The following is a 72,089-nucleotide window of genomic DNA, read 5'->3' as shown; positions in this document are numbered from 1 at the left end:
GGTATTTTTACTAGAGATCTTCAAGATGCTTAAGTAATTCAAGTCAATTGAAAGGTGTTTTTATGGCAATTCGTCACTTGAGTCTAGTGTTGATCCTCAAACGACAGGTATAATTGGCTGGTTGGTTTTTAGCACAGGTATGGCTTTGTTTATTTAAGCCATTTGAGAGAGTAGATCTATTAAAATTATTCATTTTGTGGTATTTCTAACATTTCATTGTTATATTTCAAAGGCCATTTTTGGACACTAGTATGTGAACCTCTTGACATAATGTTTACTAAGGTCTGATGAGGTTCTGATGTAGTGTGCAGACAAGTCTTTTGACTTTTTCTAGAACAATTTGTTTAGCTTTTTTTTTTGGCTGCGTTGGGTCTTCATTGCGTACGGGCTTTCTCGAGTTGCTGCGAGCAGGGGCGACTCTGTTGTGGTGCGCAGGCTTCTCATTGCAGTGACTTCTCTTGTGGAGCACAGGCTCAGTAGTTGTGGCACAAGGCTTAGTTGCTCCGCGGCATGTGGGATCTTCCGGGACCAGGGCTTGAACCCATGTCCTCTGCATTGGCAGGCAGATTCTTAACCACTGTGCCACTAGGGAAGCCCCTTGTTTAACTTTTATTAAGAGGTTTTTTTAAAGTTTTTTGCATGACAAGGCTCCAAGTGTTTAGGTTTTTACAAAGTGACATAAATCAAAAACTTAAACTGAAAAAAGGCTCAACCTATCCCTTTCTTTTAAATGAAGGAGCTGACAGTTTTGTGATTTGTAAGTATTTAAGCTGTCACTAGCCACCCAGTGTCTTGCTAATGATTTTTCCCCTTTAGATGACAAAGCCAACTGATTAACTGTCCTAATTGCTACTGTGCACGTCCTTCCTTAGCAGGAATCTTGGTAATTTGGAAGATATTTTTTAACTGGAAATTTGCTTGAAGCTTTAAAATGCAGACAGAAAATTTCTTTTAATACTTAAATATACTATGTAAAGGACAAGTAAACTCAGATGTGTTTGATGATTTATTTGAATGGTAAAGGTGTTAAACTTTAGGGAAAATGTCTATAGTATAATATTAAAAACACTTTTGAAGAAAGACTATAGACATAACTAAAAGGTTTATTACTCTAAAGAAAAATTAACTTAGATTCATTTAAAAATTAGCCTCTTTACAGGATTTAAATTCAGTGTACTATATTCCTAACATTTATATAACACACTGCAAAAATCACATTGATTACTTAAAGTGGGTATACATAACAAAACAAAAAATTATTTAAATTTTTATGATTTATCACCTTTTTTATTAATTTTTATTGGAGTACAGTTGCTTTACAATGTTGTGTTTGTTAGCTTCTGCTGTACAGCAAAGTGTTACTTTTTAATAAACTACTAGATTATTCTACATCACTATCATTTCTTGTAAATGAAGATTCCATTAAGTAATTGATTCAGTATAACTTTAGTAAATATAGTAACCTACATCATTAATTCATTTTAAAACAGCTGTGATTCTACAGATAATATAACAAACAAACAGATAAATTTGGTTCTAGTCAGTAAAGTTTTCTAATCATAAATGTATTTTTTCAGTATTCTTAAGACCGCTGCTGTTAGGAAACAGAGAGGCTCCAGGAGGTGAAAAACAAAAGCAGAAAGCCCAATTCAGTGACGACTGGAACAAATCATGAGCACACAGGTACAATGGTGGATGAGGTCAGAGAATGTGGTGATGTCTGCCCAGTAATTTAGTGATTCCTTTGATGCCTATTAATACAATAGCCACAGGTATGTCTACTTACAAGATTAAGATTGCACAGTATCTATAAATAAGCATAGTTCTTGAATTAGGGTGACTACTGTTCCTGTTTGCCCAGGACTAAGAGACATTTGGTGTTAAAACCAGGAGAGTTCCAGGTAAAATACAGTCACCCTAGACCTTGTTTTCACTTTTCCATCTGCACCCCATCATCCCCCAATATTTTAATGGGGGTTTTAAAAGAATACCACGTCACAACTATCTCTTGATTTTCCTTTCCACTGAAAGTCTCTTAAATTACGATGTGTCCACATTATCCAACCTCACGGTTAGTATTATTGCATTTCACCAAAGGGATATATTTTTTGCTGGGGGTAATAACAGATCTGTGTTTGAGATTTTACCCTCCTTTAATGCCAAATACTAAAGAAAATGATATAGATATATATTACATTAAATATTATAATAAACATTTTATTGAGCTTATTTTAAAGTTTTAAAGATAGATGTTAACTAGACTTAATGTGATCAGTTTACAATATATACAAATACTGAACCATTTTATTGTACATCTGAAGGTAGTATGTTATATCACTTACACCTTAATTAAAAAAAAAGAGTCATATGACTTTCATCAAACTTTCAGAGAGGTTGAAGAGGAACAGATGTACTTTTCCCTATTGTACCCACTAAGGAAAACTTCAAGACCGGTAGATATAGATATAAATATATCTAGGAATGACAAGTTGGTGAATTCTGAGTTTTCTTTTTGCCTCATATATCTCAGAATGAAAACTGGAGAAGCTGACAACTCCTAAGCACCAACAGTAGCAGATAAAAGAACCCTAGTACAGCCTCCGCTCTGTAGCCCAAGGACCAGGTAAAAGGCAGCCTTGAAAGACAGAAAACCTTCAGACAATAACCAGTATATTCTAGCCTAACCTGCAGAAAAAAACCACAACCCCATCCCCACCCTCGCTAGCAAAGTTTGAGTGAAAAGACTAGATTTCCACCCGTGGCAGGCCAACAGTGAGGCACTCTAACCTTCCCTCTGCAGGATGATGTCAGAAAAGGCTGGGTGCAGAACTGAGACTTTCATCCCTGACAAAAGGTAACAACTACTCTTATGCCATACGCTGGAGATCCGTTCCTACTCAGCAATATCAAGGCTACCTCACTGGGGTTGTGTTAGAAAAGGTCCAACTCAGTCAAGGCTTTTAACACCACTCAGTGATACACTTCCTCCCCAGAAGTGTTAGTGGGGGCCCCACGTGGAAGGCAGTAAGGAGATATTCTCCTGCTCCCAGCCGGGTGTCAGCTGAAGTTTAATGTGGAGCTTGAACTCTTACCCCATCCAGTAGTGACAAAGAGCACTTCTTCATTCCAGATGTGAAACGAGGCCAAGGGAAGAACCTGTACTTCCAACTCGTCTGACGGTAACAAGATACACACTTCATCCACTGCAGTGGTTGTCAGAGGAGGCTTGATAAACACAAGATTTAAATAATACCCAGAGTTTTAGCTCGAAGGTCCAGGTTTAGTTAAAAAAAAAAATCACTCGTCATACAAAGAATGAGGAAACCCCTTGCTGAGTGAGAATAGACAAACAATTGACTCCGACACCAAGATTACATGGATGTTACTTTCTAACGAGAGTTTTTAAAGCAGGCACCATAAAAATACTTCAATGAGTAACTACAAAGTGCTTAAAACAAATTTGTTTTCCTAGGGCAATAAAAGAAATAAGAACCAAGTGGAAATTTCAGCACACAAAAATATCATCCACAGATGAATGGATAAAGTGTGATTACTGTATCAATCAGAATATTGTTCAGCCTTTAGCCAAAGACATCCTGCCGTTTGTGACAACATGGATGAACCTGGAGGGCATTACACTAAATGAAGTAAGCCAGACACAGAAAGACAAATACTGCATGATCTCATTTACATGTGGAATGTGAAAAAGTTGGACCCACGGAGGCAGAGGGTAGAATGGTGGTTGCCAGGGGCTGGGTGGTGGGAGGAATGGGATGATGTTGAGCAAAGTGGACAAAATCTCACTTTGCAGTAAGTTCTGGAGACCTAGTGTACAGCCTGGGGACTACAGTTATCTACTGTATTACACACTTAAACTCTGCTACCAGAGTATGTTTTAAGTGCCCTCACCATACACAAACAGAAAATGGTAACTCGGTGAGGTGATGTATTTGTTAATTAGCCTGATTGTGGTAATTATTTCACAATGTATATATACGTAAATTAAAATGTGACATTATATACCTTAAATATATACAATTTTTATTAGTTATACCTCAGTAAAGAAAGGGGAGGCAAGGAAGTTTCCTTCCATACGGTAAATGGCATGGCCCATTAGTAGCGCTCTACTTTTTGGCAGTTATCCATAAATTTATGTCCTGGAAGCTTTCTCCTGCCACTATAAATGGTCAAGGCAACCAAATTAAATGCTTGTAGAGAACAACAGTTTATATGTTTTGTAGGCTAAAATTTATCTCAATTATTCTAATTTAATTTATTCTAATAAATGTTGTCTCTATTGATATCCTCAGACCTCACCCAAACTCTGACATGCACATTGAAACAGCTCACTTTATGTATCTGTAAGTTGTCACTACTCCCAATTTAACTCAGTGTTTTTTTCATTTAAACATGTATGCAGCTGAGGGCTCAAACTGACTCTATATAAGTTCTCTTGTATTTAGGTCTTCTTCCTTGGAAACAAGTCTAGAGGTTTTACATCTGTCCCAAGGAACTGTTAAATAATTTTGTATTTTGGCACAGAGAACACAGTTTGTTAAACCAGGAATATAACACAGAAATGACTACAGATTAAATTACCTGCAAATTAAAGACAAACTAATGACTCCATTTTCTCAGACCAGAACTTTCTTGTGCTTGTTTTCTCTGCAGTCCTTCAAATTTTCTTCTGAAAAGAAACAAGAATCTCTTATGGCAGTGATCCTGACATCACAGACTTTCATACTGGCTATAATATGGTATGTCTTTAATAAGTCAGAATTATCATTGAATGAAATTCTCCACTCTAAAGGGTTCTGAAGTCAATTTGGGGGACCCCCTGAAAGTTATAACATGTATACTCACAAATCAGTTTCTTAATTGCAGTCATCCTACAGCATCGACCCTATTTACTATTCTGGCTTCCATGTGCACAGCCCACAAAGTCACTTACAGAATCTGTAGCGTTGCCACTGCCCATGTGAATATCAAAGCTTAACTGTAAAGCTGAAGAACACTCTTTGTCTACGAGGGTATACAATCAATCATTTTGTTGTCTTAAACTTACCACATCAGTCTCAAACTCTTTAATTCAGTCAAAACTGAAATTGTTTCATATTTCACTTGGTTGACTATATCTAAATTAGCTCTTAAATCTGTTTTTATATGTACAATAGTAACAAACAAAAGTAAGAAAATAATCAAAAAGGGGAAGTCAAAATGTTTCTTTTCAGATTTTGAATGTTTCATTCAGAGAAAAAGGGTGTTTGAGAGCTGTAACTTCTGAAATGGGTCATTATGTAGACCACATGTAGATTTCAACTGTCTTTTTCTAAGGAAGTAGAGGAATTTACAATGTATCAGTTATCTAAGGCAGTGGTTGTGTTTCTGCGAAATAATAACAAAAGTCATTAATCTAACCCTATTGTCCATAGTTGACAACTGCTCCAACTGTCCAAGATTCAAATTGTATTCTAGCAGTATGTACAGCCATCCCTAGGTATCTAAGGACCAAAATCCTAGGATGTTCAAGTCCCTTGTATAAAATGGCATAATATTTGCATATAATCTACACACATCCTCCAGTATACTTTACTTTTTATTTTTTTAATTTTTTTCCGGTACGCGGGCCTCTCACTGTTGTGGCCTCTCCCGTTGCAGAGCACAGGCTCCGCACACGCAGGCCCAGCGGCCATGGCTCACGGGCCCAGCTGCTCCACAGCATGTGGGATCCTCCCAGACCGGGGCACGAACCCGTGTCCCCTGCATCGGCAGGCGGACTCTCAACCACTGCGCCACCAGGGAAGCCCCTCCAGTATACTTTAAATCATCTCTAGATTACCAATAATACCTAATAAAATGTAAATGCTACATAAATCATTGTAAATACAATGTAAACAGTTGTTACAACACAAATTCAAGTTTTGCTTTTTGGAACTTTCTGGAATTTTTTCCAAATATTTTTGATCCATGGTTGGTTGAATCTACAGAAGCAGAACCTGTGGATACAGAAAGCCCACTGTATGCACATCCACTAAGAAAACAATAGAGGGAAGGAGACAATCATAACTCTGTCCTTTCTGACTAATTAAAGAAACTTTCATACCAAACCCTGTGTATCCCCATCCTATTGTTTAGTTAACAATTTGCTCATTAGTGGCTTTGGAAACACTTGTGTTTGGACAGAAATTGTCTATTTAAAAGGTAATGAGGAGATGTTTGCGGAACGTGAGTGCAGAGAAGGAAAACTGAAGGGAGGAGGGGGAGATTCATGGAAGGGAGAAGCTGTGGTCAGGTGGGGAAGCCTGTGAAGATGAGGAGGAAACAGCTGGAGAGGGAGAAAGGATGGGAAAAGGGGTCTCATCCCCCTGCAACTCACCCTCCTCACTGCAGGCAAATTCATCTTCTTAGTCCAAGGCTCTGAGGATGTTCCATCTCAGCTCAAAATCTTCCCTGGCTTCAACCTTTTAATCAATAAAGACCTGCCTACTCTTTAAAAAAAAATAATAATAATAATGAGAAAAATACATCCAATATTCTGACAGGTTGTTTTTAAAGACTTTTTAAGTGAAAGTAATGGGAAAACAGTTACTTCCAATGGGGGAAAAAATATTCTGTAGTCTGATTTGCATGTTAACTCCTTTAAGGTACCATTATCTCAAACATCAGTAACTGCTCTATTTCAGTGGTTCCTGGCAGCTTTTTGAGTTTCATTTGTGTGTGTGTGTGTTTGCACTCCAAAGAGTTTCAACTTGGAATTTAACCGTGCTTTTTAATAAATATTTCAGGACACACTCACTTTTCAAAGACTCTTTTATGTCTTAGCTATTAGAAGAAACATACCTTGGGTATGGCATACCTCCATACAGGCGTACCTCGGAGATATTGTCCAGACTACAATAAAGCAAGAATATCACAATAAAGTCAGGTACACAATTTTTTTTTGGTTTCCCAGTATATATAAAAATTATGTTCACACTATACACTATACTGTACACTACACTGTAGTCTATTAAGTGTGCAACAGCACTATACCTAAAAAAATGTACATACCTTAATTTTGAAATACTTTATTGCTAAAAAATGCTAAGCATCATCTGAGTCTTCAGCGAGTCATAATCTTCTGCTGACGGAGGGTCTTGCCTCAATGCTGATGCTGCTGACTGATCAGGGTGGTGGCTGCTGAAGGCTGGGGTGGCCGTGACAATTTCTTATAATAAGACAGTGATGAAGTTCATCACACTGATCGTCTCTGCCTTTCATGAGCCATTTCTCTGTAGCAGGCAATGCTGCTTTACAGCACTTCACCCACAGAACTTCTTTCAAAATTGGAGTCAATCTTCTCAAACCCTGCTTCTGCTTTATTAACAAAGTTTATGTAATATTCTAAATCCTTTGTTGTCATTTTCACAACCTTCACGGCATCCTCACCAGGAGTAGATTCCTTCTCAAGAAAACACTTTCTTTGCTCATCCATAAGCAGCAGCTCCTCATCCATTCAAGTTTTATCATGAGATTGCAGCAATTCAGTTCCATCTTCAGGCTCCACTTCTAATTCTAGTTCTCTTGCAATTTCCACCACATTTGCAGTTACTTTCTCCACTGAATTCTTGAACCTCTCAAGAGGGTTGGAATCAACTTCTTCCAAATTCCTGTTAGTATTTACATTTTGACCTCTTCCCACAAATCACAAATGTTCCTAATGGCACCTAGGATGGTAAATTCTTTCCAGAAGGTTTTCAATTCACTTCGCCCAGATCCATCAGAGGAATCCTTATCTATGACAGCTATAGCTTTATGAAATGTATTTAAATAATGACTTGAAATAACATGAGAAATCTGCACAATCTTTCTGATCTTACCCAAATAAAAATAATTTTCCAAATGTGTATACATTATTCTTTTACATATTACTATGTGTTACTTTATATATGTATATTATATATAAAATTGTATATGCATGAATCAAGTATTATTCGCATTTTTGCTTAAGCTAGCTGCCAATTCTAATTAGAGTAGCAAAAACACAGTTAAAGTCCATTTTGAAACTAAAATGCATTCATATATCTAAATCAAATCAAGACAATTTTCTATGAAAACTTTGAAAGTGGAAAAAATTTGCTCTGAATTCCATATACACATAGAAGGGATGCAGTATGTTTGGAGCCTTCATAATGGCACATTGGAAGGCTTGGAAATGGTGACTGAATATGCAAAGTAAAACGGTATTAAAATGGATAAATATTTATGTTAGAAATTTCTCCATTGCAACCAACAGACCTAAATAATAAAATGGTATACATATATGAGCTAAAAAATGGTGGCAATTTTCAGTACATATACCTAAAACTGGAATATGTCCACAAGTTGGGAAGACTTCAGTCAAGCTTGAATATCTTCAAAGACTCCAATGTGTTCAACTTCTCTGTCTTCCATTATATCTGCTTCATGCTAAGGCTGAAAACCCTCACAGTCACAGAATGGCTGCCAGCAGCTTCCAAAGCTACAGGCATCCTCATTTAATTCCAGCTAATAAAATGATTCTCTCCCAATAACGTTTGTTGAAAACTCACAAATGCTTGTTCCCAAGAAGCCTATCTCAAGAATATATACTCATATCTCACTGACTTTAATGGAACCATGAATCCATCTCCAACAAAAAACCATGAACTGACTACCTTGAAGGGATGTGTTGACTACCTTGGAAGAAAGATCTGAGGATAAGTTCAGCTTCCATAGAGTTACATGGACTTCATGGGGACAGGGTGAATGCCTGAGAAGCAATTCAGAAAGTGTTACTGAAAATAAAGGAGAATGGATGATGGAGAGCCCAAACTAGTAAGTGATTTTTCCTATGTATTTTCAAAAGTATTTAGTATATCCTATAATTCTTGAAGGAGGTGTTATGAGTTGTATTATGAGTCTAAATAAAAGTAACAGAGAAATATTATAAATGTACTCATTTCAAATAGTAAAAATATATACCATATAACACAAAACAAATGTGTTTTGCCCATTAAATAACTAGTTCCTTACCTTAGCATCCTAGTATGCTGGTGGAAAAGTTGCACCAGTAGGAAAAAATGCACTAGAAAATTGTTGGTATAAGTTTGCAGGAATAAATTCACCATATAAGGTTTTAATATAACTGAAGATTTTCCTAAGCTAATCTGAATTGAACAAGGGATCCTCACAAAGCCTGAAATTTTATGTTCAGCAGAACTGTTTACAACCAGAAATTAAGCTCATTTTAGCATAAGCAGCTTTGCATATAAGCTGATTTTAGGGACTGCTGAAATTCAAAATGTAAACGGCTTTAATCTAATGGTTATCCCTGCTTTGTAATAAATGCAGTCCAGCCTGTATCTTCGTTTCCCATTAATCATTGGGTTTTTTTTTTTTTTCAATTCACTTTGTTAAGGCCCAAAGTGGCCGATATATTGGACCACACACATTTCTCAACTGTTTGGCTCACAGGGGTTTAATTCCTTTATGGAAATTTGTGGGGATGCTTCTAATTTTTAAAAAGAAAAAAGAAAAAAGCTGTGTCTCTACACACACATGGCTGGTGGCTACACATTTCCAATCAGAATGCAGGTATACAAATAAATCTATTTTGTTAGGATTCTAAGAGTTATCAAAGCTATTTTGAGAATTTCTAAATTTCTTCAAGCATTTTCATTCATCTTTTAGACACCTAAATCAATATTTTCTCTTTTACTTCTATGTCTGATACTATTAATAATCTTTTGCAATTACTCCAATTCTAATATGTACCAGAAACTGTGCCAGGAGCATTATCTATTTTATCTCTAATAATAACAATTTTTGTTCAGGTTAGGTATTATAGCCCTCATTTTAATTATGGAGAAACTGAGACTCAGAAATTTTTTAAATTACCCAGTCAATAAAGCTAAGAAGATATAAAGCCTGTATCTGATTGCAGAATATGAAATTATTTTCTGGGCAGAAAATGCCACTGTAACCTTTCAACCTGATTACATTTTTCCTTTTCCATCTTCATATATTTAGGTCAAAATGAAGCATTTATATGTTAAGGGAGCAATGCTTCTTGCATATTACTATTGTTTTAGAAATGCAGATCATTACGTATCTTATACAGAAAAGTAGGAAAGAGAGGAAAATGTTCATTCCTAACCTTCGAAAAAGCATCTGCCCTCTGACCTGGAATATGCTTAGGGATGGAAGAAGAACTGACTGACTTAGATAGAAAAGAACCAAGTCAACAACTAATGTTTAACACCATCGCATCTACAGAAAGAGGAAGGAACCCATTAGGGGCTTAGAAGAAAAAGATCAAGATGTTAGAGCTAGCTCTAGCTTTTCTCCTCTCACGCGGGTCCCTGGGCTGGCTATTTTGTGTTTGCCCTGCCAGATCCACCCTCTAGACTTTTCTTCCTGGATCACTGGAAGCTGACCTATGTGAACTGTATCTTCGTGCTCTTACCTTCTGAGGCTTCCATTTGAGTTCAACCACTGGGAAGTTCTGGCAGAAAATGAGAGGAGAAAAAGAAATTAAGGTTCTGTTTTTATTTTACAGACTCCCTTGCTTCAGGGTCACTGTCAGACAGCTGCGTTACTCCAATAGGGAGACCAGTTCTGTCAGAGGGTCCACGCAATGCATCTACCCACCCTGAGTCTAGATAACTGCTTTCCCTGCTTGCCATTTTAGTTAGTGATATTGGAAGCTAGCCACTTTTGCTAGCTTCAGGGTACTGCAATATCCCTTGACGGTTTCTTTATACGCTGCACACACTTTGGTACAACATCCATTTATTAAACTTTCCTTAGTTACCCACTGTGAATGTTCCATCTTTTTCCAGCTGGGACACTGACTAACAGAGTAATTGGCTTTTGGAGTAGCTTTAGGAAACTGGGTTTTCCACCATTTAGGGTTGTAGAATCGTATCAAAACAAGATTCCATGATTGAGCTTATATGTTGGAGAAGAGAAGAAATAATCTCTTTGCTGGGGGTAATGGACCAATACTAATTCTGTAGCATGTGGTGGTCTCATGATAACTCAAATTATCCCCACTGGTAGCGTGGGATGAGGGATGTTGTGCGGATGGAGGTCAAGTGGCTAATGTACTTGGTAACTATGGTAACAATCATGATTATAAAGACTGGAGTCAGTTGGCTTTCTCTCACTAGCCTAGAAAGCATAAATAGTGCAAAGGACAAACTGAAGTCCTTGAATGTCCAACTAAGAACTGAGAAAGCAAATCCAAAAATCTTTAGGGCCATTGTGAAGAGGCTCTCATCTCCTATAGCTGCAGCACATATACACTAAAAGCTGTTCAATTACAGCACCATTTAAATATCAAATCTTGGGAAAATAAATTTTCCAATATATTGGAAACAGCTGAACAGCTAAATTGCCCTGAATCCACCTTTGCCAGCAGACATATCCCCCCCTCCATTGTGCAACAACCCAATACACACACACACACACACACAAGGAACCAGCATCCCTCTGCAGGAAAAAAAAAAAAATGTGATGGTGATCCTTTTATTTTCTGTATCCTGATGCCTTGACATCTGGTGTCTTGCTGACCCTGGAGTGACTGCCCTCTCAGGGCTAGCCAGTTCTTAGAAACAATAAACAACTCAAACAGGAGTGTGCTTTTCAAACACAAACTAACTGACCCAAAGGCCACACCGCTAACCATCTCCTTTACTGGGCTCTCGCACCCTGGGCCGCTATCCACCTTCCCTAATTGAGAGGCCTGGGACCTGGGACCCTTTGCTGCAGTGCAGCAATGCTTGCACCTGGACAAACCTCTCCTCAAACTACAAAATACAAAGAAACTATAAGGGACTAAAAAGAACTGCGTGCATGAGTAATTGGGGCAAATGCTGGAGAGAAGATACAAAAAGACCAAAAACCCCAGCTGTCACTTCTGAGGAGCTGGGAGCAGAAGCAGGGCACTGCGCGCGCCCCCTGCACACGCCGCCACCAAGGGGTGGGCAGACCACCCAAGCCCCCACTCCGGCCGGACCCCTGGACACACCCCTCCCCTCCCCCCATGTAAGGAACCAGCTCGCAGCCCCTCAGGGAGCGAGCGAGCAAGGGAACCTGTTGCTTGTTCTCGCTCCCCCTGCTGCAGCAGGGGCCCCAATAAAGCCTTGCCTGAATTTCTTGTCTGGCCTCTGATCAATTTCCATTGATTAAGGACCCTGGTCTGTAACATACTCCAGGTCCAGGTACCAGAAAACTAGGGTATAGTCCCTATACCCCAGAGCCCGCTGAAATCATTCCAAGTAGCCAATCCTCAGCCTGCTCATCCTTCCTTACCCTTTTTTCTCCCCCACAGAAACCACAGTAACAGCTCTTGCCCACAGTTCCCTCTCTCCCTCTGCCTCCTAACTGACCCTGGGTCTTCCCCATATGGACCCCCGTGGCACAGTATGCCCCCTCCTACTGGAACGATGAGTAATAAACTATCTTTTCAATGGCAGTCATTTCCTGATCTCTTGGTCTTACTATGCCTCAAATTTTCTATGAATACACTGTATGTTTTCTATTAATACATTACAGGTTAAAATGGTTCTCATGCTGTCTCCTCAGAAGAGGTGGCTGAGTCATCTCCGGGCATACCCCCACCTCACCTTTTTGCCTTCAAGTCCATGAAAAGTTAGATATTCATAGACTAGACTGGGAAGTTCACGGCATGCCTCAAGAGGAGGTAGTTTGTACTCTAAATATGTTATAGGATGTCACTAATTTCCATTGGCAGCAGTTTGGGAAACACTTTATGAGTGGACCCTAGATATTAAGCCAGAAAGGATAAAATATGAACACTGACGGGGATGACTCTATTGATAGATTTACAGTATTGAATTGAGTGCCTGGGAATGGAGTCAGTAGCAGATCTTTAAACTTCCAAATTCCCCTGAACCTACCTTGCCATCCTCTTAATATCTTGGCTGACTGACAGGTGAACTCAACAGTAGCCTACAGTCATTAGGGATGAAATACCAGAACCTCATCAGTTTAGAGTGAATGTTAGATTGACTCTGTTATGTGTAAAATGCTCATCTACCTATAAAAATCTTCTCTACAATTGCCCAAAGGAGATTCCATTTGTTAACCTGTTAAGAGACGTATTGGTGAGAGGGGTACCACCATGTAAAGCTCTGTAATGGTTGTTTCCAGTAAAGCCAGAGCTAACTATGAGGGAGTCTGCGATAAAATTGGACTCCATCATCTCAACAGGGATAACAGGGTCCCAGAGGGGCACAGAGCAGGTGGCAATGTTGATCTGTCATAGATCATGTGAGTGCATCGAGAATAATAAGCCACCGAGTTGGGTGATAATCTTATTTTTGAGAGACAGAGGTCTGTGCCAACGGTTAACTGATCATGAAGTTACCAGGAGTGAAACAGATTGGTGGCCTAGAAATGTTTTTTGTATTAAAGTGGAAAATTCTAGGGCTAGTGGAGAAACCTGATTCAAGTGCAGTAGGGAACTTATGGCAGACACATCTTGTGATTATTTTCCCAATGTCTGGCCATTTAGTGGGGATAGATATACTTAGTTACTGGCAGAATACTTACACAGGTTCTATGATCTGTACAGTGAAGGTTATTATGACAGAAAAGGCCAAGTGAAAGCCCTTGGATATTCCCACTCCTGCCAAGAGGGTAAATAAAAAGCCAAGTCAATCTGGGACATTTGCAGAGACTAGTACCAACTACACATATTTCAAATATGTAGGGATAGCAATTCCTACCACATCCTCATTAATTGCCTGTTAACCAGTGAAAAAGAGAATGAGCTCATAGAGAAAAACTACAGATTATCACAAAATTAATCAGTGGTGATGACAATCACAGTTCAGTTGCTGAAGTTAGTGCCTTTACTATGGTCAATCAACACAGTCTCGTGTGTGCATTCCCATTCCTATTAAAAAAATTAACCTGAAGCATTTTTACCTTCAGCAGCAATGACATCTATACCCTTACTCCTCTGACTTAGGGCTATGTCATAATAAAGTTGAAAGATCTCTTGCGTATGCTGGTATCTCATTACTGTTATTCTATATTGATGACAGTATTCTAATTGAATCTGATGGTGAGAAATTAATAAGCCTTCAAAATGCTATAGTAAGATACAGCTAAATCTTGCAGAATTTCAGGGATTCATCACCTCAGGGAAGTTTCCATGGTGTTTCCTCAGCATAGAGAATATCTCAGAATATCCTCTTTAAAGTGAAAGCAAGTTGCTATACCTTACACTGCCCACGATGAGAAAGAAGCTCAATGGTTGTTGGGACTCTCTGGATTTTGAGACAGCAACTATCATATTTATGTGTGCTTCTCTAACCCATTACTGGATAACCCATAAATCTGCCAGTTTCGAATGTACCTACAATAAGAAAAGACTTTGCAGTGGGGAAAAGATGCCCTGCAATTTAGATTCAGTCAGCAGAGCTGATAGTATCAGAAGTGTTTATCGCAGACAGAGATGCTCTAAGGAGCCCTTGGAAAGCCTCAACAGGAGAATCAGCACAGACCCCTACAGTTTGAGAGTAGGTCCTGGCCCTTTCAGTAACTAACTCTCCATTCAAAAAGCACCCTGTGATCTGGTACTGGACGCTTGTAGAAACAAAATATTGGACCATGGGATCACAAGTAATCATGCATCCCTGTCTGTGCATCATTAACAGGATGTGGCTGACCTACTGAATCATAAAATTGGATGAGTACAGTAGTACACCACTGTGTAATGGAAAAGGAATTTATGAGACTGGACCTGAACCGGTCTGGAATGTACATACACACAAGCTGCAGAAGAATTAGGCTCAGCTGCACATGTTTTCACTGCTTTACCACCTCTCTCTCTCAAACGACATCTATGATTTATGTGACCATACATAGCTAACAACCAAACGAGGGCACTTTTAAGAGCAAAAAGTGGCACTATTAATCATTAAGATGGGATGGGACAGCGGGTATAAGTCAAGAGTGTCCTGAGCAAACCACAATCTTTTATCACCCTGTTTGACAAAGAAAGAAATGTATGGATTTGCTTAGAGTAATATGCATCATATTCAAGAAATCATCAGAATTGGACAGTTGCTACATTATGATCCCATTAGGAATGTCCTTAGAAGGCCACAGAGCAGGGATGTCCCTCTAGTCCGCAGACTTCTGCAGTGTGGGGGAACATCACTTCATATACAAGGAGAGAGAACGGGATACAGATCTGTGCTGATCATAGCAATGGCTAATGGGTCAGCTGGCTAATGAGGGACTTGGAAAGAACAAAATTAGAAGACTAGCAACAAGAAATTTGGAGCTGAGGTGTGGACCTCTCGAAACAAGCAAAGAGTGTAAAAATATTTCTGACGCCTGTAAATGCCTACCAGTGGGCTGCACTATGAATGATATGGAGCCTCTGAACTTCCCTGTGCCTGTCAGCCATCCAGGTGCTTTCTCAAGGGGCCTATTTACAAAGCGGATATTGTCAGTGGGATGAGGGCTATGCATGGATTGAACAAGAGCTATTTCCTCTCCCAGGTTTATTTGGCTACTGCTATTATGCTCAACCTGCCCAAAGTAAATGCCAATGTTTCACTCCCAGTGAAGTTTCATTCCCTGGGGTACTAACTGGCCACCTGGTGACACAATGATTAGCTTCGATCCCTTATATCATGTGTACTAGATAGATTCTGTTACAGTAAAAATCAATCTCCACCTACCAGGGGCTTAAAATACTAGTAATAGCAGCAAAAACTTTCTTGTTTGTGTTACTTGTGTTGGCTATGGGTCTGCTCCATTTGGCTTCTATCTCATTGTTCTACTCTGGGACCCATGGTGAAGGAACAACTCCAATTTGGAATATCCTGCTCCTGTGACAGAGGGCAAAATCAGAAGAGGCTGAAACAAATCAATGACATAATTCACTAAAAGTCTCTATTCTGCATGTGCAAATGCCATAAGTTACATCCACTCATTTTCTTTTGACTGAAACAATTCACAAGACTAACCTCAGCAATGGGGGCAGGAAAATATACTCCATATACCATTTACAAGGCAAATGGAAAAATCACAAAAGCAGAGAGCACTGGAATATAATCCTCTTACGAGGAAAAGAGCCGATATTTGTGACAATAATGCAAATTTCCACAAAACAAGAGGCAGCTATTTCACCTCACCCTGTACATACACACAGAAGCAGACATATATTCAGAAACATATTCATCTCTATCCACAATTCATCTTCTAGGACTACCATATATGGAATTACAGAATGCCTCATCAATTGCCATGGTATTCCATACAAAATACCCTTTGATCAAGAGACATATGTTATAGCAATGCAAAGATGGCACAGAGAATTCATAGGTCTTAGCACATCTTTCATCACCATAACATGGTTGAAAGCATATTCAACAGTCCACAAGATTGGGATATCAATCAAAAAGATGTACTACTATAAGCCTCACATCAGTGGGCAATATATGGTGCACAGATATCTGCCATGGATGGGATGCATGTGTTTAAGAGCCAACAAGTAGAACTGGGAGTGATTTCTCTCACTATTAAAATCATTACCCATTAGAAGGATTTTAGCTCCCCGTCTCCATTAGTATGGGCTCTCTGGGTATTCAGATTTCTGTACTCACAAAAGGAATACTTCCACCAGGACACATCATCATGATTTCACTAAATTGGAAGGTGAGACTGCACTCTGATAGTTTGTGTTCACTCATATTTCTTTTGATCTCACAGGCAGAGAGGGGATAATTGTGTTACCTGAAGTAGCTGATCCTGATTTCCAAGGGAAAAAATGCCCTGCTACAACACAGTGGAGAAGAGACGGACAATCTCAGGAACACAAGTGATTCATGATTCATGGAGGCTCCCCTCAGGACTGCCCTGATCAACAGTTCAGGTCAGTGGGAAAGTGCAGGAGGATAACCAAGACTCAGACCCTGTAGGCGTAAGAACTGGGTAACTCCACCAGATAAATAATGTCTTTCAGTGGGGTGTAGTCAAAGGTTAGGGCCACATAAATTATGGTAGAAGAAGGCACCTGTGATTTCCAACTTAGACCTCATGACTAGTAATGAAATGAGGATGACAGTATCTATGTTCATGGTCATTTTTTCTTTTCTCTCCTATTTCTGGTAGTAGCTAGTATTTCACATTCCATGTCACTTTTAGAACTTTGTGTGTCCTTTGTATTAAGGACATACGTTTTTCTCTGGAGAAATGTTTAAAGTGGATGCCAAAAGAAAAAGGGATGAATTGCGCTGGATGTCTTTCATTTGCCCCTTCCAATATATTCTCCATTCCTTTCAACCCCAGTCTGTGACAAGACAGAACTATATGAACTGCACAACTGACAGGTAAATAGATTTATAAAGGTAAGCACAGGGGGTGAAGGTCCTGTTATTGCATGTGAACACTCACCAGTGAGCATCCAGCACAAAAGAAGCATTTAATAATTCAACAGACAAAATGACTCGGCCAACTGATGTCAGCCAGCCTCTGTCATCAGTCATGGCCGGTGTTGGCAAACCACTCTTAAATGGGGTGGCCACAGTGTAGTGACATAGCTGGAGGCTAGGCATGGGCTCAACAGTACCAGCTTGCTCACCAAGGCTACTACAAGTGCCACTGCCAAACGTCCAAACTTCTAGCAACTGGAATCCATTCTGGGACCTCAATAAGACACCGACCCTGGAGACCAGTTGGAGTAGTGATTGTAGTTTGTCTTACTAACCTTCCTCTTCTTAGTTTCCCCAAAGGAAGAGACCAACCATTATCCCAAAGAGCTGTTCCCAGATAAGATGAACTCACTATATGAGTGAAAAAAGGGTTGGAAAGTAGTGGAATCTCACCTTTAGAACTAAACCAATTATTTCCTCAGCTGCTGGAGTACTGGCTGATGGCAAACAGTTAATTCCCTCTCCAGGAATGATTTCGGCCAAGTGGTGCCAACTCATCATTTATGACTGCTGAGTATCGCACTACAAAACCTGGACCCTTGACTCAATTCCGAGTGGCCATCCCACTTCCAGATCTTCCCAGAGGAGTAGCTGTGGAGTCTTTCACAACTACACTGCAATTCAACTGCTCCCTCTGCCCAGTCCTGCTTCTTGCACTTACTTAGGGTATGTATTTGAAAGGACTCCTCAGTAAACTCCTGCTCACAAGTCTGCTTCTCAGAGTTTGTTTCCTGGAGAAATCCTAATCATTCTAAAGCAGATATTTAAATTAATAAATCATTATTCTCTATTAAGATGATCTTTTTCTTATTCTAAGTAAATTACATCGATAGCTGTAATTACTATTGAAGCATCTTTGGGACTTCCCTGGTGGTCCACTGGTTAAGACTCTGTGCTCCTAATGCAGGGTGCCCAGGTTCGATCCCTGGTCGGGGAACGAGATCCCGCATGCCGCAACTAAAGATCCCGCATGCAGCAAAGAAGACCTGGCACAGCCAAATAAATAAATAAATATTTTTTTAAATAAAGATAATAAAATGGAACCATATATTCCTTTAAAAAATATTGAAGCATCTTTGCATTTCTGGGATAAATCATTCTTTGGTTGATTCTTGAGAATATTGTGTTATATTCAATTTGCTATAATTTTATTCAGAGTTTTGGCTTCCACACGTATGCAATACCTATAAACTTATTTTTCTTACTCTTTTTCTCTCTGAAAGGTTTTGCTATATTTTCTTTATCCTGATGTCAAGGAAACGTTAAAGTTATATCACTTGATATGGGCCCTTCTTCACTCATACCATTTTAACCTAAAGATTAATATTCTTGCATTCTGGGGAAGTTTCTCTATAATTTCTTTGGTAATTTCCTCTTATAATCTCTTCTTTTTCTTTCAGAAACTCACAGTAGTTGGATATTGGGCATCTTAAATTGTTCCTTATTTTTCTTTTGTTCTTCTCCTATTTTACATCTGTCTTTTTCCACATTTTTGTAATGGAAGGTTGGTGACGGTAAAGCAAGAGGTTTGATTAATAGAGAAGAATTTAACAAATTTTAGTATGTAGTTGGGCTTTGGAAATAAATATTCCCAAACATTAAGATTCCAGTTTTTAAGAGATGTTTAGATAATTTTTGATGCACTGGTTGACATTTTAGTAACATAGATAAGGATGGAAAAATAAGGATGCCAAACTAATAAAATCAACTGTTCAGTTTTCCATTTTTTAATTTCCCTATATCTCACTATTTATTTTTATTGTGAAATATAGCATACATACAACACAGTGTAAGAAATGCATGTGTACCCTAAAGAACAATAATAAAGAGAATATATGTGTAAGTAAGACCTGGGCCAGAAATGGGACAGCATCATGCCTCAGAAATCCTCATTCCCAACATAACTTTCCTTTTTTCCCCCCACAAAAAGCAACCCTATAATAGTCATGAGTTCAGTCTACCAAATATTTTAGATTCTTTTCTAAGCAGATGGTGGAACTGCATACTCCATTCCCTCGATGTTAAGGATTTACTTTAGCCAATGAAATGTGTGTGGAAGTGAATGGATGTTATTTTCGGCAGGAGCTTTACGGGCAAACGCACAATTCAGTACGTCCCCTTTCGTTCTTCCACATCAACCACTGATGTTCAAGATACTGGGAGATTTATCATCTTGTCCAGATTGAGGGCAACATGAAATAGAACTTCCCTATCAATTTGCAATAAATTGTAACATAAATGAAAATCAAACCTCTGGTTCTTTGATGTCCTTGAAATTTTGACATTTTAGTGTCATTGAGTCAAAGATGACTGGGAACCACCGCAGTCACATGAAGTTGGGGTTTGGGGTACTCATTGTAACAGAGGAGACCACAGCACAATGGAGAACTGTAGGAATGTCAGTACAGGGGTTTAGAAGAGACTTGTTCATAGGATTTGGACTGATGTTATGTAATTTGGGGGAGGTTTCAAGTAAGCAAGCAGGTTTTGCTCTTGGCTGGGTATCCTCAGTAAGCAGGGGGCAATTCTATGATTCTCTCAGTATTTTTTTATTTAGAAGGCAAGAAGAATGGAGGAGAACTATAGTTGATAAAGAAGCAGCAGTTACAGAGCTAGCAGAGTGCAGGGGATGTTTGGGTATGATCATGGTTTACACAGAGTTCTTTTTTTTTCCCCCTGTGCTCAGAGTTGGTAACAGAGTGGTCTTGTTTTTGCCTTGCCTTATCATGGTTAGAATAACCTTGTCTAACATGGGTGTTCTGCGAAATTGTTTATGTCTGGCAAGAGAACACTACATCCTAGGTGTTAGAGCCAGGCCAGCTTCCTGCTAAGAGCAGTCATGGGATATTTTTAACCTTTTCTTTTTCCAGTTCCCCTCTTTTACCTAGAGCCAAAGTCAGAAGGGAGGACATTAGTCCAAGATACCCACATCTTTACCACTGCCGAAATTTTACTGTTGAGGAGGTTGCCCAGATAACACGTCTGTTTTTGCCTGGAGTTAGTCCCTTCTGCTCCCATGCTGCAGGATAAGTTGTCTAATTAAGACCTGGCAATGGCTGTGCAACTGAATTTAAAGCTCAAGATAGGATGCATGGGCTAACTGCAACACAGGTAGGTACCAGAAATAAAATGGTTATGTTAGTTCTCATAAAAAGCCCCAAAGTGAGGGAATTAGATTGTCAAAAAAGGCAATGAGAACAAGTCTGAAAATCCAGCTGAGACTCTTGTAGAGGTGGATTGTTTCTTGAGCCCAGTCATGGACTGTTCTATTTGAAATACATTATTTAAACAGGTTTAGCAAGAAGGGTTTGCTACAGCACAACCTCCCTCTCCCTGTCTAAGCTAAGAGGCAATCGTGTGATTATAAGGAACCTTGTGATTATACAGGGTCTACTCAGATAATCCAGGAAAACCTCCCACTTCACAATCCTTGATCATATCTGCAAAGTCCCTTCTACAACATAAGGTAAAATACTCATAGGTTCCAGGGATTAGGACTTGAACATCTTTGGGGGCCATTATTCAACCTACCATAGTCTGCCTTCTGACCCTCAAGCATTCATATCCATTTCACATACAGAACACATTAGTCTCATCCAAAAGTCCCAAATAATCTGAACATGTTACAGTATCAGGTCAAGTCCAAAATCTCCTGTAAGTGTCCAAGTCCCAAATCTCATTATCTAAACCATCTAAATTAAGCAGGTGAACTCTAGGTACATTCCTTCTTGGGGAAAAATTTCTCTCCATCTATGGGCCTGTGAAGCTGGTAAATAAGTTATTTACTTCCCAAATAAAAGTGTGGGATAGGCATAGAATAATATTAACAGTTATGGATATTCTCATTCAAAAAGAAAATGAAAGGAACAACAGAATTACCAGTTCCAAGCAATTCCAGAATCTAACAGGGAAAACTCTATCAGGTTTCAAGGCTTGGGAATAATCCTCTATGGCCCATGATTCTGCCCTCAGAGTCATCCTTCCTATTTCACAAGAGGTAATAAATGTTTATAGCTGAGCAACTTTATCTTAAAAACTACATAATAAACAAACATATATGCATTATAAAAATGCAAACAATTTAGAGCTATATGATTAAAGATCAAATATCCTTATTATTTGTGCCACCCCAATCCCAGCTGTTTCCACACTGGAGTTATGAGATGTTTCTTATTTTTCCAGATATTTTTATATCACTTTACATATATATATATATATATATATATATATATATATAAAGATAAACAGAGACGTGTCTGATATTTTAAATATTATAGGAAAATGGTATTTGACCAGTTTATTTGCTAATGTCTTCTCTATGATCTATAGGAATACAAATTTCCATAGAATGTGCCAAGAAGACTAGTTAAGAACTGTTAATTTTTTAGGGAATTCTAAAGAAAATATCAAGATTTCTATATTTAGCAAATGTTTCAAAATAGTTCAAAGTATCCTAATTTCTTTTTTTCTTGCAATAATCATACTTGAGCCCTATTTTTGCCAACATCTCACTTGCTTATTCATCTCTACCTCAAGGACAACTTCTAGTATCATTCAGAGGTAGAATAATATCATGGATATGTCAACTCCCAACCACAAGTAAGACTGCAGTATTCATGATACATCCCATCTATTTCTGTAACAGCAGAGGCCCAATAATTTAAAATAGAATTGGTAGCTAACACAGGAGTGTGAAATCACTGTTGGCACCAACAGAAGAGTTTTCACATCAGTTTTTAATCACACTCAGTTTCTCCTCTCACTGCTCTGGTGTAAAATATTCTTCTCATTTTTCCCTTTAAGAGGTGTTACTAAGAGTCTATATTCATGCTATGTTCTTTGTTGAATTTTTGAAAGATGTTTAACCTTAACAGTTTTTGAAGAAAGGCTTCTCTGTGGAAACTAAATGTTATTTTACATCAGTCACATCAGGATTCTTACAGCTTTTTCTATTTTATGCAACCTACAGAGGTCTTAAGCATCACCAAGGGGAAGAGCTACGTATTCTAACAATGTTGGTTGTTCAAACTGCCATTTCCACTATATTTACATTTTTCAACCATGTTGAATGTAATTTAATACAAGTTGTCATAAACAGAATGTGCTGTGTTTAAAGAAAAGTTCAATTAGACAAACTAAAACATCCTTGCTATTCTGCATGCATTTATTCTGTTGTGTGAGAAATACTGACCTCGGGGAATAGGGAGAATTTATTGGAAGGATCTATGTATCAAATTTAGTGAGTAGAAGTACAGCGGACATATTAGTAAATTCAAAGGAAACCATATAGTTCTGCCACAAACTTACAGAAAGAAAGAAATAACTCAAGAAGGGGGAAACAAGAAGAAAGATGGATGGTTCTCTTGATCTCTAAAGTAAGAGGAATCAGCAACACTAAAAATTTACCCAAATGGAATTAGATTCCCTAATGTCTGCACAAACACACATAAATGAATTAAATAATAATACTTAGACTGAGGCAGAATCAAACATAGTCCATGAAACTGCACACCCTGGAAAATGGACAATTCAAGTGATGCATAAATGGTTTACTTAAGCCAGTACATTTGGGAGAGCTTTGGGGTTCCCCAGACCTATAGTTTGTAATAAAAATTAGGGGAAAATACACAGTGGAAGCAGAAAACAACACAATGACAAAAGAAAAATCAGTAGGCGAATTAAAAGAAAAACTTGAAAAAATCCACAGAATTCATTAAAAAGAGACAGAACACTAAAGATATGGGAGATTGGTTCAAGATGGCAGAGTAGAAGGATGTGCACTCACTCCCTCTTGCGAGAGAACTGGAATCACAACTAACTGCTGAACAATCATCGACAGGGAGACACTGGAACTCACCAAAAAAGATACCCCACATCCAAAGACAAAGGAGAAGCCGCAGTGAGACGGTAGGAGGGGTGCAATCACAAAAATATCACATCCCATAACTGCTGGGTGGGTGACTCACAAACTGGAGAACACTTATACCACAGAAGTCCACCCACTGGAGTGAAGGTTCTGAGCCCCACGTCAGGCTTCCCAACCTGGGGGATAGGCAACGGGAGGAGGAATTCCTAGAGAATCAGACTTTGAAGGCTAGCGGGATTTGATTGCAGGACTTCAACAGGACTGGGGGAAAGAGAGACTCCACTCCTGGAGGGCACACACAAAGTAGTGTGCACATCCGGACTCAGGGGAAGGAGCAGTGACCCCATAAGAGACTGAACCATACCTACCTGCTAGTGTTGAAGGGTCTCCTGCAGAGGCTGGGGGTGGCTGTGTCTCACTGTGAGGACAAGGACACTGGCAGCAGACGTTCTGGGAAGTACTCCTTGGCGTGAGCCCTCCCAAAGTCCGCCATTAGCCCCACCAAAGAGCTGGGTAAGCTCCAGCATTGGGTCGCTACAGGCCAAAGAACCAACAGGGTGGGAACCCAGCCCTACCCATCAGCAGGCAAGCGGATTAAAGTTTTACTGAGCTCTGCCCACCAGAGCAACAGCCAGCTCTACCCACGACCAGTCCCTCCCATCAGGAAACTTGCACAAGCCTCTTGGATAGCCTCACCCACCAAAGAACAGACAGCAGAAGCAAGAAAAACTACAATCCTGCAGTCTGTGGAACGAAAACCACATTCACAGATAGATAGACAAGATGAAAAGGCAGAGGGCTATGTACCAGATGAAGGAACAAAATAAAACCCCAGAAAAACAACTAAATAAAGTGGAGATAGGAAACTTTCCAGAAAAAGAATTCAGAATAATGATAATGAAGATGATCCAGGACCACTGAAAAAGAATGGAGGCAAAGAACGAGAAGATGCAAGAAATGTTTAACAAAGACCTAGAAGAATTAAAGAACAAACAGAGATGAACAATACAATAACTGAAATGAAAACTACACTAGAAGGAATGAACAGTAGAATAACTGAGGCAGAAGAACGGATAAGTGACCTGGAAGACAGAATGGTGGAATTCACTGCTGTGGAACAGAATAAAAAAAAAGAATGAAAAGAAATGAAAGCAGCCTAAGGGACATCTGGGACATTAAACTCAACAACATTCGCATTATATGGGTCCCAGAAGGAGAAGAGAGAGAGAAAGGACCCAAGAAAATATGTGAAGAGATTATAGTTGAAAACTACCCTAACATGGGAAAGGAAATAGCCACCCAAGTCCAGGAAACGCAGAGAGTCCCATACAGGATAAACCCAAGGAAAAACATGCTGAGACACACAGTAATCAGATTGGCAAAAATTAAAGACAGAGAAAAATTACTGAAAGCAGCAAGGGAAAAACAACAAATAACATAAAAGGGAACTCCCATAAGGTTAATAGCTGATTTCTCAGCAAAAACTCTACAAGCCAGAAGGGACTGGCATGACATATTTAAAGTGATGACAGGGAAGAACCCATAACCAAGATTACTCTACCCAGCAAGGATCTCATTCAGATTCTATGGAGAAATCAAAAGCTTTACAGACAAGCAAAAGCTAAGAGAATTCAGCACCACCAAACCAGCTCTACAACAAACGCTAAAGGAACTTCTCTAAGTGGGAAACACAAGAAAAGAAAAGGACCTACAAAAACAAACCCAAAACAATTAAGAAAATGGTAACAGGAACATACATATCAATAACTACCTTAAACGTGAATGGATTAAATGCTCCAACCAAAAGACACAGGCTCGCTGAATGGATACAAAAACAAGACCCATATATATGCTGTCTACAAGAGATCCACTTCAGACCTAGGGACACATACACACTGAAAGTGAGGGGATGGAAAAAGATATTCTATGCAAATGCTAATCAAAAGAAAGCTGAAGTAGCTATACTCATATCAGATAAAATAGACTTTAAAGAATGATACAAGAGACAAGGAAGGACACTACATAATGATCAAGGGATCAATCCAAGAAGAAGATACAACAATTTTAAGTATATATGCACCCAAATTAGGGGCACACCTCAATACATAAGGCAACTGCTAACAGCTGTAAAAGAGGAAATCAACTATAACACAATAACAGTGGGAGACTTTAACACCTCACTTACACCAATGGACAGATCATCCAAACAGAAAATTAATAAGGAAACACAAGATTTAAATGATACAGTAGACCAGATAGATTTAATTGATATTTATAGGACATTCCATACAAAAACAGCAGATTACACTTTCTTCTCAAGTGAGCACGGAATATTCTCCAGGACAGATCACATCTTGGGTAACAAATCAAGCCTCAGTAAATTTAAGAAAACTGAAATCATATCAAGCATCTTTTCTGACTACAACACTATGAGACTAGAAATCAATTACAGGGAAAAAAATGAAAAAAACACAAACACATGGAGGCTAAACAACATGTTACTAAATAACCAAGAGATCAGTGAAGAAATCAAAGAGGAAATCAAAAAATACCTAGAGACAAAGGACAAGGAAAACACAACGATCCAAAAACTGTGGTATGCAGCAAAAGCGGTTCTAAGAGGGAAGTTTATAGCAATACAAGCCTACCTCAAGAAACAAGAAACATCTCAAATAAACAATCTAACCTTACACCTAAAGGAACTAGAGAAAGAAGAACAAACAAAACCCAAACTGAGTAGAAGGAGAGAAATCATAAAGATAGGAGCAGAAATAATGAAATAGAAACAAAGAAAACAATAGCAAAGATCAGTAAAACTAAAAGCTGGTTCTTTGAGAAGATAAACAAAAATTGATAAACCATTGGCCAGGCTCATCAGGAAAAAGAGGGAGAGGACTCAAATCAATAAAATTAGAAATGAAAAAGGAGAAGTTACAACAGACTCCGCAGAAATACAAAGCATCCTAAGAGACTACTACAAGCAACTCTATGCCAATAAAATGGACAACCACGAAGAAATGGACAAATTCTTAGAAAGGTGTAACCTTCCAAGACTGAACCAGGAAGAAATAGAAAATATGAACAGAGCAATCACAAGTAATGAAATTGAAACTGTGATTAAAAATCTTCCAAAAAACAAAAAGTCCAGGACCAGGTGGCTTCACAGGTGAATTCCATCAAACATTTAGAGAAGAGCTAACACCCATCCTCCTCAAACTCTTCCAAAAAATTGCAGAGGAAGGAACACTCCCAAACTCATTCTATAAGGCCACCATCACCCTGATACCAAAACCAGGCACAGATACTACAAAAAAAGAAAATTACATACCAGTATCACTGATGAATACAGATGCAAAAACCCTCAACAAAATATTAGCAAACAGAACCCAACAACACATGAAAAGGATCATACTCCATGATCAAGTGAAATTTATCCCAGGGATGCAATTCTTCAATGTATGCAAATCAATCAATGTGATACACCATATTAACAAACTGAAGAATGAAAACCATATGATCATCTCAATAGATGCAGAAAAAGTTGACAAAATTCAACACCCATTTATGATAAAAAGTCTCCAGAAAGTGGGCATAGAGGGAACTTACCTCAACATAATAAAGGCCATGTATGATAAACCCACAGCAAACATCATTCTCAATGGTGAAAAACTGAGAGCATTTCCTCAAAGATAAGGAACAAGACAAGGATGTCCTCCCTCGCCACTCTTATTCAACATAGTTTTGGAAGTCCTAGCCACAGCAATCAGAGAAGAAAAAGAAATAAAAGGAATATAAATTGGAAAAGAAGAAGTAAAACTGTCACTGTTTACAGATGACATGATACTATACATAGAGAATCCTACAGACACCACCAGAAAACAACTAGAGCTAATCAATCAATTAGGTAAAGTTGCAGGATACAAAATTAATGCACAGAAATCTCTTGCATTCCTATACACTAATGATGAAAAATCTGAAAGTGAAATTAAGAAAACACTCCCATTTACTATTGCAACAAAAAGAATAAAATACCTAGGAATAAACCTACCTAAGGAGACAAAAGACCTGTATGCAGAAAACTCTAAGACACTGATGAAAGAAGCTAAAGATGATACAAACAGATGGAGAAATGTAACATATTCTTGGATTGGAAGAATCATTACTGTGAAAATGACTATACTACCCAAAGCAATCCACAGATTCAATGCAATCCCTATCAAACTACCACTGGCATTTTTCACAGAACTAGAACAAAAAATTTCACAATTTGTATGGAAATACAAAAGACCCCGAATAGCCAAAGCAATCTTGAGAACGAAAAATAGAGCTGGAGGAATCAGGCTCCCTGACTTCAGACTATACTACAAAGCTACAGTAATCAAGACAGTATGGTACTGGCACAAAAAACAGAAATATAGATCAATGGAACAGGATAGAAAGCCCAGAGATAAACCCACGCACATATGGTCACCTTATCTCTGATAAAGGAGGCAGGAATGTACAGTGGAGAAAGGACAGCCTCTTCAATAAGTGGTGCTGGGAAAACGGGACAGGTACATGTAAAAGTATGAGATTAGAACACTCCCTAACACCATACACAAAAATAAGCTCAAAATGCATTCAAGACCTAAATGTAAGGCCGGACACTATAAAACTCTTAGAGGAAAACATAGGCAGAACTGACATAAATCACAGCAAGATCCTTTTTGACCCACCTCCTAGAGAAATGGAAATAAAAACAAAATAAAAAATGGGACCTAATGAAACTTAAAAGCTTTTGCACAGCAAAGGAAACCATAAACAAGACCAAAAGACAGCCCTCAGAATGGGAGAAAATATTTGTAAATGAAGCAACTGACAAAGGATTAATCTCCAAAATTTACAAGCAGCTCATGCAGCTCAGTAACAAAAAAACAAACAACCCAATCCAAAAATGGGCAGAAGACCTAAATAGACATTTCTCCAAAGAAGATATACAGATTGCCAACAAACACATGAAAGAATGCTCAACATCATTACTCATTAGAGAAATGCAAATGAAAACTACAATGAGATATCATCTCACACCGGTCAGAATGGCCATCATCAAAAAATCTAGAAACAATAAATGCTGGAGAGGGTGTGGAGAAAAGGGAACACTCTTGCACTGCTGGTGGCAATGTGAATTGGTACAGCCACTATGGAGAACAGTATGGAGGTTCCTTAAAAAAGTACAAATAGAACTACCATATGACCCAGCAATCCCACTACTGGGCATATACCCTGAGAAAACCAGAATTCAAAAAGGCACATGCACCCCAATGTTCATCGCAGCACTGTTTACAATAGCCAGGACATGGAAGCAACCTAAATGTCCATTATCGGATGAATGGATAAAGAAGATGTGGTACACATATACAATGGAATATTACTCAGCCATTAAAAGAAACGAAATTGAGTTATCTGTAGTGAGGTGGATGGACCTAGAGTCTGTCATACAGAGTGAAGTAAGTCAGAAAGAGAAAAACAAATATCGTACATTAACGCATATATGTGGAACCTAGAAAAATGGTACAGTTGAACTAGTTTGCAGGGCAGAAATAGACACAGATGTAGAGAATAAACTTAAGGACACCAAGTGGGGAAACTGGAGGGGGGTGGTGGTGGTCTGATGAACTGTGAGATTGGAATTGACATATATACAGTAATATGTATAAAATGGATAACTAATAGGAGCCTGCTGTATAAAAAAATAAATAAAATAAAATTCAAAAATTGAAAAAAAACACTAAAGATATGAGGAAAACATCTTTTGAAAGGAGGATACAAAAGTTCTAAAATACATATAAAAACCACAGATATGGGAGGATAAATTGTGTTTCGAGTTGACAAAAGTCTTGAATTTTCAGACCAAATGATTCAACTTTCTATAAAAAGTATTTTCTAGTTTTATCCTTAAAAATTCAAACTTTATTAAGAATAAAGGCTTACAAGAATTCTGTCCAGGGAGAAATTAAATACACACACACAAAGTATATCCATATAAAAGATAATCAGCCAGGGTAGCTTTGTTCTTTTCTTACAACACATGTAAACCAGAGAATTATTTAGGAATATACTCTGAGTTCTGAGAAGAAAAATGTGGTTACTCAATAAAGAATACAAAACAGAAAATTATATAACTTTCCTGAATAATTTGATGCAAAATTCACATCATGATAAAATTCAAAACCTCATATGGGCCAATCAGTTCCTACCAACTTGACTGCTACATCCATCCACCAAGTCATCATATCCTTTACCTGGATTAGTGCAAATGCCTCTTTGGTCTCTCTGTTTATACCCTTTCATTCCTATGATCTATTCTCAAAAAGTATTCAGTGATCATGTTAACATGTGAGTTAAAATGTTCAGAACCTTGTAACAGTACTATATCTGATGCACAGTAAAATCTGAACTTCTCATGGTGCCGTACAAGGTCTTATGGAGTCTGCAGTTGTTCTCTTATCTCATTACTCTTCACTTCCTCCCCCTTTCCATCCCAAGTCCACCAGCCTTGAACATGGCAGACCTAAGACTGCCTCCAAGCTTTTACATCTGCTGTTTCCCGTTTGAAATATTCTTTCCCCAAAGTTTCCTTATTCACACTTAGTCACCTCAGGTTTTTACAATAATGTCACCAGGTCATTGGTGACTTTCTCGATGCCCAACTTTCAATCCAGGCTTCCATTCTCTCTTTTCCTTTTTTAAATTTCACCATACATGTTTCCTTTTAACATAATTTATTAATTTAAGTCTGTGATTTTGCTGGAATGTTAGTACCACAGGAACAGGAACTTTTGTGTCTTTTGTTTACTACTATATACAAATCCTTTGAATTTTACCTGGTATATACAAAGGTGCTCATTAAATATTCACTGAAAGAGTAAATTTTTAAAGATTTATGTCATATTCTCATAGATTAAGAAAAGATGAATATATCCTTAATGTTGCTGATTTGTGCCACTTCAGTGGAGGGGTGATGTGGGTAAAATTAAACCATTCCTCTTACCCTCTCCAATGCTGCCAGTTTGGGATTTGTTTTTGCTCCAATGGTGTGCTGGATTTCTCCACTGGACTCCTAGACTTGCACAAGAACGCTTCGTCCGTGGTGACTGTCTAGATCAGTGTTCTCCAGGGGCTACTGGACCATACCTGAGAGGAGCTGGAGGCTGTCCATGGGCCACTTCAGGGTCCAAAGCCAGCACCATGGTCTGATGCCTATTACCTGATGCATGAGTGGGCAAGACTCCTCCCAGGTTTTTTTGGCTACGATACTGGTGACATATCCAAAGCCAAAGAGTGCTATAGTCCAGTCCCCAGGGACACAAAGCTGTTCCTGGGTCTACAGGCAAGACCAAAATCAGCAAGTCAGCCTCTTGTGTACAGACCTGTCTTCTCAAAATGACTTTCTTTGTTGCTGGACTGCACCAGGATTTTGCCATCTCCTACCTGGATCCCACAGCTCCCATAAACACACTTTCATCTGTGGAAGGATGCCAAATTCTTGTTGTTGAAGTGAGGCTATGAGGGATATCTTATTTCAGCCATCTTACTGAAAAGAAATTTCTTAAAAGTACATTTACAGTAGTTTTTTTTAATTTATAAAATACATACAAATAAATTTTGTATCTTGGTGTTTACATTAAAAAAATTAAAAACCACTAAAAACTCCAAGAATGAAATTAAGAAAAATATAAACAAATGGAGATATATGCTAAGTTCTTAGAAGATTAAATATTTTTTAAATATTAATTAGTCCCAAACTGATTATAGACTAATGCAATTGTAATTACAGTTTCATCAGGCATTTTCTCAAATAGAGTGTTGATTGGTTCAAACATCTGCCACAAAATTTTGGAGGCAATATGGTTTTATAGAAGTAATTCTGAAGCTGGACTCAGGAGCCATTAAGGGTCCTGGCTCCAATTCTAGTTAAAATATAACTTTTACCTATTTTTTTAACATTTCTAGACCTTACCATTTTCACCTAGAAAATGAAGGAATTATCAATATATTAGATGATGTATATGGTTACTTCTACTTCTAAAATTCTTTGAATCTGTAGTGCAAGATAAGATATAATAGCTTAAAATTGTTTAATTTTAATGCAATTAAAATATAGAATGGGTAACATAATGTTTAATGAGTTTTTTAGCTGTAAATGAAGTCGGAAATATAGTTTGTTAAACTCTCCTCCCTTTGGCCTTGGCAGTCACTTAACATTTTGAATAAATAGTAAATGAAGTCTGTTGAAGAGCAGGGGAAACCTCAAGTTGCTTAAGGCAAGCAGCACTTTTTAGGCCCCAGTTTCTCTAAATTTCAATGTGATTTTATTATATGAGGTTTAAAATATTTATATACGGCTTCTGTTTAGGGGAACAATTATCCCATCTTCACTTTTATGATTTCTAACTGCCACATTAATTCATAAAATTATGGATTGGATAACTTTCTTATGAATGTGAGGGCCTGGTGTTTATTTGCTTTTATATCTACATTTTTATATCAGCTCCCAGGACACCTTTCACAAACCATTAAGTTTCTCAGTGTGTGGAAGCTTCTGGATTATTTAGCTTATCATAATAAAACAGTCCATTCAGTATAATATCCAGAAATGGTAGGCCACATTGGAAAAGATTTTTATTTTTTCCTTATGGAGTCTTCAAAATGATGTCATTTTGTTCTACAAATGCTTGAATAAACATTTTTAGGAAAAATATTTAGGCATCATGACTTTTAATGTTTGTTCTCAATCCCAAGCCGGTAGATTTACGTAGTAGGATTCTTCTCGCTGCCAAAATCAAAACAAAAAAATTATAGGTCTCCATATCGAAAACTGTGAATGTTAGGAAAAAAATAAACTTCATGGAATAAGAGCTATTAAAATTTAGAGCAGACATCCACCATGAATTTTGACTTTTGAACATAAACTATCCATCCTTTTAAGCAGAGGACTGCTGTTTCCGTTAAACCACTTTCATGGCTGCTATGAACCTATCTCGGTGGGTTGGAAAAGACAACTCTTATGAGACTCATTCTTAGCCTTCCCTATCATTTCTTGAGGCAGATTTTTTAAGAGTCCAGAGTCATATGGGGCTATAATGTAACAGTCATATACTCATCCTTCTACCAACACCTTCACTTGAAAAGTTTCATGGTCACAAAATCCAAAATGCCCAAAACTGAGCTAACTCATCATCCTCTCAAATCTGTTCTTCTTCATGTGTTCATAAGGCACTCAGTTTCTTTGAGTTCATGTATATATGAGAAAGAACTGAGCAAGGGTTAACAATTTTGCCTCTCTCTAGCTTCTCATGTAATTGGTGCATTTGCAAGAAGAAACACTGTAGGCTTGCCTCAGCTGCTTCCATGTTTCTCTTTTATTCAGTCCACTGCAGAGAGGATGCTCAAAAATCTGTTTTGCCACAATGCATCTTTGAGGGAGGTGTCCTAATGACAACTCCACACGACTATGTAGGTAAATCCGTTAACTTCAGGGGTAAAGAGTAGAAGTTCATTGTGCCCACGTATGTAACTGATACACTTCAACTCAGCTTTCCCTATAATATAATTACTATTTTGAACGTTACTCACTCCTATACATATCTTTCTATTTTGGGAAGAGAAGGTGGGGTTAGGCAAACAGCAGGCTCACCAAACCCGTGTGTTAATGCGTGTGTCTGTGTGTGTGTAGAGAGAATTCAAATACCATAATATTCATACTTTTATTAAGATATCATTAAATACCATGATATTTACTCTTTTAAAGTGTACAATTCAGTGGGTTTTGGTATATTCACGAAGTTGTTCAACTATCATCAATATAGAATTCTAGAACATTTTCATTACCCCCCTCCCAAAATAAATGCCATATCCATTAGCAAACATTCCCCCTCTGCCTAGTCCTCTAATCCCTGGAAACTACTAATCGACTGATTCTATGAATTTGCCTATTCTGGACATTTCATAAAAATGCAATCATACACAATGTGGCCTTTTAAGTCTGGCTTTTTTCATTGAGCATAATGTTTTCAAGGTTCATCCATGTCACAGCACTTATCAGTACTTTATTCTTTTTTATGGTTGAATAATATTTCCATTGTATGGATATACTCATTTCATTTATCCATTCAACAGTTGAAGGATATTTGGTCTCTTTCCACTTTATGGCTTTTATGAATAATGTTGCTATGAATATTTCTGTACTATTTTTCCATGAACATATCATCATTTATCTTGGGTATACATCTATGAGTGGAATTGCTAGGTCATATGGTAACTCTGTTTAACTTTTTGAGAAACTGCCTATTTTTAAAGTGACTGCACCATTCTACATCTCCACCAGCAATATCTGAGCATTCCAATTTTTTCATATCCTCGCCAAAACTTGTTGTGATCCACCTTTTTTATTAGCACCATCCTAGTGTGTGTGAGGTGGTATCACAGTTTTGATTTGTATTTCCCTTCTGACTGATGATGTTGAACATTTTTTTTCATGTGATTATTGGCCATCTGTGTATCTTCTTTGGAGAAATAGCTATTAAAATCCTTTGCCCATTTTTAAATTGGTTTTTTTTTTTTTTACTGTTGAGATGTAATAATTTTTTTTTTTTTTTTTTGTGGTACGCGGGCCTCTCACTGTTGTGGCCTCTCCCATTGCGGAGCACAGGCTCCAGACGTGCAGGTCCAGCGGCCGACGGGCCCAGTGGCTCCGCGGCATGTGGGATCTTCCCGGACCGGGGCACGAACCCGTGTACCCTGCATCGGCAGGCGGACTCTCAACCACTGCGCCTCCAGGGAAGCCCTGTAATAATTTTTATATATTTTAAATACTACACCCTTATCAGATACAGAATTTGCCATTATTTTTTCTCATTCTGTGTGTTGCCCTTTCTCTTTCTTGAGAGTGACCTTTGAAGTAAAAGATCTCATTTTTGATGAAGTTCAATTTATCTATTTTTTATTTTGTTTTATTGCTTATGATTTTTGTGCCCTAAACCTTTGTTTAATCCAAGGTCATGAAGATGTACATTTAAGTTTTCTTCTAAGAATTTTATATTTTATATTTTGATCTCTTATATTTAAGTCTTTGGTCCATTTTGTGTTAATTTTTGTACATGGTGTGAGAAAGAAATTCTATGCCTTATGTTTTAATCCTTCTCAACTTGAGAGAAGGAAAGGGCTATTATTCACTGGTCCTCTGTAAATTCAACTATTATAATACAATACAAATGCTAATGACTCCAACTCTTTTGTTCTAGTAAATTCAGTCTTGAACTCTCCTTTGAGCTCCACTTGTTTCCACGCCACTTCTTACTGACAACCTTAATTGGTAATTGGATGCTTTATATACCTTTCAGTAAATCATATGGCCAAATTCTAGGAATACCTTCAAACATGATGGGAATGAAACAACCTTTATGACAACCACTGTGCTCCACTGCACCACCTTCTCATACCTGCAGAGCAGATTCAGCCTCTGAACCGCCTCTGCTTCCAATCTTACCTTCTTATAGCCCATTCTCTCCAAAGAAGCCAGATCAACACTTTTAAACACACAACAAATCTACTCCTGGAAACACTTCAGTGGCTTCCTTGGAGAGATTTCTGTCTCCGAGGGTAAAAGTGGCAATATTTGGAAATAATTTTGGTTGTCACAATGAGGGGGAGGTGCTACTGGCATCTAGTGTGTAGAGGCTAAGTATGCTAGTAAACATCCTACAACACAGGACAGCCCAACAACAAAGAATGATCTGACCCCAAATTTCAGTAACACCAAGGTTGAGACACCCTGTATTTCACTTGGAATACAATCCAAAATTCTTACCATGGACTAGAGGGCTCTTCATGGCCCTTGCCTACCTCTCAGATCTCACCTCCTGTTTACCACACCTCTCAGTATACTCCAGTCAGACATTCTATTTGTTTAAGATACAAAACTATTTTCTGAGTCAAAACCTTTAAATCTTTTATTTGCTTTGCCTAGAATACTCTCCACCCAGATTTTGCCTGGTTGACTCTTTTTCAACACCCAGGCCTTTGTTCAAGCATTATCTCCTCAGAGATTCAAGCCCTCCCAACCAAGTGAAGACAGTATTTTAGAAGGGATTATGAGGGAATCATAAGAAAAACTGATGATAAAGAAAATGGAAGGATTATAGAACATATTTATAATAGAAGATGCTGAACAGCTGAAATATGTAGTACATGCAATCTCTTTGAAGGGTGAGCAGCCTGGGATTGGCAATGCCATATGTAAATGTTCACTCGTGGTTGGGAAGTGATGGGTAACCATGATACAATGTCAGTAAGAGAGAAAATTGAAATTTCCATCAGGATTTAAACCAGACTGGAGGAGTGGTGACGGAGGTGAAGAAGGTACTTTTAGAGTGTGAAAAAGGAAGTCTTTGAGATGCATACTGAAAGTAAAGGGTACAGGAGAAAAATGTTTCATAAAAGTAAAGGGACATGGGGTATGGACAATGAGGTACTTCAGAGGTTCAGATCTTAAGGCAGTAATTCTCACTGATGATCAGATACAAATTATTGCTATTCCAGTAAGGATAAACACAGAATTAGATGAAAATCCATGTAGCTAAAGAGATTAATAAAACCCACAAAACTATCTGCCTATCTGCAGGAGTGATAGAAAAGTCACCACATTAATATTTAATTCCCCTATGATAATGACAGGAGATGGCATGAGAAGGCTTCGGAGTTTGAGCTGAAGTTAATCAAGAAGGTTTAAGCAGGACTGAAAGTTCTTGTGAGTGAATTTATATCAGTTAACAGTGGCTGCCTGGACACTGACTGTGTTGAGAATGAATCTCAGGCCAGGCCAGGTTCAACAGGAAAGAGTGATCTATGGGAATGGAAGGAAGAGAGAGTGGTGGCCCCTCTTCCGGGTTATGATAAAGAATATCTTAGCAGTTGAAAGATTACAAAAAGTAAAATACAAGGGTAAGAAAATCCTTAACTGCAAGTAGGGGAGAGACGATAATTAGGCAACGTTATGTAAAAGAAAGTGTAGTGAATAAGAAAGAGAATGTTAGCTCTCTTTTCCAAAATCTAGGCAATAGTGATGACAAGGAGGGGAGCGGGAGCGGGAAACTATCCGAGGGAACTGATGGGGAACTGACCGCACTGGGGGTGGGGGATGGGAGGAAGACTTGGATTCAGTAAGTAGGGGAGGTGAAATTTTTCAAGGAAATAGGTTAATGGAGAATTTACAACTCAGAGACTTTTATGAGAATGAGTTTTAGTGTGAAAAGCTAGGGCTCTTCCCTCTCTCAGTATAATGTGGCTGTGTGTTGGGGAGACTGGGGGAGATTATTTTCCTCTCCACATTCTCCTCAAAGGGCAAAAGAGAAGATAGTTTTTTTGTTTAATTGCAATAAAACATCTCTCCCAGATAGGCTTACCCTCTAGGTGAAAGCTGGATTTGCCACATAAGTTATCATTAAGCCCCATTACTTTTCTTAAGCTGTTTTTAAGTTGTTTTGTGTTGATTTCCATTATATAAATACCATCAAAGGAAAGACGCAGGATTTGATTATCAGTTAAAATGTCAGTTGAACTGAAAATCAGTGGGTGGAAAAGCTCAAGAGCCTCTTATGATTTTAAAACTGAGCAGACAAAGCCAATTGAGTAAATAAGTGCTGCTTTTAAACACTGCGTTTGCTACCTAGGCTAAGGGAAATGATATTATGGATGGTCCTTCCAGGACTGAAATTACAGTTGTTCATAATTTTGACATGTCTTTCTAAAACACATGACCCACTTAAAAGGGAATCTGGGCTGGATGCACTTGTAGTATCTCATGTCAATAATAAAAGGTCATAAAGGACCTTTGCATTTTTATTCACAGATATGTGGCTAGTTTCATTACCACATGAAAGATTAATATGCTACCAGTACCTAGAGGACCCTAATAACAATGTCTTTGGTGAAATTCACTTGTGATATGAATGGTATTATTTTTCCAGACATAAAGATCTATATAATGAGGTCACTTTTGACAGTACAGGCTTTCCTTTGGTAATATTAGTTGTTTGCAAAGCTTTCCCTAAAGCTGAGTCAGATTCACGTATTTTTCTATCAAACAGATGATTACTTCTAAACTCTTGGGAGCGCTGTCAGTAAGCACTTTCTCCCATCCCCACACTTCATGGATTCTGAAGGAAGACTCATGCTTATTCAACCATAGAAGAAATATATTTGGCCTTAATAACAAGTTATATTTTTAATACTCAAGAGGTAAAAGAGGCACGTGTATCACTAACAAACTTTCTTTTGCATATTACCCAAACGCATAGCATTATTAAGATATTATGGCTATAATTTTCCAAGAAATAAAGCATTAAAGTAACATGTAGAGATAAAAACACCATAAAAAACATTATCATAGGATAGAATGAAATATGACTTACATAAGTAAGTTTTTACATGACATTGCTTATCATTTTATTATTTAGCATCTCTTCAGAATGGATAGTGTGCTAAGAGCTACACGTCTCAACAGAATATTATACACATATAACATACATATATACATTTTCCCTAGGAATTTATATGTAAAGTCATCTAAAGAAGGCCATTTTAAAAATCCAAAGTATATTGGATTTAATCAACACATATAATAAAAATTCAACTTATAATACTGAAGATTCATTTGAAATTCTATGACTTCATCAAAATGAAAAAAACTAAAGACTTCAGCATAAAAGATCAAAATCTCAATTATTATGCTTCAGTTAAAAAATCGAACATTAGGGAACTGTGGATTTACTCAGAGTACTCACTCTAAAGGATGTAATAGGCACTTGCTTGTATGCAAATATACAATGTATTATCTTAGCTGTAGAGCTAAAGATAAGTATCAGATAGAAATACACTATTATTAGACTTCTGAATTGTGTTTTAAAGATCCATTGCTGAAGTTAATTAAGCACTATTTTCTGCCTTATGACCCCACTTAGTGTAGTCTAATAATGTGATTACAACAGGCACTGACACTTCAGTGGCTTCAGTAACATGCATGCGTTTGTCACTCACAGTACGTGGCCATGCACGTCGGCTGGGGCTCGCTCCCAGTCACTGTTATTCTGGGGCTCAGGTTGAAGGAGCACCCTGATCTGGGACAGTGCAGATCTCATGGAAGAAAGAAAAGAGGGTCGGTAAGGAAACTGCTGGCAAAAAACAAGACATCAATGTGGTGGTGAAATACGCCTCTCATGGGAAGGAAGACTCCGTAAGGAGGAAAATAAATCTATGAAGAGTAAATCAAGCTACTGCAATATAATTTTTACTTGACACCCTAATTTCAGTGAGAAGGCAGGAGTTTTGAACATAGAAGCTAAAATGGACAAATTTTAACTGCTTTCATTATTCTTAGCCTTCTCTGGCCTGTCTTCCAGGTTTTTAAGTTGTCTTATTATTTACTCCCTGTGCTTTCAATTAAATCCCTCATCTCTGTGTTTATGCCTTTTCCTGATAAACTGCCTGCTTTCGGCTTATGTCTTCAGGGTAGGGATTTGACTTCTCTCTTCTTAACCTGACAAACCTAACCAAAACTTCTCAGGAAGAAAGACAAGAGATGATCTTTTTGGCAAATGGATGTTTTTATATACTATGAACTCTGCATTTTTTAAAAAGATTCATTTATGGAATTATTATGGATATTTTTCTGAAGCAAATATCCCATTATCTAGAGTTATGAATATCTCTATTTCAATGGCACTTGTCATAAGTTTACACAGACAAGCCACGGAGCTGACCTATTTTGTTGATCCCAATGAATAAATGTGCACAAGCAAACTTATAGCTCTATACCAAATTGGCTGGAAGCATTCTTACATTAAAAAAATGACTATTGATTAAAACATATGGAAAAAAATGTGTCAAGTGTTTATCCTGGCAGATACTTTACAATAGGGCAAATTAAGGAATAACAAAAACTAAAATGGAGTAACGTTAAATGGCTTTTAGTTGTACATAACTGAATTGCTGTATTTAGACTCTTCTTTTTTTTTTTTTTTTTTTTTTTTGCGATACGTGGGCCTCTCACTGTTGTGGCCTCTCCCGTTGCGGAGCACAGGCTCTGGATGTGCAGGCTCAGCGGCCATGGCTCACGGGCCTAGCCGCTCCGCGGCATGTGGGATCTTCCCGGACCGGGGCACGAACCCACGTCCCCTGCATCGGCAGGCGGACTCTCAACCACTGCGCCACCAGGGAAGCCCCTAGACTCTTGTATTTTTAATGAGAATACATAAACCAGTTTAAGCAAAGGATAGTGACTTTGCCCTTTACCTACACAGTGTGTCTTTTCAACTGCCTGGTACAGGGTATATTAGCAACATCTGGTGATGGGCACGGACGCTTGTGGAGCATGAATCACCCTAATTCTTCCTGTAGCTACTCTGTTCTGAGAAATCAGAAAGCCCCATTTTTTTTGTCCTTTAATGTATCTTGTTTACAGCATAAAGCAACTATTACCCAACAAAATTATTTGTAGCTAGATAGAAGAGGGGTCAGATCCCAGGTGGGGAATTGGGATAGGATGGATATAAGACACTGCTGAAGCTTTTATAGGTGTCAGTGTAATCCCTCCATTCTCAAATTATCTATAAATAGTAGGCACATCTCCCAATGGGGAAATAAACATATGGTCTCTTCAGTTGTTTCACTGTTTTTTTTTCCCATTTGCATAACTAAAATGCACTGGTTTGCTAACTGGTCCCCATACATGGAGGGCAAAGAGAGACCCAAGAAAGAGGCAAACCACCCCAGATCAGTAGGTGGTATGAATAATAAGCAACGAAGTTTACCCATGAGGCTTGCCTTGAGGTTGCAAGACAAGGAGATCTCCACACCGCCCCCCATCAGAATCTTAAAGTTTGTACTTGAATGGGTTCAGTCATGTACACAGTCCAGATGGTCTCAACACCACCTTATTCTCTCAAGGCTGCATCCTTGAAAACAGCTCCCACTGTGGGAACAGTGGGCAGAGCACACATTCTAAGGGTGGGAGTAGGTGAACAGCCTCCCATTGACTGAGTCCAACTCGTGGATCAACTGGCCACCACACTCGGGATGACCTCCTCCAACAATATGTTATTGAGATAAAAGAGCATCTATTTCCATCACAATCCTGAGTTATAATGTGGCGTCTCCCACTAGCTTGAGGCCATATCCATGCTTTTTTCCTTAAATTTTGGTCTCCATTCAATAATTTCACTTGAAATTTATTTGGGGTCCTACTATGCACAAGGACACTTCTGTACACTGGAGATAAAACATAAAAGTCGGCAACATCCCTCATCTTCATCCTCTGTTTGGGAGGACTGACAGAGTGTGGAAATAGGGTCAAGAATGGTAGCAAGAGTATTTCTGCTGTCGCTTGATTCAAATTTCTGGAAGTCCACTCTGACTAGGGTGAGAAAGGAAATGAACATGGGAGATATTTTACCAAAGAGCAGAAGACTGGTTTCAACAGACTTACTTCTATCACAGAACTATTTTTCTCTCTCCTATTGTTTTGAGTCCAGTAGCATTCTTATAGGGTTTTCATCGCAAAGCTAATTTACTCATTAGTCTCATAAAATGTTACATTCATTGTGCTTTGCCTCACTGCTTCAAACCCACTCTCCGCACCTGGTCCTATCTCCCCTGGCTACTTCTTTCTCCAGAAATCAATTCACACCCCTGATTCCTTCAATAAACCTTCCCAGGGCACTTGTATCCATATTTACATTTCCCCATTTATTGCAACACCACCTCGTATTTTTATATAATTCCTCGAGGTGTCTTATCTACCAACATATTTTCCGTCTCCCCTACAGTAACTGAGTATGTCTAATACCTTGTTCTGTGTCTATATGGTACTGCTTATAGAAGCTCAAATAACAATTTAGTATCACTGTGCAAGTCAACTCAGGAAAACACCCGCTGAGCAAACTCACCACCAGAAGGTCTCCCCTGAAACCCTGAGACATTAGGAGGCTCGGTTGCATGTAGCATCTTCCTACCATTGGGTGGAGGTGGTCTAACTTGATTAAAACATGTGGGAATGAGTAAAACAAGTCAATACACTGAACATATATTAACTAATGAACAACACATGTATAAAATCAACAAACAAAGTGAAATGGCAATTGTTTTTAAACAAGTGTCAGTCATAAATTCTTCCTGTGTTATCAAAACCAAGATGACCACGGTAAACTACTTATGTGCATTTTAGCCGAGTACCTCTGCTGTTTTACTTATAGTTGTTTAGGAATAGTAACAACAGTAAATTTTAACTATTACTGCTACTATTGATCATGATGATAGCAAATGCTAATAGGGTGCTTACTCTTTTCCAGGCCCTGTTCTAAGTGCTTTATATACATTATGACATTTAATCCTCTCAACAACTTTATTTTCATCTTACAGAGAGGATACTTAGGAATAACAAGGTTGAAAACTTGCCCAAGGCCACAAAGACAGACATAAGGCTGGGATGGAAACCTACAGCCAGGTTCTAGAACCCACACTTCGAGCCACCATGTGACATCATCTCTTATTACTTTGCCTCCTAATTGTAGGAATGACTTGTCTGCTGTACTCAGTATCACTGCAGAAGTCAACAAGGGCTCTTCTGAGAAGCATATACCTAGCCCCTTCATTGTGAGTAACAGTCTTTTCACTTGGTTACACACTTGTTGACAGGTTGGCGCGAAACACTAAATAAGGATAAATTCACAGAGGCATCCATGTAAATTTAACCATCCACAGAAAAAAGGAAGAGCAAGTGTTACACAAGCAAATGTTATTTGTCTCACCTGAATATACTTTCATATAATGCACTGGAAATAAAGCGTAAGTATCACTGCTTAGTGGACACTAGCTATAGTAATGCAGACAAAATTATCACATTTGGCAGAAAAAGTGACCAGTCTGGTATTGAGATATTTGCAGACTGCTTATAAGGTCTTCTGGGAAAGTAATAAGTAAAAGTGTACTTAAATCAATAGAAGTCAACACAAAGGCATGAATGTGGGCCTCAGAATTACAAAAGAACTGAATGTAATTGAATTCTGGCTATTGTTTTTTTCAAATGAAAATGGCTATGTTTACTAAAAGAAGTATTCAGTCATTGGCAATAAAACTACAGTTATCAATATACGACGAGAATCATTATAACAAGAAACGTAGGAAGGTTATTGGACCCACAAGTCAATAGAAGAGGTGATTCCATTCTGTCTCAGATGCCAAGAGAACAGTCAGTTTTCCTTTTTATTCTTTAGTAAAGTGGGAGGGTTTTTTGTCAGTAACACAAAGGAAAAAATTCCCCTTCTTTGCTTTTATTATCTTGAAGTTTATTTAATGTCTCGCTCCATTTACTTTCATCCTTTCTTGGACTTCAGAATTCTTTTTTCAAAACCTGGTCTCATGTGCCGAATCATGTGTTTCTGTTTTGTTTTACCTCATCCTCCTGGGTTACTCATCTGCTTCTTCTAGCATTTCTCCCTCTCCTCCTCCTTCGTCTCTCCTGTTCTTTCCTTCCACTTCCTCTCCTCTTTCTCTTGATTCTGCTCTTTCTCTTCTCAGTCTCTCCTCAACACACTGGATCTCAAAGGACATCCATCTCTTGATCATCCTTCTCCAAATCCCCCTCTTTATTTTAAATATCATTAGTTAATAGAGTAAAGGGAATGCTCTCACCACTCACACACCATCCCCCAAACGATCCGTTTCCAGCCTGGAACCAGCCACTTTTACTAGCTCTTTGTGTATCCTTCCAGAGTTTTAAAGTTCCACCCTTTTAAACTTTTAAAAACATATATCCCTATACTTTTCTTAAAACATAAATAAACTGTAAGATCCTGGACCTTGCTCTTTGCACTTTTGGAAGTACCAACTTCTCTCACTCCCCAAGTCTTCTGGAGAGATCTTTGCAACATTAACTTGCTCGCTTCAGGTCTTCCCCTGCATCCCAGAGTGGGTTCCCGATTTCTCCTGACAGGTCAGTTAATACTTGTCCTACTTTCCACCTTAAGGTTACTGTCATATTCTCTCCCACACCCTCACATATGTGGATTGATGTATAAATGGAGTCTCATTTTCTGCCACTTTAGTGCAGCCTCAGAAGGAAAAAGTAGGTAAATCAGTATATTTTATTCACCATGTTCCTTTTCCTGTCTGTTCTAGGTGAATTCCCCAATACAGGGAAAAAGCATTCATCTGGAGGCTCTAAATCCACTCTGATCCTTTCTGAGCAACTTTCTAGCTCTTCAAAATTCCTTTCACTGCATTATTTAGAGCAGTAATTTTTCACTTTTTAAACCCAATTTTGATGAACATAAAAGCACCCTCGATTTTTTATATTGATATAATAAGCTCAAGAGCAGAGAGCGCAGCCCTCATTAAGAGGCACTACATTATTTTTAAGACACAAAAATCCGATTTTCTTTGTTTTCCAAATTTTGCATTACCAAAAGCAATAGAACTTTTATTCAAGAGGAAATAACATTACTAAACAGAGTGCTGATGTCAAACTGTACTGACCGCAGAGCAGTGAGACCACATTTTGAATAAGTAATTTAGCAATCCTGGGTTGTGCAGACACAGGGCAAAACAGCAAATCATGTGACCTGATTTGTGTTCTAGCCAACTGTGTCAATAACTAATTGCAATAAGGCACTTAACCCTTCTAGAATTCATCTTCCCTGTCAGTAATTTGAGGATTTGATGCAATGGTCTGGTAGCTCTAATATACTATACTTGGCCCACTATTCAAATGGCTTCTCTCACGACTCACTGTGGCATTGTAATATCACTTACCCACTCTTTAATTTAGCCAGTTGAACACGCATTCCCTATAAAACTTTAAAAGTAAATAATTTTATAAGGCTCTAATGAAAAAGTTTTACAAGCTACTTGAGATAAAAATGTATCTTGAGCAGAAATATTAACAGAAGTTTGGGGAACAAAACAAGAAAACAACAGATAAAGGAGATAGTTCATAAGGAGATCCAACAGAAAAAATATATGATAGGAACATTTAATAACTTTTTTGTGTTAGAAAGTATTTTTGATCTTTAGCCATTTTGGCTGGAGAAAAACAAAACCTTTTTCTTCAATTCCAAGGTCTTTGCACCATTCTTCTCATCTCCTCTATGTTTATTTATAGACTAACAACAACTGATGAGCACTAACTGGACCTTAACAACTTATTCATATTTAGTGTTTTAATTTACTTCTCTGTCTTCTCTGAATTTCTTTCAATTTGTCCTTGTCTCTTAGGGTAAATGACTTCCAGGAAATGACTGCACATGATGTTCCAGACAAGGCTGGACCTCAGCTGTATACACCAGGACCAATTCCTATCTGCCTGTACAGATAAAACAGACTTTAAAATAAAGACTGTTACAAGAGATAAGGAGGGACCCTACATAATGATCAAATGATCAATCCAAGAAGATGTAACAATTATAAATGTATACACAGCCAACATAGGAGCACCTCAATACATAAGGCAAATGCTAACAACCATGAAAGGAGAAATCGACAGTAACACAATAATAGCATGGGACTTTAACAACCCATTTATACCAATGGACAGATCATCCAAACAGAAAATAAATAAGGAAACACAAGCTTTAAATGACACAACAGACCAGACAGATTTAATTGATATTTACAGAACATTCCACCCGAAAATGGCAGAATACACTTTCTTCTCAAGTGCACATGGAACATTCCCCAGGATAGATCACATCTTGGGTCACAAATCAAGCCTCAGAAAATTTAAGAAAACTGAAATCCTATCAAGCATCTTTTCTGACCACAATGCTATGAGATTGGAAATCAATTACAGGGAAAAAATGTAAAAAAAATAATACATGGAGGCTACTAAATAACTAAGAGATCACTGAAGAAATCAAAGAAGAAATTAAAAAATGCATACAAATAAATGACAACAAAAACACAATGACCCAAGACCTATAGGACGCAGCAAAAGCAGTTCTAAGAGGGAAGTTTATAGCAATTCAGCCTCACCTGAAGAAACAAGAAAAATCTCAAATAGACAATCTAATCCTACACTTAAAACAACTAGAGGAAGAAGAACAAAGAAAACCCAAAGTCAGTAGAAGGAGAGAAATCATAAAGATCAGAGCAGAAATAAATGAAATAGAAATGAAGAAAATAATAGCAAACATCAAGAAAACTAAAAGCTGGTTCCTTGAGAAGATAAACAAACTTGATAAACCCTTAGCCAGACTCATCAAGAAAAAAAGGGAGAGGAGGCAAATCAATAAAATTAGAAATGAAATAGAAGAAATCAAAACTGACACTGCAGAAATACAGAGGATTATAAGAGACTACTACAAACAACTATATGCCAATAAAATGGACAACCACGAAGAAATGGACAAATTCTTGGAAAGGTACAATTTTCCAAGACCTAACCAGGAAGAATTACAATATATAAACAGACCTATCACAAGTAGTGAAATTGAAACCATAATTAAAAACCTTCCAACAAACAAAAGTCCAGGACCAGGTGGCTGCACAGGTGAATTCTATCAAACATTTAGAGAAGAGCTAACACTTATCCTTTTTAAACTCTTCCAAAAAATTGCAGATGGAGGAACACTCCTAAATTCATTCTACAAAGCCACCATCACCCTGATACCAAAACCAGACAAACATATCACAAAAAAAGAAAATTACAGACCAATTATCACTGATAAACATAGATGCAAAAATCCTGAACATAATATCAGCAAACAGAATCCAAAAGCACAGTAAAAGGATCATACACCTTGATCAAGTGGGATTTACCCCATGGACGCAAGGATTCTGCAATATACACAAATCAATTGATTTGATACACCACATTAACAAAGTAAGGAACAAAAACCATAAGATCATCTCAATAGATGCAGAACAAGCTTCTGACAAAATTCAACACCCATTTATGATAAAAACCCTCCAGAAAATGGGAACCTACCTCAACATAATAAACGCCATATATGAAAAACCCACAGCCAACATCATCCTCAGTGGTGAAAAACTGAAACCATTTCCACTAAGATCAGGAACAAGACAAGGTTGCCCAATCTCACCACTCTTATTCAACATAGTTTTGCAAGTTTTAGCCACAATAATCAGAGAAGAAAAAGAAATAAAAGGAATCCAAATTGGAAAAGAAGAAGTAAAGCTGTCACTGTTTGCAGATGACACGATACTATACATAGAGAATCCTAAAGATGCTACCAGAAAACTACTACTAGAGCTAATCAGTGAATTTGGTAGAGTAGCAAGATACAAAATTAATGCACAGAAATCTCTTGCATTCTTATACACTAATGATGAAAAATCTGAAAGAGAAATTAAGGAAACACTCCCATTTACCACTGCAACAAAAAGAATAAAATACCTAGGAATAAACCTACCGAGGGAGACAAAAGACCTGTATGCAGAAAACTATAAGACACTGATGAAAGAAACTAAAGATGATACAAACAGATGGAGAGATATACCATGTTCTTGGATTGGAAGAATCAACATTGTGAAAATGACTCTACTACCCAAAGCAATCTACAGATTCAATGTATGGGGATATATGTATATGTAGAGCTGATTCACTTTGTTATAAAGCAGAAACTTAACACACCATTGTAAAGCAATTATACTCCAATAAAGATGTTTAAAAAAAAATTTAATGTAAGACCAGACACTGCAAAACTCTTAAGAGGAAAACACAGGAAAAAACACTCTTTGACATAAACCACAGCAAGATCTTTTTTGACCCACTTCCTAGAGTAACAGAAATGAAAACAAAAATAAACAAATGGTACCAAATTACACTTCAAAGCTTCTGCACAGCTAAGGAAACCGTAAACAAGACAAAAAGACAACTCTCAGAATGGGGGAAATATTTGCAAATGAAACAACAGACATGGATTAATCTCCAAAATATACAAACAGCTCATGGAGCTCAGTATCAAAAAGACAAATAACCCAGTTTAAAAATTGTCAAAAGACCTAAATAGACCTTTCACCAAGGAAGACATACAGATAGCCAAGAGGCACATGAAAAGATGCTCAACATCACTAGTTATCAGAGAAATGCAAATCAAAACTACAATGAGGTATCATCTCACGCCAGTCAGAATGGCCATTATCAAATAATTTAGAAACAATAAATGCAGGAAAGGGTGTGGTGAAAAGGGAACCCTCTTGCACTGTTGGTGGGAATGTAAACTGATACAGCCACAATGGAGAACAGTATGGAGGTTCCTCAAAAAACTAAAAATAGAACTATCATATGACCCAGCAATCCCACTACTGGGCATATACCCTGAGAAAACCAGAATTTAAAAAGAGTCATGTACCAAAATGTTCACTGCAGCTCTATTTACAATAGCCAGGACATGGAATCAACCTAAGTGTCCAATGACAGATGAATGGATAAAGAAGATGTGGCACATATATACAATGGAATATTACTCAGCTGTAAAAAGAAATGAAACTGAGTTATTTGTAGGGAGGTGGATGGACCTAGAGTCTGTCATACAGAGTGAAGTGAGTCAGAAAGAGAAAAACAAATACCGTATGCTATACATATATATGGAATCTGAAAAAAAAAAAAGTGGTACTGATGAACCCAGTGGTAGGGCAGAAATAAAGATGTAGATGTAGAGAATGGACTTGAGGACACGGGGGTGGGAAGCTGGGGCGAAGTGAGAGTAGCATCAACATATAAACACTACCAAATGTAAAATAGTTATACAAATACACATTCTGTCTTTGTTCTAGTATCCTGTCCACTATTTATAGTTCCAACATTATTATGAGTGCTAGTATTTACCTGACTCATTCCATTCTACTTTTGCCCTTCACCACTGAGTCTTTTTTTTTTAATTGGTATATAATAACTGTAAAAAAATGAAAATTTATGTGAACAATAATGGCAGATAATGTAAAAATATGTCCGCTAAGATGAACTTCACTTAGCTGACCAAGAAATAGCCAAGACAAAGTGACTGATCATCTTTCTAGCACATATACAATCTTTAAGTGTATAAAGATTATTAAAAACAGGATTACTGTGAAAATAATAATTAATGTTAATGTTACTTCCAATCAATAAAATGTATGTGAATTAAAAAAAAAAAGGAATGAAAGGCCTGAAACTTGGACCCCAGAATTGTGAGAAGATAAACTTATGTTGTTTAAACTAAACTGATATAAACTAAGCTAAACTAAACTAAACTAAACTAAGTTAGCTAGTGGGAAGCAGCAGCATAGCACAGGGAGATCAGCTCGGTGCTTTGTGACCACCTAGAGGGGTGGGATAGGGTGGGAGGGAGGGAGACTCAAGAGGGAGGGGATATGGGGATATATGTATGCATATGATGGATTCACTTTGTTGTACAACAGAAACTAACACAGTATTTTGAAGCAATTATACTCCAATGGAGACCTATTTTTTTTAAAAAAAAAGACGACTGCATTGCTAAATTGTGTCTGGATTGTTACTTTCTGTGGTCCTCAGGTTCCCATGGTAAACAAATAAGCAAAGAAGTTTGCTGTGGTGGTGGATAGATGTTTTTTCCCAAAGATATGGTAGCATACTTCTAGGAAGCCTTCAAATTATTGTAACTTACTACACAATTTAATTAATATGTAGAGAATTAGGTTTATTAAGTCCTCATCCAATGGAACACAGTAATATATGAGCATGACTGCAACAACTAGATCCAGTGCAATTGAGGCAGTAATCAAAGGTGCTCCTAGGGAAAGCCGGGGCCCTGCAAGAAGCTTTCCTGTTGGGTAAAGCAAGAACAATTGAGGGATCTCCATACACCTGAGCAGTCTGCAAATCAGCAAACTTTTTGAGACTATTTCACTGTACAGGACAGGAGAGTGGTCGTCTTATCGTCATTAGGGAGGATCTTGAGTCCTTGTTCTGCAAAGCACTGAAGTGTGATTTTTATTTGGCATTTACTTATTTATTCGCCTGAACCACATACCTACTTTCCTGTTAGGTGTAATCCTAGGAAAGTAACGGTATTACCTGCCTTATTGTTATATTCCCAGAACACAGATGTTCAATAAATGCTTATCGAATTATTAGTAGAATAAACTGAGCAATGAGGAGTAAGTCAGCAAAATATTCATATCAATCTTAGACTACTTAAATTGTCAGTGTGTTGCCTTAAAAAATAGGAACTGTGTTCTATTCATCTAAAAAAGCTCAACATTTGTTTACATGGTGGCTTCTAATTATAATATGTTTAACCAGTGCTGGTTTTATTAGTTAATGAGTTCATTAAATATATAACTGTCTTTTGTGAGGGCTATTATTTATCCAGTTTACAACTGTGACAATATCTATTTTAATATAAAAATAATTAGGGATGGTGGTGTGTGATAAAAAAATGCTTAAAGAAGTTCTGAACATATATTAGCAGTTGAAATGGAGAGAAGTTTACATAAATGAAAAAGTCTAGGGGTAAACTGATAAGACATCATGATGGATTCAACCTCGGGAAACAGAATAATGAAAGCATCAAGGATAACCAGAAAAACTGTTCATTATTCAGCAACATAAATGGCAAATGACTAAAAAATATAGATCACACTGAGAGAATTGGATGAGTTGGATAAAACAATTGCTTTTCAAATTCTGAAAGTCTCATAGGCCACACCTTGGACTAAGTATCACTGTAAAGTGTGTGGCTTCTGTGACGACTCACCCTCCTATTTCTTTTTAGAAATCAGCATTTCAGTACTCAAGGTGAGGAACTGGATACATTCTTTAAGAAAACCTGTTCTTACTTAGATGTATATAATCTTCTAAGGGTAAATAATATTTTTAGATTTGTCATCCTGGCTTTCTGAGGGTCCATAACATAATATTTTCTCAAAAATTATAAGTGTCTAACTAGCTTTTTAAATCTACTATAATGTTGGCTTTTTCAAAGCAGAAGTATCTTTGATTATGCAATCCCTGACAATTCATCACTATGCATATTTTTGTGTTTTTGCTTTAAAAACATTTGACAGCAAGTCTATCAACTTAGGATTTTACATATTACAAAAGAGTAATATTTCAAAAAATGTATACATTTCCATTCTTACTGAGCCAAAAATGACATATCAAATAAGTCCAGTCAGAATTATTTTTGACTTGTGATATGTTCTCAGTGGTGTAAAATAAAAAAGCTGATTTGATATCTTTTATGTTCCAAGTTTCCTTGTGGCATATGTCAAGTTTCCCTCAAAATGTGGCTAGGCCAAAATCATTGCTCTTTCAGCCTCACTTGGAACATAAAAAGCTGCTTTGAGTTGCAAATCATTAGAACATACATATTTCTCCTAGAGTATTCAGTAAGTCAGAGAAATGTTTAAGCAAGGTAAACTCTTTGAAGAAGTTAGAAATGGCAGTGAGTGGCAGCCTGTGAACACACATGGAGTAATAAAAAATTTAATATCTTGCTGGTATAGCTGCTGTCAAAAAAGCTAAAAATAAAACACATATAAATGAAAATCTACACTTTTATCATTTGTTTCCTAATTAGCAAAATCTTTTTACTGACAAAAAAATTTCCCTTACATTCTATGAAAACAATATAAACAAAAATAAAATGAGTTAGCAAATATGATGTGATGTTTTCACTAGTTTGATAAAGCCTGGGATTATTGCCCTTATAATATTTTTGGTGACAACTGAGCCAAAAGCAGTGACAAACTAAGCCCTTTGTTTGGTCTTTTTATAATGTAACTAACTATACATAAGATTATAGAGACAGCAGCATTTTCCACAATATCCTAACAACTCTACTTTCTGATTTCAACTGTTTGGGTATGGAAGTATGATCAGTTATAATCTTTTAAAATTTTAATGTAATAATTTCCATGACAATGCCAAAAACAAAGAAGAAATAGAAGCAATTATTAAATATTGGGCAGGAGTATATTCCAAAGTGGTATAATTCCATAATAAAGTGTTTCCTGCCCTGTACTTAATTTTTTTTAAGGATTAAAGCTTTAATAAATGCAACATAGTGATTTGTTTTATGAAGTTAATTTTTAACATCATCTTAGATAATATACTCCAAACATTTCTGACGTTCAAATTTTCTTTATTTTCTGAAAAGTGGCAATAGTAGAAGATTATGATATCTTTTTAGAAATTCTTCCTTTTAAAAAAAGTTAACCTCAAATATTTTATGAAATTTTACTCATTTGTGATATCCAACATTCTGAAAGGCACTTCCAGGAGGAAACACCTTTCAAAGTGTCTTAGTTCACAGCCATCCCTTTGTTTGTTTCCCTTTGTCTCCCAGAGTTATTTCCCTTTGTCTCACTTCTCACTCTCCTTATGTAAAACGTAGCCACAAACTCTGCCCCAATTGATTGGATAGGATTTGGCACCTGGTCTCAGGTTAGGTTCCGAGGAAGTGGACTCTGCAATGGAGGTTAGCATGTAGGGCAGGGAGGAAGAAATGGTTGGACAGAGGGTGACACTGAACCATGATGCATTCCTAACAGAGGACTCAGCCTGGAGGTTGGCATGGCCTCAGAGTGGTTCTGAGGTGGAGCTAAGAGGGCCAGGCTTTAATATCCCCTCATTGATCAGTCATTGGATGTGGACTGCCCTGAAAGGAGGCACAACTCGGAGCAAGGCAGTGTTCTTCAGCCCAGACCATCCCGAAAAAGAGCTGAAGCTAAAGGCCATCCTTTGCAACCCTCTCCACACCCAGGGAGAAAAATCCTGCGTTTCTGAGAGGGCATCTGGGTAGCGCATCAGATTCCATGAGAGCCCTTAAAAAACCTGGGTAAATCTGAGGTCCTTTCCTAGGAATTTAGTATTAAGACCAGTTCTGTCACTCTAAGTAGCTGTATCAAATATTCTTAACTAAGATAATTGATCTCCCTATTATTTATTATATTCAGCCGATATGGATTTGGAAGGTTCTGGCCAAATTTTAAACATAGCCATGTGAAGTACACTCAAAAGTTGAATTAGTTTAAATACTAAAGGCTTTTTTTTTTAAACAAGGAGTTAAAAATATTACTTAAAACATGATGCACATAATACTCATAATACATAAGTAATACATGATACTCATACACATACTTGTGGAATGAATATGTAAATAATTAAAAGGATTAAGTCTAAACTGAACTTGTGGCCTGTTTATGTTTATTTCAGGTGAGCCAAATTAAATACTAATTCACATTATAGCCAATATATAAAATCTGGGTATGATATAATAAGGTTTATTTTTATTATTAACTACAAATAGCCAAAACGTCCGAGTAACTACTAATGTATGTTAATGCATATTAAATCAAATGACTTTTTCTTTGCTCTTCAAAATTATTAAAGCAAAGACTCCAAGGCCTAACTAAACAGGCTTCCAAAGTAGCTTCTATTTGTTCTATTTACAAGGAAACCTTCCTTACAGCATTTAAGTTTTATATGTCTTCAAACTGAAGAGACTTCTTCACAAGGCGTATCAGCTATTATTTGTCTAGCTTTTATCCAGGGACTTTATGGATAACTTTCTGCAGATTTTTTATACTCTTAATGAGCCCACAAGCAGGCTCTGTAAAAGAAAATGAAAATGTGCACATTAGATTTGGTATCTCTATAAAAGGCAACATTGCAGGGTGAGGAAATCTGATATTCAGGTATTAAATAACTAGAAATAACTGTACATTAAACTGTTAACAGCAAGAAGTTTTGCATTTCTAAAGGGCTATCAGGAAAAAAATGTCTTGTTTTCTTACAGTAAACTGTCAGTTGATTCTTTCAAAAGCAGCATATATAAATTACCCATTCTAAATATTATGAAAATCATAGTCTGAACAATCTTATAAATCATGTATACCATAAAACTGCTTCTTGTGTTGGCAGAGGAAACATTAAAAAAAGAAAGCTCCTGGTGCCTGGTGTTCAACAAAAGATCTGTTTCAAAGAATACAAATCAAAATGTTTATTTCTATTGCTGTTTATATAAAAACACACATCATGCTGTTTCAGGGAAAATATGATTTTTCCATATTTCTAATAACAATAATTTTATTTAACAGTGTGACATATTTTTCAGTCTCTGTCATTTTTATAGGAAGTACTATTAACAATATGAAGTTTTCTAGATTCCATTTTTAATATATCTTTAAATGGCAGAGAAAAAATAATTATTCTAATGTAGTGAAAAAATTTAACAATATCTAAGAGGAGTACGACTTTTGGAATGGCAGTGTGAGGAAGCTCCTTAGGCACCAAGCAAATGAAAGAAAAAACATTCATTCAAGGAAATGTACTAAGCCTCGGTAAGAATAAGAACAGTGAGAGTCCGTGGCACTTAAGCCATGAGCCACTTCATCCCCACATCCCGCCTTGAATCAGTTTAGCATTATATAACCCAGGGTGGGTGTGGTCAAGAAATGGGGCTTCCTCTCCCCGTGCCCCACCCCGAGCTTCCACTCAAGGATTAGAAAATATAACCAGCTTTTCCCATATCCTTCCAGCAATGTGTTGTTGAGTCTAAATTCCGAGCAAGAGCAGCTTAAAGGATGAGGACTCCCTTGCACATCCGAGTCCCTCCTCAGAAGGCAGAGGTTCTAACCCAGTCATGTCACACCAAGAATATTAGATACCTAGCTGTCCTTTCCCCACATCTTTTCAGCAAGTTGAAAACACGGTAAAGATAGCATTCCTACCCAGTTCCCTGATTATAAAGCCAGACTGACGCTCCCAGAGAAGTGGGCCATTGCTTCTATCCCAGCTCTGGAGGAAAAACTCAGATTTTGCCTAGGGAAAAGGCCGGCCATATCAAAATAGAGCTCTGAAGCTCTCCCCAGGAAACTGATGTTAATGTAAAACAGAATGTGGGAAAATATGACCCTAAGGGTGCTTTTAAAAATAATGGTGATTTTGGTGGTAAGCATTTAAGTGGAGAGAGGCTAGAAGCTCTCTAGAAGAGGCTAGTAGTTTAGCAGAGAAAATCAGGGACAGAGGCAGCTAAGAAGAGTACTCCTGGAATCCGAACAAACCTCAAAGCCTGGTCTTGTAGTTCATCCATGCAAAGTGGTCTGAATTTAATAGATCAGACTTTGGGCCAACTTATCCCCAGGTCACTGTCAAAAACAACAGAGCAATCAGCAGGCAATTAGTAAAAAACTAACAGCTGTGTCTAAAACCAATAGATTCTGACAGTTTAACAGAGAGATAAGAGAAAGACTCAGTCAGTGACAGCCCTGCTAAAACCCCTTCATTTCAGGGTGACTGAGTGAATGTCCAAGACTCTAAAGTTTACTGTATGTATCCTTGTGAATGTGATGAGGACTCTCCCCTGGCTGGTTGGAACTCCACACTGTATGAGCTCAGAGAATTGGGCTGTTCACCGACTCACGGTCATACTTTGCTTAATCTTGTGATATTTCATCCTAATAAAGGTACAGCTTAGTATTCAGCAACCGATACTAGAGGTTCTAATAAGATTTCGGGATCTCTTTATCTATAGAGCAACCTCCTCTCCACTTAGCTCCCGTGATCTTTTATCTCAATCTCCCCAGTTCAGTAAGACGATTCTGCTTTGCACGAGTATACTCTTCTTATGCTACAGTACAAAACTTCTTCCGGGCAGAAATCTGAAAGGATCATAAGATTTCCTCTCAGGGACCACAGCCTCATTCTGTTTATTGTGCACTGGGTAAAACTGTTTGCTTATACATTTTTCCCATTTTTCTAATTGTTTAGAGTAGCAGGGACTAGTCTAGTCCCCCTTTACTCCATGTCTGAACGTGGATTTTCTGAAATAAACTTTTCAAAGAGCATGATAGATTCTGAGTGTGGGGTATTGCCCTTCAAACTGAATTATATACTTGAAACTAAAGCCATTAAATGGCTCTGTGTTCCCAAACAGGTAGAATATGTTTGTCTTGGAAGTAAGAAGGAGAAGTAGAATGGACTTTTCAATTTCTTCCTTAGTGACCCTCTTGGGAAATCTGTTCTCTCTGTCCCTGAAATGTGAGGCTCTGATGGAATAGACATCTGGCTTCCTGGGGTATGCTGCACTTATACCAGAACAACACAAAAAGAGTTTCACTGAACCTCTGTTTTTATGATTCAGGTTAGACTTCTGTTCACTTGATCTAGAACTTTTCTGCTTATATAGATCAAGTAAGAATTGAGTAGACTTCCTACAATTTCACTTCTAGTAAAACCATAATCAACTAGCCAACAGCATAGGTCTGCATGAATCAGACTGCTCTGATTGCTGCTTTGACTCTGCTATGCATTACAGAACTACACAACCTGATACATGGCATCATAGTGCAAGAAAGAAAGTACAGAATTTTCAGTTACCTAGGCTGGGAAATTTGAACATCTTTGGGAGAAAAACAGAGACCTATTTCTGCAAAAGTCAGTTACAGACATATAAAGGATTTAACTGTCATTAGAAAATCTTAAGATTTTTAAAAAGAGAATATAGAATATCTTTATGCTTTTGCAGGGAGGGAGTGGATATGATTTCATAGACATGATACAAATCTTTTTAAATCAAAAGGAAAAGACACTCACACTGGGAGAAGACATTTGCAACACAGAATTAGTTATCAGAATATGTTAATAATTCCAATGACTCAATAGGAAGAAGAGAATAAATCCAAAAGGAAAATGGATGAAAAAAAAAAAGTTCTATCTTGGAAGGTAGGTGAGAAGCACAAACAACATACCTAACCTAAATCCTATGACAGTTAAAAATACAATATTTTTAACTCAGTGTTTTAATTAAAACTTTAGAAGTATATGAGGTTCAGAAGTATATGTAGAAATTACACAGTAGGCATTTTAGCAGAATATTTATACTTTTAAAGTAAAATGTATCCCAAAGTTTTTAATAGAGATATTTTCAAATTTTTGAATAAGTATAGTCACTTCCAAGTGAAAAAAATCCTCAAAAATGCAATGCATATTCTGATAGAAAATAAAATGGTAAATAAATAAAGTAAAAAAGTTTAAATAAAACTGGGCGATAGAAATATCTGTTATCATAATGCAGAGTGAAATAGAGTATTCAGCTGTCAGAATCTTTTCCTTTTACAGATATTAATAGTCCCCCATCCTTGACATAATATTCCTAGACATATATTTTCAGCTTTCACTGTCTTGTGCGGTATTTCATATCTTAGCCTTCCTTTGATAGCTGATAACTACTTTGAGTTGACAGTACACTCTCTGATCTTCCAAATAAAGATTTTATCTTTCTAGCTCAGATAAACTCCTATACAGTAATTCAGTAATTCCAAATAAAGGCAATACAGCTATAAAGTTTAAGGAAATTTAATAGCTTCTTAACTCCCGTAAACAAATCCCTAAATGCTTTTCTCTAGCACAGTTGATATTTACAATGTGCATTATAAGATCATAATTCCCCTCCATCTTTTTTGGGAAATACGGCAATACATTTTTTAATAGATCTTTATTGGAGTATAATTGCTTCACAATACTGTGTTAGTTTCTGTTGTACAACAAAGTGAATCAGCCATATGCATACATATGTCCCCATAACCCCTCCCTCTTGAGCCTCCCTCCCCACCCTCCCTATCCCACCCCTCTAGGTCATTGCAAAGCACCGGGCTGATCTCCCTGTGCTATGCGGCTGCTTCCCACTAGCTAACTATTTTACATTCGGTAGTGTATATATGTCAATGCTACTAGCTTCCCCCTACCACCCCGTGTGTCCTCAAGTCCATCCTTTATGTCTACATCTTTATTCCTGCCCTGCCACTAGGTTCATCAGTACCACTTCTTTTGTTTTTTTAGATCCATATATACGCGTTAGCATATGGTATTTGTTTTTCTCTTTCTGACTTACTTCTCCCGCCTGCCTCTCCTGATCTCCCCAGCCTCAGGGGCGCCCGCGATCCTCTCTGGCCTCCACTTCTCCTCCCCCCTCAGTCCCCCCACATGCTACCCGTTCACTTGGGGGTTTCTCCCGTCTCCTTGGGCGTCAGGGTCCCCTTCAATACATTTTTGATATTTTATTTATCTTCCTGTGGGCAGTGGAATGGTATTAATCCCCAGCCTCATCAGCAGAACCATGAAAGTAGGCTAGAAGAGTGGCCAAGGTCAGAGAGCAAGTTTGCAGTGAAGCAAAAATGTGCCCTCTAATCCTATGGCATTTAGCAGCAGGCTCTTGTCAAGGAGTTTGTTTGTTTTGTTTGGGGGAGGTGTTTTGAGTCCTTCTATACTTTGAGAATCCTTGTCTTGATGTTTTACACATTACCCTGGTATCTCTAAACAAAACTGTATATAGCAATTTCACCTACTCTACTTTAGAGAATTACACTGAAGTTATTTTAAGAGATTTTTTTTTTTGGTGGGTTTCATACTATACACAAGAAACAAATCAGTGCCAGATCAAATTATTGTGTATGGCTGTTAATTCCAGATTCATGATGTTCCTCAGTTAGATCACATAAATCTCTGAGTGACTGGATTTAAGAGGTACCACCTGTCCAGATAATCTGTGCTGCACTGTTGGTGCCCCAAGACATTTTGGAGTTTGGAAGGCAATTATTTTGTTAACCAAGAACTCAACCATAAGTTGTGTTTTTATCTATATTTCAAAAGTTTCAGAGGCAGACAGCTTAATATATTTGTTTTATACTTATTATAGATAATTAGTAAATTATAGTTATACATTAATATCTGTATTAACCTTCACATAAAAAATAATAGCCAGGAAACTGTAACCTGGACTACATGTCAAATAATATATGGATTATATATAGAGTGTTTAATTTGATAAGACTTTTAACTGCTTGAAATTCCTAAAATATGGTTATTCAAGTGAAAATGAAAAATTATCCAACACTTTAAATATTTTGTATACTACATATATCTTTTAGACTGAAAACTTACCTGCCTCAACCTGGAAGAAATGGACAAATTCTTAGAAAAGCACAACCTTCCAAGACTGAACCAGGAATAGAAAATATAAACAGACCAATCACAAGCACTGAAATTGAGACTGTGATTTAAAATCTTCCAACAAACAAAAGTCCAGGACCAGATGGCTTCACAGGCAAATTCTATCAAACATTTAGAGAAAAGCTAACAACTATCCTTCTCAAACTCTTCCAAAATACAGCAGAGGGAGGAACACTCCAAAACTCATTCTACGAGGCCACCATCACCCTGATACCAAAACCAGACAAAGATGTCACAAAAAAAGAAAACTACAGGCCAGTATCACTGATGAACATAGATGCAAAGATCCTCAACAAAATACTAGCAAACAGAATCCAACAGCACATTAAAAGGATCATACACCATGATCAAGTGGGGTTTATTCCAGGAATGCAAGGATTCTTCAACATACACAAATCAATCAATGCGATACACCATATTAACAAATTGAAGGAGAAAAACCATATGATCATCTCAATAGATGCAGAGAAAGCTTTCCACAAAATTCAACACCCATTTATGATAAAAACCCTCCAGAAAGTAGGCATAGGGGGAACCTACGTCAGCATAATAAAGGCCATATATGACAAACCCACAGCCAACATCGTCCTCAATGGTGAAAAACTGAAACCATTTCCACTACGATCAGGAACAAGACAAGGCTGCCCACTCTCACCACTTTCAACTTAGTTTTGGAAGTTTTAGCCACAACAATCAGAGAAGAAAAAGAAATAAAAGGAATCCAAATCGGAAAAGAAGAAGTAAAGCTGTCACTGTCTGCAGATGACATGATACTCTACATAGAGGATCCTAAAGATGCTACCAGAAAACTATTAGAGCTAATCAAAGAATTTGGTAGAGTAGCAGGATACAAAATTAATGCACAGAAATCTCTTGCATTCCGATAAACTAATGATGAAAAATCTGAAAGAGAAATTACGGCAACACTATCATTTACCACTGCAACAAAAAGAATAAAATACCTAGGTATTTTTTTATAAAATGGTCTAGGAGAGAGAAAACTGAACTGCTTACTACAACATTTAAAACTCTTGTGGTTCTCCAATTATACTAAACTACAACACTTACAAGCTTATTTTTGTTTTGCCGCTATTATTCATGACAGTAACCACGTGACTAGTAAATATGTGACTAGAATAATTTTGTTCTTTAAGGATTCACATTTCCATCAGTCAAAAGGTACTGGATACTTGTGAAAAACAGTGCTACAGTCGGTAACTTAAATATTTATTATTATGATGAAGTGCAGTTCTGATCTTTTAAAAGGTACCTTCTATTTATTAATACATTGTGCTACATTCCAGTAACACAAGTGCTCTAGAACTACTAAAAAAATTATTATTATTACTAATAGAAGAACCTCTGTACTACTTCTTCCAATTTTTTTCTAATTTTTCAAACAAGAGTATGGGAATAAGGTCACAGCACTATTTTCCCTGCTTCTTCTTCTGACCTTTGGAATTCTCCTTGGGATGCTAAGTAAACTATCAGCAAGATGCCAGCAGACAGAAGTGAACTGAGCACTTGTGTGTCCTTTCTTTCTTCCAGCAGTCAAAGTACAGTCCTTTTTGAAATTGCAGAAGTCTCTCAAGCATATAATTTGTGGCTTCCAATGAGTTTGAACTTCATGCTTGAAGTGTAGCACAAGTAAGTAATTTAATTCATGCACCAGTATCTGGATTTTTTCCAGACATAATGAAATGGGTAACTACTTCAGGATTTACCTAATAAGCATTGCAGCAAGGCATCAGAAAGGTGCTGATTGGCATATTTGTGCAGGAAAAGGAACAACCAGCTTCCAGTAGAGAGGTGATAGGCATCTGGGTTCAGCCCCTGAGACAAAAACTGAGCATTTTTCAGCTCCCAAGGCCAAGCCCTTTGACTTCAATGATGTACAATTTTCTCATTACAAACGTGACTGTATCCAAAGGAATTCCTGTCAGCTTTCTAATTATTTTCTCAGTTTGAAATAAGACCTTGTCTTTAATAAGAAAGAGGTTTTGTCGTGCGATTGTTTTCAGCATCAACACACAGTACAGAGAATGAGAGCACAGAGGAAGCAACAGCAAGGCCTCAGAAAAGGAGAAAAGCATTTTGGAAAAGAAATGCAAATTGTTTCCCCGGAGTGATTATCAAAGTATAAGTAATCGTGCTGCAGTCAAGTACTGGAGTCTCTGGCTAGAGAGACTTTTAAAAGTAGAAGAGAAAATATTGCTTTGGCCCTGTGTGTTTGGTGATTAGATTTCCATAGTTACTATTGATGGGGTCACATGAACCCTAATCAAGAAGCTTTGGGTTCTGAATCCACAGTCAGTGTATCCACATAACCCAGTTTCCACACAATCTATAGTCTCCACATATCCTAATCCACAAGGGAACTCAACAAAGGCATAGCAGACAATTGCTCCATTTTTGCAAAGATTATAATTGTTTTACATTCAGTATTTTGTTATAGTCGGCATTTTAACGATGATCCAAGGTTGTTTTGAAAACTGTATTTGCTAATCTTGCATTCTGTTATACTAAAGATTAAATTTTGTTCATGTTTCTTCTCCTCTCAAACAAATATTCCCAATATTTATTAAGGATAGTAACCCTTGAAATGGACGCAAACTGAACATAAGATGCCAACAAACAGAAGTGAGGGGGGGCATGATAACATCACAAAAATGATTCATTTAACACAAGGATTCATGGGTAAGTGAATCCAAAGGACAGCACATTGGAAATTCTGGCAGTGGAACAGGAAGCCCTACCAGCATGTTTATGTTTCTTTCATCATGTGTATTCAGAAGTCACAGGACTCCAAGACTTCAATTCCCTCCTCTGGAGCACAGGGAAAGGGCATGGCTCTGTCGTGTAACAGCATATGACCACGGGGAAATCATCTGACTTACCTGTGAAATAAAAGTAAGGTCCATTCCACTTACGTTTTCATTTGCCAAAATATGTTTGGTATTTACCATCACAGACAAATGTTGAACAAATGTTGAACAAAAATAAGAAAGATGAATAGAGAATGTGGGAGAGCTCTGAACACGGAGATCTAAACTAACCAGGGATGTAGTTAGGAAAGGTCTCTTTGAGAAAGTATCACATAAACTGAGACCAGAAGGATCAGTGGGAAGTAGATGGGTGAGAGAGAGCTGCTAATATTTCAGGTATGGTAACAGCATGTTTGAAGATCCTCAGCTGGAAAAGAGGAGGGTACTTAAGAGGAACCAAAAGAAGATGAGATGAGTCCAGTGTGGACTGTCCTTCAACCACTGCTGAGGTTTTGTTTTTTATTTAAGAGCAATGAGAATCCATTGAAATATTTCCAGTGAAAGGAATAATACTATCAAATTGATTTTCGAAAACTAGCTTTGAATCAGTCTGAAGAAAGATTAGAAGAGATCAAAAGTAGAAGCTGAAAATTAATTAAGGGTTATTGCAATAATTTTAAGATTGACTTGAATTGGAGACTGCTTAGGTGTAAGCATAATGACAGGGTAAAAACCAACTTTTGTGTTGTAAAACTAAATAGATGATGGTGCTACTGACTTAGGGCAGACTAGAGGGTAAGAAGATTGTTTGTATGCTTGGGGGAGGGAAGGGTAAAAAAAAATCCATGTTCAGTTTTAGAAATGTTTGTTTGAACCATGAGAATTTAAGCCAAAAAAAATGAATTTAGGACTTCTCAGTATATAAATGGAAATTTAATCCAAAGGAATAGAATCCAAGGGAGTACTAAGTGAGTATAGAGAAGGAAAAATGCCAAAGGAGACTGAGAAGTTGCTGAGAGATTTTTAAAAAGTTTATTTAAGAATAGAGGCAGGGGGCTTCCCTGGTGGCACAGTGGTTGAGAGTCCGCCTGCCAATGCAGGGGACACGGGTTCGTGCTCTGCTCCGGGAAGATCCCACGTGCCGCAGAGCAGCTGGGCCTGTGAGCCATGGCCACTGGGCCTGCGTGTCCGAAGCCTGTGCTCCGCAGCGGGAGAGGCCACAACAGTGAGAGGCCTGCGTACCGCACAAAAAAAAAAAAAAAAACTTAAAAAAAGAATAGAGGCAGGAAAGCTAAGGAAGGGATGTGTTTTAAAAAGCTATAAATGGTTAATACGTTGAACCCTGCTAACAGATCAAGCAGAATAACTAAAAAATGTCCACTTGGCTAGCAGTATGAAGATTATGGTGACTTTAACCAGAATAGTTTCTATGGAGCGACACTGCCCAAAACAATGTTTTGAGATGAAACATTTTGTATTTGCTTTGTCCATATGGGGCTATTGAGCACCTAGAATGTGGGTAGTGAAGCTGAGGAACTCAATAGTTAATTTTTTGAAATTTAATTAGTATAAACAGTCACACATGACGCGTGGCTACATATTGGACAGTACAAATGGATTGTGGCAAAAATGTCACAGTTTAGTAGACTGAAGAATGAAACTGGTCATTCTACATAACTTGTTCAAGAAGTTTGCCTCCTAAGTAGAAGAGTGAAAAAGAGCAGACTCTGGAAGGGAGTATGAGATTGGAAAAGGGTTGCTTTTAAGTTGAATCAACTTTAGAATATTCAAATGACAAAAAGAGAGTGGAGAGGAAGAAGCTGAAAGTACAGCATGGTGGGAAGGACTGATCTTAGATAATGTCATAACCAAAGGAAAAAACAAACATATATGTATGAATAGTAGTCGATTTGTAGATTTGGTGGTAAAAACAATTAGGGTAATTGCTCTTTGGAGTATTCTATTTACTCTGCAAAGTAGGAGAAAGTTCATTGGAGAGTGTAGAGGAAAGTTATAGGACTGGGGGACTCTCTCATTCACTTCTGGATGATTTTACCTCTTCCTAACTAATCCATCTGAGTTTTCACCAGCCTGGCTTAGACATTTGTCATGGACATATTAGATTCCAAGGTATGATGTGAAGAGCAGGGGAAGAGCTGCCTGCCTAAAAATATCTCACTGAAGGAGCTTAAACTCATCCTGTATTTCCTACCATTTGAGTCAATTCCTGTAACATTTCTGGGAAAATATGTCTTTCAATTAGGATAATACTTCAAATAAAGCACAAGCATTGACTTCACATTAAGACCAATTAGCTTATCTGATTAAATCTTTAACAGATATTACCAAAAAAATGCAAATCAGGGAAGAAGTATAAAAGTTTCAGGTCATGGAGGTTCCTGGAATCCTACTAAATTGTAGGCTTCCAGGTGGCAGGAGGCAGTCCCGACCTTGAGAGGCTGAGGCTAGGATGGTGCGAAAAGGACAGACAGACAAAACACAGAAGCTAAAACTTGGCTTATAATTATTCTTTTTTTTTTTTTTTTTTTTTGCGGTACGCGGGCCTCTCACTGTTGTGGCCTCTCCCGTTGCGGAGCACAGGCTCCGGACGCGCAGGCTCAGCAGCCATGGCTCACGGGCCCAGCCGCTCCGCAGCATGTGGGATCTTCCCAGATCGGGGCACGAACCCACGTCCCCTGCATCGGCAGGCGGACTCTCAACCACTGCGCCACCAGGGAAGCCTGGCTTATAATTATTCTTAAAGACAATCTTCCATAATGCATGGCCCAGTGTATGTATCCAGTACCTAATCTCCATAAAGCACCCTCCAAGGTGAACAGCCGGTGTGGAACTAAATTCACATAGGACAGATGTGGCAGGCTGAGGAGGAAATGTGTAGATCTTCTTGCAATGGCTTCTAAGAGGTGCTATGGAAGAATATCAGAGTGATGCAATAACTTTTACTAAGGTTAAATGCAAGGGTAAAGATCAGTGGCTGTAATAGGAGGACCATGAAATGTGAGTCCAATAAAGAAGTCAGGGTGGGAAGAGTGGAGGTGAACCAATGACTTAGACAACAGGGTCTGAAAGCCATGTAAATACGAGTGAGAATTAAAGGTGAAATGTAACAAGCAGGCCAAAGGAGGGATAAACCCAGAGCACCAACACTGTATCACCTTGTAAATCAATTCTGTTCCAGGTGTCAACAACAGGGTCTGAAAGCCATGTAAATAAGAGTGAGAACTAAAGTTGAAATGTAACAAGCAGGCCAAAGGAGGGGTAAACCCAGAGCCCCAACACTGTATCACCCTGTAAATCAGTTCTGTTCCAGGTGTCATTTATCCGCACTCACTCTCATTGAACCATAATTGTTCTCCACTTCTTAAGGGAACCATGGAAGCTACTGACACCAAAAGGAAAAACAGGATGCAATGTTCAAGTGCAATAACCACATGTTATTTTTCTTAGAGTAATACTGGCTAGCACAGGGCCATGTTCAAGAGCTAAAAAAAAAAAAAAAAAAAAAAATGACCTTTGGACCTAAAATAATTTTAACAATCAAAAACCTGAGTGTGAATTCATAGCACCCCAAACTAATCCGATAAACGTAGTGCTATTAAAACATTATTTTACATTCTAATTATTTAATATATATGATGAAATACAGTTAGGATTTTTCTCATTAGATTATCCCAGTTCAAGAATATAGTCTAAAATAATTCAACGTAAGTTACCAAAGCTTAATATATGCTTCTTTTTCACTTACAACTGTTCTGTCTCTAATTTAATCTCTCATTTTTTAATAAATTAATTCTACTTTATCACAGAAATTTAATACAATTACATCTAAAACTTTGTTTTAAAAATAAAACTAGGGCTTCCCTGGTGGCGCAGCGGTTGAGAGTCTGCCTGCCGATGCAGGGGACACGGGTTCGAGCCCTGGTCTGGGAGGATCCCACATGCCGCGGAGCAACTGGGCCCATGAGCCACAACTACTGAGCCTGCGTGTCTGGAGCCTGTGCTCCGCAACAAGGGAGGCCGCGACAGTGAGAGGCCCGCGCACCGCTGTGAGGAGTGGCCCCCGCTCGACGCAACTGGAGAAGGCCCTCACACAGAAGCGAAGACCCAACACAGCCAAAAATAAATAAATAAACAAACAAATAAATAAATAAAATTTTAAAATAAATAAATAAATAAATAAATAAAATAAACCTAGACATTATTAACAAGTCCATGTATTAAATATTTTCCAAGTTGAGAAGGAAGAATATAATAAACTTTTCTCTCTTATTCACTGAGTGCCAAAATATTCATGTCCGAAACCTATGGCCATGATGAATGCTTTCAACCATACTCTTAATAAGTCATAAAACTCCTTATTGGTCTCTGCATTTTTGAGTTCTTCCATATTTTCAACCTGATTAAAGATGAAGAGCATACTAATAAAGTCACTAGCCTGTAGAAATCTACTAGTAATTTTGTAAAATTCAGCATCAATATGTATGCACTTCAGTGGTCTCAGCATAGCTTCTGTAGGTCACAAACCCAGTGGCTCACAAAAAAAGGTTTTCTCCTCTGTAAGGATTTTGCTGAATATGATCTTTTGAGCTCAGACCAAAATGTAAGTACTCATATCATGTTAATCTATGTCTTACTTAAGCAAACTTTATTTGCATGAAGCCTTCATTGGGAAGAAATGCACTTACTTATTATCAACATTTATGGAACCATGCCCACATTTATTTTTTCTAGTCAATTATAAACTGGTTATTACTATTTATAAATTTCTTTATAATTACCACATCCACAGTGTCCTTGTTCCATAATATTTCTCAGTTGACTATTTTGGCCAATTATCTCAAGGGCTTCCCATGAAAATGCTTACTTTACTAGGTCAGTAGTTTTTTTTGGTTTTTGTTTTTGTATAAATTTATTTATTTATTTTTGGCTGCACTGGGTCTTCGTCGCTGCATGCAGGCTTTCTCTAGTTGTGGCGAGCAGGGGATACTCTTCCTTGTGGTGCTCGGGCTTCTCACTGTGGTGGCTTCTCTTGTTGTGGAGCATGGGCTCTAGGTGCACAGGCTTCAGTAATTGTGGCACGTGGGCTCTAAAGCACAGGCTCAGTAGTTGTAGTGCATGGGCTTAGTTGCTGTGCGGCATGTGGGATCTTCCCGGACCAGGGCTCAAACCTGTGTCCCCTTGCATTGGCAGGCGGATTCTTAACCACTGCGCTACGAGGGAAGCCCAGGTCAGTAGTTTTTAACTTGCAAATCGTCTGCAGTGGAAATCCACCCCTTTCATAACAGTTTGCCTCCAGAATACAATGGTCTGTAAATGTGTTAATTACTTACTTGTAGGAGTTCCAAATTTAGCAAATAAAAATATTGCACGGGACATACTTATACTACAAACATTATTATTTATCTGAAATTTGAGTTTAAATGAGCATTATATCTTTTATCTGTCAATCCTACATATCTGATCATTTTTATGAACAATGGGTATAGACTTTCATTCAGAGTTCCTAGCAATTTTCATCCAAGGAACTGCCAAATTATAAATCCCTGTACTTTCAAGTTCCTGCAACTATCCCTGGAAAAGTTATGCCAGAGAGATCTCACATATAAAAGCCTAAGTAGAAAAACTTCTCCAGTCTTCAAAGTGGGACAAGTTACATTGTTCCCTGTAACTTTTCTCTTGATCAGCGTTCTGTTTCTCAAAGATTTGGTTACTCTTGCCCAGGTGTGATGGACTAAATGCTGATGCCCTTTCAAAATTCATATGATGACATCTGTACCTCCAATGTGATGGTATTTGGAGACAGGCTTTTGGGGAGATACTTAAGGTTAGATAAGGTCATGAAGGACCCTCATGATGAGATTAGTGCCCTTAAGAAAAGAGGAGGAGACAGGAGATCTCTCTCTGTTCTCTGCCACGTGAGGATACAAGGCGTAGACGGCTGTCTGTAAACCAGGAAGAAGACCTTCACCAAGAACCCGACCATGCTGGTACCCTGATCTCAGAATTCCACTCTTCAGAACTGTGAGAAATCAATGTTTGTTGTTTAAACCACTCGGTCTATGGTATTCTGTTACTGCAGCCTGAACTAAGACACCAGGCTTAAAAGGAAATTCACTTATTTCTCCATACACGTGCTAATATCCTTAAAGAATTCTTAGCAAGCTCTCACTCAAATATCCTAAGGACATCACATTTATATAATTCTACTACATGCCCACTTTTTACAGACCTCTTTTCAGAGCATTCAGGCATTTCCCCTTCTCCTGGGGGAGGCTGATGGGGCAGAATAATCTATTAATGTCACTAACAGAAAAAGAAAAATTACAGAGAGGAGCAGTGTGAGATAAATTCTAGTAGCCTCATTTTCCAGAAGCATATTTGAAAATGTACCTTTCTGGAGCAAAAGAAAAAGCAGGGGAGTAAGTGTGGCTGACCTAGTAGTAATTTATTTAACTATGCTTAAACCATGAACCTTATTGAATATATATCCATTGCTATGTAATATATGTGCCCATCTTATGCCATAAAGATCCAAAGCTATGTGTGTGTATGTCTTCCTGTGTGTGTGTGTGTTTGCATGTGAATTCACTGAACCTGCCTATGGTGCATAAATGAATGCATACATACATACATATAAACATTGACAGTCTCTTTCAATTCCTACAACAGTATTTGTGCCACGCAATTTAACACTTATTTATGCATTATTTACACTTTCAAACTGGTATATGTAAGTCCATTTAAATTCTCAACTCCTTAGTAGTTTGACATGTCATTAGTCGTAAAGATGAGGGCAATGAAGTGAAAAGCAGAGGCCAGCTAGGGACTGGACAGCAAAAGAGACTTGGCAAGCTAGGAAAATCAACTGCACAAGACAGGTGTAGAGATGGGCATGTAACAGCCAGATACTAGAATAACAGAAAAGGAGATGCCAAATGCAAATTAGGCAAGGAGGAGACTGAAAGTTCATGGACAAATCTGACATCAGCACCAGCCAGAACTACAAAATGATAAGGCAGGGCCTAAAGCAGGCCTGTAAATGATGGACACTAACTCACGTGAATGTTCACTAGTCATCATGGAGAACATTAGAAGGTCTAGTGTCCACATTTCCATCAGTTTTAAAGATACACTTTTCTGCAGTCATTTATTCTTCTTTAGATTCTACTGAACCCTGCACAATGCTCATGAATTAAATAAACACTGGCTATCAGTGTACTAATGTTACTATCTGGGTTCTCACTATATGCTATTTCTACACATTATATTCAATGACGGCTGCAATTTATATTGCAACAATAATTCACATAAGAACTTTAATGCATTATCTCTGTGCTTTGTCTAAAATACAAAGGCTAGTTGAACAGTATGTAGAAACTAAACAATCATGTGTACTAAACACATATCCATTGCTAACAATACATTTAAAAGAATATATCTGCTTATCTAGTTTGGCTCATCTCTACGTATTACTCTGGTAATTGTTGACATTACATGAAAGAAAAATGACAATCCTTTATGATATGTTGAGGAAACTGATACAAACATCTGACTTACCTAGGCAAAATATAATGAGCACTGGTTACTTCAGCTCTTTCACAGGGCTGGGAAATGTGCAAAAATGTTCAAAATAAAACTGAAATCAACACTGATGTGATGCTGTCTAGCCCAGAATATATTTCAGACTGACAATAATGTTCTTGCTGTTCTTAATTTGATGCTGGTTTTTAATCATTGGTTGAATTTCAAAACATAAAAAAAATCTGAAATTAGAAGAAGTCTGAAGTAACTATGAATTGGTTATTTGACATCCACATGAAACCTGGCTTACTGCAGCAGCAGAATGCCATCAACTGCACATTAAATGATGATGGCCCTCACAAGCCCCATACGCACTCCCCATTACAAGAGGAAGCATCTGCTCACTTTAGGAGGAAGGAAAGTTTAGGAGCTTTTCCATAGACCCATCTATATCTATTTAGATATGTCTGTCATATTTATACTCCCCAAAGGGAATAGTTTGGTTACATAGATCATTTGGGACACAAGGAAAGCTTAGGATAATGGTCAAAGTTTCCTTCCAGATAAAGGATACATCACCCTTATCAGTCATAGACTGAATGATTTTAGATTTTAATCCATGATGATCAAGTCACAGTATGATCTGTCACTTAAAAACAGTGCAGTTTCATAAAATTTTGGCCAAAATCAAAGCTGAAGGGCAGGGTAGAAACGGATATCAATAATATCGTAGTACAAGGAAAAAAAATCTTTAAACGGCTCACACAAATAATGCTAGTGAACATTATTTAGGGCTCACCAGGTATCAGGTACTGAGTTTAGCACTTTGTAGAAGAATTTATTTAAACCTAAATGGGTACTGATAGATCCACTGTGCATGTGGGGAAAGCATGGTTAAAAGACATTAACTAATTTACTTGTCACATACTAGTTTAAGTGGTAAAACCTAGATCAAACCTAGGTCGGAGGCTCCAGAAGCCTGTATTCTTGAGCATTAAATGGTTGCGTTATTATGACGTTGGCTACTGATCATGTGCATGTATTGTACCTTGCACTTCATATTATTTCTTCTTCTCACCTACTATAGTCATTCAGTGTGCCCATTTTCTTAAGCAACTTAAAAGATGTTTAAAGACTGAGTCATTTCACCCTCTTCTGGATGAGATGAGAAAACTAACAAGGCCTACCTGTCATTCATACCATTTTTCTCTCAAACCACTTGTGATTCTGGGTAATAATCCCCAGATGGAAGTCATTAAAGCTTAATTTGTATGCATATGTGACATCTTGCTTTCCAAAATCTTTTTGACTTTACTCTTTCTATTACTGAAACTAATTGATACATACGAGAAATAACTAATTAAAGTGAGTGTAAAGCAGTTCTCTCAAATATAAAACATGCTATAAAATGCTAATAAAACCATAAAAATATATGGAAAAATCTGTCAATTACAAAATTAACTTCAGATGGGGAAGTAAATGCCATTTATCCTTTACAGTGTCCAAATAAGTGACTTGTTTGGCAGCTCAATGCCTTATTGCTTAATATTAATAAAATCTCGAGGAAAATAGTTGTCTTTCTTTCATAAGGCCCACAAATAATGATTTGAGTATAATTTTGATGAGATCAAAAATAGAGTGCTGCACAACTATAAACTGGAAATGCTGACCCAGCCTGAAAATCACCTTTTAGTAAATCCAAGACACAGACGTCAGGAAGATGTTTGTGCCCCACAGTGTGTGGAACACAGCGGAGTTTCTGGATCATGGAAAATACAATTTAGGAGAGGAAAATTTCCAAGTGATTCTAAGGACATATGTTAACCCTAAGGACATAAATGTGACCACAATTTCTTCTTGCTTTCTTGTTCCCTAGATAAGATTCCTAACCGGTAGAAAGTAATATTTGATTACAAAAAGTGAATTCCATTCTTCCCACAATTAGGAAAACAGGATAAAACTAATATGTTGAAGAAAGAATAACATTCCTGAATTATCCTTGAGATCGTGGGTCCCTAGTTTTTCTTTGAGAAAGGGCTACACATTTTCCTATTGCTTATCACCACTCCAAATGAATATACAGCAGGGTTTGCTGACAATAATGTCCAAGGGACAATGAGACAGATGGGGGCACAGGAGAAAAGTAAAATTTCTGAGTAGAACTGGTCAGGAACCTAATAGTCAGTTAGGTTTTCCTCCTCACTGAAAGGCCAGGAAACCAGGAGAAGGATGTGGCTGAAACAGAGGAATGTTGTAGTAACTGTCACAGACTTTTAAACACCCTCTTAGGAGAATCTTATTAGTATTGAGATCAATAGCAAAGTTTTTAATAAGATAAATGTTATTTTATATTGCTTTCAAAGACACTATATACTCATGTGTTTTTCAGGTCCAGATTAAATCTGGGATTATGGTACAATACTCTCATTCCCATCTCTCTGGCTGACAAACTCTGGCTCTGAGGAAATGGACTTTCATAACCTTTTTCTCTGTGTTTATAGGTTGCCATCATTAAAGTAAGAGTCATAAGCATTAATTCCTCCCCAAAATCTTAATTCCTCTTCAGTAAAATATTTATTATTCATTCCCTGTACATGAGGCTTTGTACAAGCAAAAAAATTTTACATTAAAATAATGACAATAGCAATACTTGAGTGTATATCATGTACCAAGACCTGTATCAAGCAATAGATTACTTATTTAATCCTCAGAACATAATGAGGCCTGTACTTTTATTTTCTCAATTCTGGAAAGGCAGCTAGGGAAGTATCCTATTTCAACTTAAGTCTTAAGTTGAACTTGCTGTAAGTTTTAAATTGCAACATTAATTTTATATATCAGTAAGGAAAAAAAGTCAGTGCACCATGAAATATCATCTATTATTTCATGCATCCAAATTAATAATGTGGTAAAATGTGGGAAATGTTTATCTTGTTATGAATGAAATAAAGTAGCTTGTTCAAGGTTAAATATCAAGGGTGACTAAGACTGCAGAAGTCACAAATGGAAGGTGATGCAGGACCAGACAATGCAAAGGACTACAGCTGGAGAAGGTGGGCTGTCTTCCAAAACAGTTGCCCAGATCAGGCATTTATCTTCCAGATTTACCACAATTCTGGCCCAGCATCTGCCATAATAATTCAAAATTTTTATTTTATTGATGTTCCAGAGTTGATTGGCAAGTAAATGCCGATTTATGTAAACTAAACTCTCACAAGAGACTTTCTAGAAGGTCAATTTATTAATCTGTCATGAGAAATCTATCTGCCAAGACATTCTAATGGGTGAACCTGACCAATTTATTTATAAGTAAGTTATATAGGAAGACAAGTTTTCAAGAAGTTCCTTGTTATGCAAGTGTTATGGGCTAAATTCACATGCTGAAGTCCTAACTTCCAGTACCTATG

This window comes from Hyperoodon ampullatus (assembly GCF_949752795.1).
Source record: "Hyperoodon ampullatus genome assembly, chromosome: 20".
NCBI lineage: Eukaryota > Metazoa > Chordata > Mammalia > Artiodactyla > Ziphiidae > Hyperoodon > Hyperoodon ampullatus.
The sequence above is the reverse complement of the archived record's forward strand: the minus strand, read 5'-3'. Positions refer to the sequence as shown.